The 72,089-nt window shown below is 36.1% G+C and overlaps 2 protein-coding genes across 2 annotated transcripts; one reads left to right on the top strand and one right to left on the bottom strand.

Moving 5' to 3' along the window:
• Positions 1-47,514: 47,514 nt before the first annotated feature.
• Positions 47,515-58,844, bottom strand: LOC108710237 (double-headed protease inhibitor, submandibular gland). The gene is made up of 8 exons (XM_041586220.1): positions 58,689-58,844; positions 58,127-58,155; positions 56,452-56,576; positions 54,026-54,086; positions 50,946-51,070; positions 49,403-49,463; positions 47,988-48,097; positions 47,515-47,748 (listed from the first exon to the last, which is right to left on the bottom strand). The coding sequence occupies exons 1-8, from the start codon at positions 58,741-58,743 to the stop codon at positions 47,703-47,705; spliced, it is 612 nt and encodes a 203-aa protein (XP_041442154.1). The 5' UTR covers positions 58,744-58,844; the 3' UTR covers positions 47,515-47,702.
• A 6,995-nt stretch (positions 58,845-65,839) lies between these two features.
• On the top strand, positions 65,840-70,607 carry LOC108710579 (serine protease inhibitor Kazal-type 1). Its single transcript, XM_018251700.2, has 4 exons — positions 65,840-65,986; positions 67,555-67,577; positions 68,160-68,272; positions 69,326-70,607. Exons 1-4 carry the CDS (start codon positions 65,932-65,934, stop codon positions 69,369-69,371), a joined length of 237 nt encoding a protein of 78 aa, XP_018107189.1. The 5' UTR covers positions 65,840-65,931; the 3' UTR covers positions 69,372-70,607.
• The last annotated feature ends 1,482 nt before the right edge of the window (positions 70,608-72,089 follow it).

Raw genomic sequence — 72,089 nt, 5'->3', positions numbered from 1 at the left:
GCTTTTTCTTAGTACGTAATGACACATGGGTGATATGGTACTGGGAAGTTGAAGCTTTGAGGCAATTTTCAGATATTTCACCAAAACCGACAACTTTGGGAAAGCCTGGCGACTCAGTAGTTTGGAGCAATAAGGCATGGGTACCCATTTTAGATTCTGTAGAATGTGTACTTTCCAAAAATGTATGGGTTTGGGGGGTAAACATATATTTCTGTGTTTTTACCCCACAAAAATGCAGTCAATGTGTTGATCTTTCATTAGCTGAAGTTACCCACAGGACTATTTGTATGCACTAACTTCATTTTGGGGCCTCTAAATGCCAGATACTTTGGTAAACCTATGAACAATGGCCACCAAACAGTTCGGAGGAACCCTGGCAATCATATTTAGGGTGCTTTTTCTTGGTGCATAACGATACATGGGTGATATGGTGCTGGAAAGTTGAAGCTTTGAGGCAATTTTCAGATATTTCACCAAAACCGACAATTGTGGCAAAGCCTTGCGACTCAGTAGTTTGGAGCAGAAAGGCATGGGTACCCATTTTAGATTCAGTAGAATGTGTACTTTCCAAAAATATATGGGTTTGGGGGGTAAACATATATTTCTGTGTTTTTACCCCACAAAAATGCAGTCAATGTGTTGATTTTTCATTAGCTGAAGTTACCCACGGGACTGTTTGTATGCGCTAACTTCATTTTGGGGCCTCTAAATGCCAGACACTTTGGTAAACTTATGAACAATGGCCACCAAAATGTTCAGAGGAACCCTGGCAATCATATTTAGGGTGCTTTTTCTTAGTACGTAATGACACATGGGTGATATGGTGCTGGGAAGTTGAAGCTTTGAGGCAATTTTCAGATATTTCACCAAAACCGACAAATTTGGGAAAGCCTTGCGACTCAGTAGTTTGGAGCAGAAAGGCATGGGTACCCATTTTAGATTCAGTAGAATGTGTACTTTCCAAAAATATATGGGTTTGGGGGGTAAACATATATTTCTGTGTTTTTACCCCACAAAAATGCAGTAATTGTGTTGATTTTTCATTAGATGAAGTTACCCACAGGACTATTTGTATGCGCTAACTTCATTTTGAGGCCTCTAAATGCCAGATACTTTGGTAAACCTATGAACAATGGCCACCAAATTGTTTGGAGGAACCCTGGCAATCATATTTAGGGTGCTTTTTTTTGGTGCGTAACGATACATGGGTGATATGGTGCTGGGAAGTTGAAGCTTTGAGGCAATTTTCAGATATTTCACCAAAACCGACAATTTTGGGAAAGCCTTGCGACTCAGTAGTTTGGAGCAGAAAGGCATGGGTACCCATTTTAGATTCGGTAGAATGTGTACTTTCCAAAAATATATGGGTTTTGGGGGGTAAACATATATTTCTGTGTTTTTACCCCACAAAAATGCAGTCAATGTGTTGATCTTTCATTAGCTGAAGTTACCCACGGGACTGTTTGTATGCGCTAACTTCATTTTGGGGCCTCTAAATGCCAGATACTTTGGTAAACTTATGAACAATGACCACCAAAATGTTCAGAGGAACCCTGGCAATCATATTTAGGGTGCTTTTTCTTAGTACGTAATGATACATGGGCGATATGGTGCTGGGAAGTTGAAGGTTTGAGGCAATTTTCAGATATTTCACCAAAACCGACAATTTTGGGAAAGCCTTGCGACTCAGTAGTTTGGAGCAGAAAGGCATGGGTACCCATTTTAGATTCAGTAGAATGTGTACTTTCCAAAAATATATGGGTTTGGGGGGTAAACATATATTTCTGTGTTTTTACCCCACAAAAAATGCAGTCAATGTGTTGATTTCTCAGTAGCTGAAGTAAAGTCCTGATCAATTTGGATGTGCTAACTTCATATTGGTGTCTCTAAATGCCAGATACTTTGGTAAACCTATGCATAATGGGTATCAAACTGTTCAGTGGACCCCTGGCAATCATATTTCAGGTGCTTTTTCTTGGTACCTAATATAGTTTGGGATATGCGGAGCAGCAAAATAAAACCTTTGAAATGATTTTTCAGAATTTTGAATTTTTTTTTGAAAAACCGCTATTTTCAGACAAGCTTTTATGTTTGGTAGTTGGGAGTAGAGAGACATAGTTACCCATTTTGTAATCGGCAGAATGTGTACTTTTCAAAAATGTATGGTTTTCTGGGGTAAACCTACGGTTTCAGGATTTTTTGCCTTGGAATCTAAAGCATGCTGTTTTCTGCCTTAGTGCTTTCAAAATTCGGTAATATACTGCCGGGAGTTTTTGCTGTACAGAAATCCTAAATCTCCCTAAAACTATACATATCTGGTATTGGCACGTTCGAGAGACATAAGGCTTTCCAAATCAGTTGGATTTTCATCCCTAAAATGAAATATTTTTCTGGTATAAATTGATATACGATGAAAAATGGTAATTTTTCATTTTTTTTTGGTATTTAGCACTATAAATTTTTTTGCACAGGTGGAAATACATGAAAACTCAGGCAGATTTAGAAAGCTCAGTTTCTACCGAAAAAAACAATGTATAGTTTTCCTAGGTAAACTATAGGTTTCCCCTCAGAAAATGCCCCTAAAGTGAGAGAGCACAAAATGTTTCAAAAACGGCTGGCATTTCGCGTAACCAAAATGTGAAATTCTGCTGGCACTTAAAGGGTTAATGTACAGATGTATTTTATTTGGTTATATAATTCTTTATAAATAACAAATAATATGCTATCACATATAAAATCTTTTATTTTATACATGGATCTTTTGACAGTCGAATGCACCAAATCTTCTTCAGAGTGTTGGTGACTTACTGTGCAACTACCAAGTAGTTAAGGTAAATCTGTTTATATCAGTAACTTCTAAGTTTCTTATTGTTGTCAACCCATGAATGTCAATAAATGGCAAGAATATCCGATTTAGGATCACATTTCTCTCCTTTTTGGAAGCATTTTATCAATGGATGAGAGATCTCCATTAGATAAATGTGCTTCTAAAAAATCCCTTAGAAATAAATACAAAGTGGGTGAATTTGTCTGTGGTGAACTCTAATTTCATACTTTGATTGATATTGTTTTTCTGTCGCACTTTGCACACTGCATTACTGTTTCTATAAAAACCCTTATATGTAGAAATATTTTTGCTATTTTTTTATAGGATTTATTGTATGACTCCGTGTGAAGATAAACAAATGGATCAATTGACATGGATCATTCTATAGAATCTCAGTTTTTATATAGTGGATAAAGATATTTTAATATATGACTATTTATTATGAAATCCCACAGACACCAGAAAATAAACAGTTTTTGTTTGATAAAATGGTGATGTGTTTATGGTTATGATAGCTCTTAGATATTTATTGTCATATTCTTAATTTCTAGCAACAAGCCAATGGAGCCCTGTTCATCACCTTTCTAAATAAAGTAAATACACTTTTGGTAAGTTAAATTTGTTCTTGTTGACCAAAATATATATACTTTTCAAAGCACATCCTAGGTGAAAAAAATTACAAAAATTATTACAAAAATCTCCGTTTATTAGTCTACTTTAATCATCCGGTAAATTGCTAACTACTTACCACCAGTTCTGTTTTTATATTTATATTTACCCCCTTGGATAACATTATATAATATTCATGTAGGATAATATTATATTATATCTATGTATGACTTATTAATGATGCCTATTCAAGCAGTGTGTTTACTGTCATGTTTTCTGCATTTTTTTTTTTCAGGGAAAAATTGGATGCACCATTAATGACATTCTTGGCACAGATGTGGTAAATACTATATTCAAACATTTTTAAGTTTATTTAAATATATGCACACAACTTTTTAAATATATTAACCTATGAACATGGTTATTTGTTAGCACATAAACATAAACACTGGCTTTGTTGTTATTTTGAAATGTACCAATCAGTTTGGCAATCTTTAGTATTCACAGGTTTTCAGACTTCTACTTTTCAAGGAATGTGAACTTTCCAGCACCATTTTGCTTTCTTTTGACTCAGTTCCTTATATTCCTAAGAAAAAATTATTATATTCAAGATTTTTAAATATTTCTATAAGATAAAGCCCTGCTTCTCAGAGTGTTTGTGGAGTCAATGAATTTTTCATGTATGAGTATTTCCATATACCGATGGTGATTTCTGGTCATTTTAGTGAGGGAAAATGTTTTTAAAAAGTTTGGGTGTTTAGTTGAATCCTGCAATTAGCATATGACTGAATGTTAAATGAAAAGAGTGAACATAGATTTACAATTAATTGCTAAATCCCAAAAATTACATCTAGATGCAAACTGTAATGGCTTTATTGATTAACACAATGAGGCAATTTAAGATGGAAGCAACTATTGCATCTGTACTGAGATGGGTTATATTGGTCACTGACAGAACCTGTTTGGAAGAAGTTTCTCTTGAATTGCACTTATCCACAAGACAATATCATTCATTGGCCCACACTGTGAAACTGCCACTCCCCTGATCCGCATGTTAAGACAGTTAGGGGCTTTTATGATAGTTTGAGCCTTTTGGCTTGAAAAATCTTAAAGGAAATCTTGTGTAAGTTTCCTAACTAACGCTGGGTTTCAGGCCAATAGACCTCAGCAATTTTAGTTATTTTCAACAGAGGGGCTTTTATAACGAATGAAAATTGCATCAGCTTGGTGTTTTTTTTTCGACCGGGAACCCAGCATTGGTTAAGTAACTCATGCTCAAGGCTCCAGCAAGCAAATTGGCCCCTTGGTAATGGAAATATTTGGACAGGCTCTAATGGACAGATTATTATTACATTTGGATTTAATAGTATTTATTTTGATGTATTGCAAAATATTCTGCTCCAGCATCAAAAACCTGCTGCAGCGCTACTTTACACTATTTTTCTGTATTAAAAAATAACTTTACATGAAATGGAGCCGGATAAATAAATATAGTAACAATTGTTTTTGTTTTGCTGTCTCTTGCAGACAATAAACCCTTCTAATGCTGAGGAAATTGCTGATGCCGTTGCTGCTGAGCTATTTCAGTTTGTTGTAAGTAGGATTATAGAATAAATATTAAAGGAGAACTAAGTCTGAACAAGAAGTTGGCTAGAAATGCAAAACCTTATGGTCTAGATTTATGTACCAGTCCAAGTTCAACACAGTCCTTTAGCAGCGAAGAGCTGTACATGCCATTTGTTAAGTACAAATTTACAATTGTACTTAACAAAAGTACAACTGTACTATTTTTTAACTAACATAGGATGTGAAAATTGTTTAACCAACAAGGGTGGAAGAGGGGATAAAAAGGAACATGGAGAAGGGGAGATGGTTGAGCTGGGTTGTCCACCAAAATCTTTTCTTAAGCTATTATTATAATGGAGGCATATCATCCAATTTTTTTGGCTGTGTTTGTGAGCTAATTATGCTTGCAAAATAGAAACACTAACCCAGGGGTCTGGAGCAAGATTTGTAGCCATTTTTATTAAAATGGTTACATATAGAAAGGTATTTCTAACTTATTACATTAAACTAATTTGAGGGGATTTTTCAGTGCTGTATGGTATTATATTTTACAACATTTTACATGTTGATTTGGGGGCAAGAGGAATAAAGTATTTTTTTTCTTTTATTTAGGAAAATGTTATTGCAAAAGTGACTGACATTTTGGTAGGTAGCATCATGTTTTTGTTAATTTATCAAATGTTTAGACTTAGGAAGTTATTTATCAAAGGTAGAATTTTAGAGTTTTGTATACCTCAAATAAACTCAACGCAAATGATTTCTAATTAAAAAAAACTCAAATCAGTGAGTTCAGGGTTAATAACTCAAATTGATCAAGTTTTTGGGCAAAACTCTCTGAACATCATGAAGGCTAGTCATTTTGAATGGTTCAAGGGACCTCTGCCATTGACTCTTACATCACCTTGTCAGGTTTTAGATGGTGTATTTTAAGATTCAAGCTATTTCCAGGGTTGGGGTATAATAATTCTTTTTGCACATATTTCAAATGCTTGGACATGTTTGTACTAGAATTGATAAACCAAGTTCACAGAATTTCTATGGCTACAGACATAAATTATTAAAAGTTTAATTTAGTTTTTAAATCATCCTTGCATTATAACTGTGGATTTTGCATCTGAACACCAAGGGGCAGATTTATTAAGGATTGAATTGAAAATTTGAATTTTCAAAATTTTTATGGTCAAAACTGTCAAATTCGACTAGGCAATTATCCAAACTCAATTCAGGTTTTTACAACTCTGAACCTTTAAGACATTGAATTCAACTATTTGCCACCTCAAACCTGCCAGATTTCTGTATAAGTCAATGGAAGATGTCCAGTGACCAATTTGGAAATGTTAGTAGCCTTCCTGACATTCGAGTTTTTTTCTGAGAAAAAACTTAAAACGAGTTTGGTCGAATTCGAATCACATTTGATTCGAGTTTTTGGGTCAGTAAAATTTGTCAGAGTTTTAGATATTTGATTCTTTGTTAAATAACTCCCTAGCCAAATTTCGAATATATTTGAATTTAAGGGAGTTTAAAAAAACTCACATGAATTCGAAATTTGACCCTTGATAAATGTTTCTCATAAGGTAGAGGTGTAGCATGCCCCTTTCTCCCTAAAATGATTAGAGTTTTTAGCATATTTGCCAGATGCACAAGCCATGGAGGCTCCTTCTGTAGGCTTTCATAGGATTCTATTTAAAATGGGCATTCATGACATTTTCACAGTAAAATGAATTTAATTTTCTTATAGAAAGATATTCCGATAATTGGTGATATAGTGGTAAGTTCAATAAAATGTATCGACTGATGATTTAATGGTTTAGTGAAGATCACAGGTAGTTCTGAAACAAATCTTAAATCAATCTTTTACCTTCTATGTTTCTCTTACATTTTTTCAAACAGAAGTAAAAGAAGAAGGATTTGTATAATGTCACTACTCCAGAATGCAGTTTATTGAAAAATGTTACCGTTAGGTCTCATTAAACCCCCCATGAGTACTTTCTATTTCTGATGATATGGATGTGTTGCCTTGATTTTACATTCTATGATTAATATTAACCAATATTGTGGAATAAATAGAAGTGTACACAAACCATTTAATTTATCATATACTCTCTGACCACCAACTTATGAGATTTAACTAGTGTTAAACACAAACCTAAAATATTTTGAATTCTATCCAGTTGCTACAATAATTGAGACAACATAAGATAGAAATAGCAATAGGAAGTATTTATTATATGTTGTATTTCTGTAGCAGTTATTTATTTATTTATTTATATTATATTATTCATTATGCATATTGTGTTAATAGGGAGATCAAACCCTGACTGGAGACATAAGACATTTTGCATGCGGAGTGTTGGTAAGAAAATACCTCTACGCTTGACTAATACTGTATGCAGACAAATATTTATAGGCAATATTGATGTTTCTTTTATCAGCTATAGAAATTGACAGTGATTATAATTAATTCTGAATTCCTGCAAAGTAGTTAGATTTAAATTGAAATGTCATTGATGTGATAGTGTTTACGAATAGTGATGGGCGAATTTGCGGTGTTTCACTTTGCCGAAAAATTTGCGAAATGGCGGAAAATTTGCGAAACAGCGCCAGCGTCTTGTTTTTGACGCTGGCGCCCGTTTTTGACGCCGGCGTCCGTTTTTTCGAAAAAAGTTATTTTTTTTTGACGCCGCAAATTTTTGCCGCGAATTTACGCCTGGCGAATAAATTCGCCCATCACTATTTACGAAACCCCTGCTTACTGTCCTCTCCACCCAATAATGTCTTGGCCTAGCCCTAGGCCCTCCACACCTCTTACTCCTTTTTTGGTAACCAGTGCTGCAGACTCCTTTATCTTGTCAAACTTGGGGATGTTGCGTTAATAGTACTTCAAATAAAGATCGACCCTCGCACACCCTTAGTAAAGTAGACAAATTGGCTCGGTGCTCGATGAATGGAGGGCACGGTAACCTTCCGGTAACTAGGACAAAAAGAACAACACCGGCACACGAGGCTTGTGTCTGCAGGGCAAGCCCTTGCAAAAGATTTTTACTGCGGTGGTGCAACGTTTCGGGGCCCCGAAACGTTGCACCACCGCAGTAAAAATCTTTTGCAAGGGCTTGCCCTGCAGACACAAGCCTCGTGTGCCGGTGTTGTTCTTTTTGCGTTAATAGTACTGACATCTATCATAAAACTATTACTGCACTGGGAGGATGAGAATTGATATTATGTTGCATACCACATAGGATAACAGTGCATTAATCAATGTTGGTAAGGTCCATCTAACCAATGAAATGTGCTATTCACAAAAGACTGAGTAATATTAGCATTTGTCTAATAAGGCCACAAAAAGGCATATACCCACAGGTGGGTTGTAGAAGCACTCCAAGACTAAGTACCACGGAAGAGTAACAACCTGACCAAGATGGCTACAAACAAACAAAAGAGAGGGGATTGATCAATGCATGTTCCCTGGTCCCAGTTTCACTTGTAATTTAGTAACTGTGCAATTGTTTATACTTTCAAATACAAGGGTTTTAGTTATGATCATACAATTGGCAAGCCACCATACCACATCAAGGTAAACTCCATATGGTGGCCCTATGTCATAGGCTGGCATCTCCCTGCATGGAAGCATTTCTTGGTATGTGTCTCCTGACTAAACAGGCATCCACCTGCTGGATATTTACTAAAATTAAGTCATAAAACTTCAAAAGATTAATGTACCTCATGTTTTCATTATCCTCTTTAACTGCAGGTTGATATTTTAACATTTGCAGACAAAGTCATGGTAAGCTTTACATACTGTAAATGCTGTCTATTATTCCCTTAATTTCAGGCTGATTTACATGCCAGTTAATATAATATTTGTAGCTCTAAGTAACTATTTTAATTTTAAATAGATAAAATATCAAACTAAAAATGAAATGTGTGTTAAGAATAAGGTTATAAATATCTACAATTTATTTTTATATGTGAATGAACAAAAAATTGCAAGTTCTCTGACTACATTTTATATTAAATTTTTTTTTTTTTTAAATACTTTAAATCTATATTTAAGTTTAATATTTAATGACAATTTTTTCTAATGAGATTTTTTTTGGGTACTTTTTTCTAGAAAATTGCTGCTGATGTAACTGGAATTTTTGCCAAAAATTAAATATAATAAGGCTTCATAAACTTTGTAAGTCTATTACAAATTTTCTTGAAAATTGCTAACATTAAGGGGCAGATTTATCAAAGGTCGAAGTGAATTTTAGAATTAAAAAACTTTGAATTTCAAAGTAATTTTTTGGGTACTTCGACCATCGAATAGGCCAAATTCGACTCGAATTGAAAATACTTTGAATATTCGACCATTCGAAAATCAAAGTACTGTCTCTTTAAAAAAACGTTGACTTCGACACTTGGCTACCTTAAACGTGCTAAATTGCTGTTTAGCCTATGCGGACCTCCTAGAACCCATAGCCAACATTTGGTTACGTTTTTAGAAGTCAAAGTTTTTTGGTTTTTTTTGAAAACCATTCGATCGATTAAATCGTTAGATTCGAACAATTTCTATGATCGATCGAACGATTGTAATTCGAACAAAAACAGCTAAATTTAAACAAAGAAAAAATCCCTTTGACTATCGAATTTTTAGCACTTCGGAATTTGACCCTTGATAATTCTGCCCCTAGGTGTAACTGAGTGAATATATACAGGTATGGGACCTGTTATCCAGAATGCTCGGGACCTGGGGGTTTCCAGATAACGGATCTTTCCGTAATTTGGGTCTTCATGCCTTAAGTCTACTAGAAATTAATTTAAACATTAATAAAACCAATAGTCTGGTTTTGCTTCCAATAAGGATTAATTGTATCTTAGTTGGGATCAAGTACAAGCTACTGTTTTATTATTACAGAGAAAACGGAAATCATTTTTAAAAATTTGGATTATGTGGATAAAATGGAGCCTATGGGAGTCATTCCATAATTCTGAGCTTTCTGGATATCGTGTTTCTGGATAAGGGATCCTATACCTGTACTTGCATTTTAATAACTTAATTTTTTAAAACACATTCATGCAGAAGAGTATTTAGACTGTATATAGTGTAAACAGTTATACGCTGCTTGTAATATATATATATATATATACATAGGCATCTTTATTCGTTATGTGAAATCACTATAAAATACAGTACTTTGTTCAGCCTTATATTACAGGGCTGAGAGTAATCAGTTACTACATCTGAATTATTTTTATTTTGCTAATTCACTACAATGAAAAAATATAAGTGTAGTTAACAACTTATTTATCATTTTTTTGGTAAGGTGGCAAGGCTACTTGTCCAATATTATATTTCTGGTTTGTCCCCATCTTTATCTTGTACTTGCCTTTGGACAGAAAAAGTCTGATATAGCTTTTATAGAGGATAAAAAATACATTTATTTTTTAGATTATAATATGCGCTCACCTGTGTAATACAACAAATGAATGGGCTAGGATGCTCACAACTAGACTATCTTTTAGAGATTTAACCATTAAGATTAAAAAGTATTTGTGAAAACATAATATTGTCCTATTTCTTCTGTTTCAGAAATATAGAAGATGGATCAATGTAATGGTTATACTTGAGATCCTTTAGTTGTTTTAGTTCTTTACTACTCTTTTAATTTCATATTAATCTCCTGTTAACCAATTACTCTTCTCCTAGAGATGTGCTAAAATAAAATAATCTATACTAAGTCATGTCGGTTCACATTTTATTTGTATCCTTTACAGCATACCTGAATACTGATATCAATAAAAAAATATTTAAAAAGTCAATTTAACAATATGGTTTTGTGAGATGAAAAAAGACCTGTGCCTGACAAGAGTATACTCTGGCCCTTTGACTTTGAACATTGGCAAAACAAATTTTCTATCAATATGAAAAGAATCTGTTCAGTTCTAAATATTATACATTAAATAATATCAAGTCATTCCAGTCATCAAATAAATCAGGCCATTTGTTATTAGGCACAAAGTACCCAGAATGCAGTGTATTCCACAGAATTTCAGCATAATTGTAGACACCTTCCAGAGCCCACTTTTTGTGGTGCATATATTCATAGTTAAGATGATCACTTCCAGATTTCCAATTTGTGCAGCATCGGTAAGAGCATTAGCATCCTATCTGCTTGCCTAAATCAAATCAGCCCACTAAGGGAATCCTGGAATTACCATCTGATCTAGGCTTGTAGTATTCCTCGGTTTTCTACCTGTTTTTTAGCTGTATGCAGTACAACACAGTAGGCCTTTTGAGATCAAAGATGCTTGCAACAGGTAACTTAGTGTACAACATCAGTATGCACTCAGTATTGTTTATAGTAGCTGGACAATGCTACAGCATGTGTTTGTTTCATGTACAAATTTTAGCATAATATAAGTGTATCTTAATTAGCTGAGGCTTAAAAGTTCCTTGATTTAATTAAGAGTAAGTGTAACATGGTCTTACTACTCACACTATTTGCTAGGGGACAAACATTCTTAGGAAGACAGTTACAATGTCCAACAAAACTCTAAAGAGATTTATCATAACAATGCCCCTGCCCATTGGTATAGTATTTTTGGATTGCGGTAATACTGGTAGGGTCTTATTCTGTCAAAATTCACTTTCTATTTACTTGAACACCCATCCAGCTATGTTTGAAGATCATTGTGCCATTTGGTAGGTATCGTTCAGGGAGACAAGAAAACAAGGGTACATAATAGACAGTAAGGGGGTTATTTATCAATGTCCGAATTTATCTCAATATCGGCTGCTACAAACTCCGATCTAACCCGCTAGTGTTTTTAACGCTAATTTATTATTATATTTTCCCCAAAGTTTGCTTTCCTGGAAAAGCTCAGATTTTCAAGATTTTTTCGTTACATTTCCCCAAAATCTCTGAATTTTTCAGGGTTTTCACCTGAAAACATCGTGAAATTGCCCGAAACCTCCAACACAACCAAAAATCAATGGGACTGTTTCCATTGACTTTTATGCAACCTCGACAGGTTTGAGATGCCATGTTTTTATATTCGGGCTTTTTAGCCCTCGGGGTTAAATAAATTCCGAAAAAATTTAGATAAAAAAAATCACAAATTTTTCGGATTTCGGGGAATTTCGGGTATTCGGAGCTTAGTAAAAAAAAAACCCTAAATAGGGAATACAAATGCACAAGATTCCCACGGTTCCCCTCAAGAGAACAGAGGTGATTACCATGCGTCATGGTCAAAAAAGCTCTTGATTTCACACATTTATCTAATTTTTTTCTATAAAAGCCACAGTGTCTTGCAGAATTTTTGGGGGGGGGGCAGACTGCTTGGGAACAATGCCCTTTTATAAGGCCTATTATTCCTAGAAGTCTAGAAATACTTGTGATAAAAACTTATTTGTTGTGTGATATTCTGAACTAACAATAGTTTTATGTTTGTAACTCTTAACTAAAAAAATTCTAAATAAATATTGGTCACAGGTCAGCCCAAAATCTTCCAAGGAGGACAGCAAAATCCTCCATTAAGTTGGAGCTACTAACTTCTGTTTTTAACAAGAAAGGCAAGGAGACTGTTAGCTCCATCACCTTTTTTAAATGCTGCATAAGCAACCAGTAGAGGGTTTTATCTAGGTATTTATGTATAAAAAAATAAAAATAATTAACTTTGCCCAAGATATACAAGATAGTGTCAGGGCCTAGTGGCTATAACGATTGGACTAAGGAGGAGCTATTGTACAGGCTTTAGAACAGGAAATAGTCAATTTGCAGTGTCCAAGAGGTTAAGAAAGTTTGAGGTAGTATCCAGGCAAAATATCAGGGCAGACAGCTGTCAATTATAATCAGGAGTCAAAGCGGAAGGTCAATAACCAGAAAACAGACAATCAGGAATTATAGTGCACCCAGGAACACTCGGAAGTAAAAACCTATATTCAAGCATTGAACCCAGGTCCTTGGCATGCTTTTATTCGCAAATTTGGCAACAAACCATAGCGTATTGATGTCAGTACACCACAACGCATGTGACACTTGGGTGCTGCCATCTTCAATGCTATGCTGAAGAGGAGGGGAGCATCGTCGGGGGCTCCTCACAGGAAGTATGGATTTTTTACATAAAATGTTTAGTGTTACTGGCCCTTTAATGTCCTGGATTGCATTTGGTGCAAAGTGCACAGCACAGTGAGGGCAGGTAGAAAAGACAGGGCTTTTGTGCACCCTTTGCAAGACCACATTCTCAGAAAATCAGAATCACTCTCTCTCTCACTCAGTCACTGCACTGTCAAAAGAACTGACCTGCTCCCCTCAGTTAATAAATGTTTGGATATTGGCAAAGAAGTACCAAATAAGCCAATCCTCACAAATCATGGACAGTTGGAAACCCTACTATTTAGTCTCCCTAAACTGCTCTTTACCATAAAAAAATATGAAAACAGAAAAGGCTAAGCGTGCTATTATGCTTCCTAAAAGACTTCTCCTCATCAATACCACTGGGACTACTTGAGATAAGAGTTAAATATTAGCACTGAGCTTGGCAAAAAGAGAAGTCTAAGGGGTCCGCTAAAGCTTGTTAAAAATCTGTGCACAAAATATAGACAAAATTATCGCCAAATATGTTATCACCAGTTTGCTAACTTGCGATAAGCATAAATTTACAAATTTACAGTTATAGTATTCACTGAAAATAACGCTACTTAGAAATGAATGCCTGGTCTACTAATCAGCGAAATGTGCGCTACAATATTCGCAAAAATGTACTGCCACCTATGTAGTGGTGTTAAATTATATTTTTTGCCAGAAAATTCTCAAGGGGACAGGAATGTCGTTTTGAATGAGCTTGATACAAGATAAGAGCTGATAAGAGCAGAGCGACAGTGATGTTAGAGAGTTGTTCTGACTGAATAGGCAGGCCATACTTTCCTTGTGCCCTTATATTTCTCAGTATCTGGAGCCCCTCACAGGAAGATTGCAGGCCATACCAGGCATGTTAAAACTACTAGCAGTTTCTTGCTACAGGTAATTTTCAACCATCAGTGTCAAGGGTGATAGGGATGAGTCGGCCAAGTTTTTCACAAATTCACAAATTCACATCAACATGTCTGGAGAGCTATAGTACAACATGCACACATTTTGTCCATTTTCCAACAACTACAGAAGACTGTCAGGAAGGGAAGTCAGGATTTTACAACTTTGGAGGGATGCCTAACTGCCTTGGTGCAATGACTGCACTCACATATTGCTCACACCACCTCATGATTAAAATGTAAATTTGAGAGGTGATCAATCAGCCCCTGTGTGTGTAGCCATGCAACAGTATTTTTTATACTTATTTATATTTTACTAATTCTGGTAACTAGTGTATTTTCAGAACGTGTTGAATTGCTTGTGCCACCACTGTGGCATAATGCATCTGCTTTTTCAATGTTATTAATATATTAAATTACACTGATCTTGGAATATTATAATCACTATCACTACCAGGCGAAAACTTTGCAGGCAGGTACATTTATGCTAAAGTATTGGGAAAACAATAAAAATTGAGGGCAGACAAGGTTGACTTTAATGGCTCCTTTTTGCCCATAATTGTAAATGAGTCCTATAAAATAATTGTAATGTTGATTAAAGCAAAATGGCAACACAACAAAATATTAGGAGAGGGAACCATATTATTTAAAAATACCAAAAGTACTCTTTGATACAAAAACGTCCTGACAAATAACCATAGCAAAATTGTACCTGCAACTGCTCACAGTAACAACTGCTGATTGGGTAGAAAAACAAATCTATATTAAATACTATTAACTGAAATAAATTTACTGCAGAATTAAGGAGGGGAAGCTGTATTTCAAAACACTGAATCACGATAACTATTAGTAATCTATGTTTTCACAACATCATTGGACACATATTATATTAGAACACCAAAAAAGTCATATTTCTAGTGGAAACCAAGTATAAGGCATTTTAACATCATAAGACACTTGCCTTCATACAATTATGAATATAACAACTGGTTCCATATACAAAATATATATATATATATATATATATTTATATATATAACCATCCATAGAGGAGTCGGCACTCTCGATGCTTAGTTCAAATGTGCCTGGGTGCAGTGTCCAAAATATAGAATATCTATCACACAGAGAAGGTCCGCACTCTCAGGACTTAAATAAAAATGTTTTATTGAATGACTAACGTTTCAGCCTCTCCGAGGCCTTCTTTCTTTGGGAAAGCAACAAGTAGATACTTAAAAATCTTCCGGGACTATTTCAAGAAATAATGTGGAATAATAAAACTCCAAGAATAAATAAAACTCTCATGTATAGATCCTTGGAACAAGGAGGTATGAGTGTCCCTAGAATGCTCAAATATATGAAAGCTTGCATTGCAGGAAACATTAAACTGTCAAAAGCTATGAAAATATATGTAATATATATATATATATATATATATATATATATATATATATATATATATATATATATATATATATATATATATATATATATATATATATGTAATTTACTGCATGCAATTGAATTATACCCAGATCTTCAATGTCATGCTTTAACAACTATAGATCATATGTGCCAAGTATGGAAAGGCATTAATAAAGAAAAAAATTGTGTGGTATACAAGCAACAGAAATCCCATTAGCTGCAGAACGGGTTTACTAAGTGGATAGAAAATTGAATAATTAAGATAGCAGATATTACAACCACAAATACTCTATGGTCTTTTGAAGAAATTCAGGACATTTTTTTTTATTCCAAAACATAATTTTTCTTTATTTGCAATTAAGATATGTAGTACAGCCTTTTATGAAACAAAAGAGTAAAGTATTTTCTTAATTCCAAAGATTCTTGGATACTCGCTCGACTAATTTGAAAGGTATCTCCTTCTGTTATAAGCTCTTTAATGACAGTGATGATAAATCCTTTTCTTTCTATAAATGGGAAAAAGATCAGAATGTAGTATTTTCTCAAGAACAATGGGAAGAGGCTATGAAATGGCCAAAAAAAAACAACACATTGTATAAACCAAATAGAATTAAGCAGGAAAGATGGTACTTAACTCTGCAAAAGTTGGTTAAAATGAAGGCAATTACTTCAGACATATGTTGGAGGGGGTGTGGGCAATCGGCGGGAAGTTTACATATGTGGTGGAAATGTCCAATTGTGGAAAAATTCTGGAAGGACATAGAAAATTGAATTCAGAAGGTATTTTTTTACCTTTCACACCCATTTTAGTACTTTTAAACATAGAAATAGAAACTGTACCTAAGGACTATAGAGCAGTACTATCTCATATATTAAAAGCAACTAGATATACAATTGCAAGAAAATGGAAATCTTTGTTGCAGTTACAAATTCAAGAGCTAATAGACAGGGTCAATTATCAGATTAATATGGAACAATTGTACAGAAAACTCTTAACATTAACAAATCAGTTATTCATGAGAATCAGTGGCATTGTTGGTAAAATGAGGAGAAGGTCATACAATATTCTAACATAATGAGAGTTAGGGAGAAAGGAATTTTCTTGGAAAATAAAGGAGATCTTATATGTAAAATATAATACTTTGTACATAATACCATGATGTATCAAAGAAGTGCCACAGTAACAAATGATACATGATATTAATGGGAGGTTCATTTATTTAACTAAATTAATAGGATTAAAGTATGTGTATTTCATTCAGCGCAAATAATGAAAATCATAATAGTTTATTCATATTTGTACTGCAATTATTGCACATTATAGTAAATAAAATCAATTTGTATAACACTGATAAAGCCAAGATGTTTTGATCAAGTTCTTGAAAGCAGTTTATCTTAACACTTTAATAGGGCAAATTATTGCCAAAAGTATATCTTATCACAAAGACAACATACATAATGGTGTTAAAACAAATCATTATGATCTTTCCAAAGTTATGTGATAAAGCAAAAGAAAATACACTTAAAATGTCCTTTTTGTTCCTTTATATAAGGAGTCCTACTCCTTAACAAGTTTACAGAGTCTTAAACTCAGCTTTGCAGAGTGAGAATCCGTTACCTTCAACATGAAAATTGCGGTTGTTTTCCTGATCGCAGCTCTAAGCAGCTGCTTTAGTAAGTATTAACTGGGGAAAAACAGAGGAAGAAAATAGACTACTGCCAAAAGCTTACACATACATTCTTTAAATTCAGTGATAAGTCTTAAAGGAAAAAGATATTTCTTTTTATACTGTTAAATGGTAGTAAAATCATATAAATGTTAGAAATAATATGTTGATTAATAATGAAATAAAACTAAGAATTAGAAAATAATGTTTTAATTAAAAAGTAATTGTTATTTACATTGTTATAGATGCTGCCACTGTGCCACAAGGGAACTGTTTGCAGCAGCTTTTGGAGGTAATGTGCCTATATTATCTTTGAATCCCCTATATACTAATATACTGTACTATGCAAATATCATTGATTATAAGAGAGCGGATGCTCTGCAAATGTCACAGACTAACCAATATCATTTCAATATCATGTTTTTACTTACTACAGTACTATTATTTATTCGTTTAAAGATTATTCAAGATTAGGTCATTCATAATAGAAATCTATTTAAGTAAGTATCGATTCTGAATTACTATATTGCACAACTAGCTCTGTCTATTGAAGAAAGTTTGCTTCGTCTGGCTTACACTTATTCAATCAATGGAGTTGGGCTACATAAATGAGCAAAGTGAATTTATGAATGTTGTTATAATGGAATTAACATTGGTTACTGCCGATTGCTGTTATAGGTAGACATCATCAGTCTGATCAATGGTTTTTCTTTAGTTTACAATCAATATGCTGGAACTGTTTAAAAGTTAACTGAAGCTTATACTGTAATTATCTTAAAAGAGAGATTTCATTTTTCAATTTAAATGCATATGTTACTGTTTACTAAAACCAAGAAAATCCTTACTTGATATTTTCCAGGATGATGCACCACTTCTGCTTGAAAAACTGAGTCAATTGCTCTGTAACTATAAAGTGGCCCAGGTAGTTATTTTATGCTATTAATAAAGACCTCGGTTTTCTATAAGATATTTTGTATCCAACCCAAGGCCAATTCAAGACTGATCCAAGGCCAACAATCATCTGTTTTTGGCATTTTCAGCTTCTACCCTGGTCTTGGATTTCAAAACAATAATAGTTTAATAGTTTCATATAGTGTATACAGTTATATGATGTATGTATATCTGCAGAATAGTAGAATTGTTTATTTATTTAATATTGTTCTTGCATCTCTTTTTGTATAGCAACAGAAAAACAATGCCCTCTTCTTGGCTTTTATAAATGAAGTGAATGTACTTTTGGTAAGTAAAACGTATTGTGCTTTTTTATCCTCTTTAGAAAAATATATTTATGGGAAGTGCAGCAAGGGGTCCTTTTTGGTAACTTTAAAGAACGCCAGAGAAAAACTTTTTTTTTTTGATGACCCTTGACAGGCTTTTTAAAACCAGATTTTGATTTCAATGTTTTGTCTACATAATAGCATTCCTTTCTTTTTTATGTTTCATTTTTTTAGGAAAAAGTTGGTTGCACCATTAACAACATTATTGGCATCAATGTGGTAAGAATCTTTTCATACAAACCTTAATTTTCGAATTATCTAATTTCAAAATCCCTGTAATAACAAGACAGCACTCTGTATCAGACGTTAAATAAGCTAGAGTAAATCTGCATGAGGGCACAATAGTCATTTTTATGTTTCTTTGTTTTTTTTATATTTGGCAAGTATATATGGCAAGTAATGACAAGCCACATTACTTAGGACACACTACGTTGTAAGCATTCAATATAAAAGATATAAAAGGGCTTTATTCGATGTAATATATATTATGTAGCTAATAGAACATAGCTACTTGCTTTTTTTATAATGTCTCTTCAGTCTGAAGGGACAAAAAGTCAGTGGTTTCCAGGTTTCAGACCCAGTCCACTAAACATCAGACAACTTCTAGGGCTAGAATTTGATTGTTTATATTTTTACCAGGTTTGTTGTTATTAATTCCTTTGAGATTTTCTGTTCTAACCTTATATATATATATATATATATATATATATATATATATATATATATATATATATATATATATATATATATATATATATATATATATGCTCACTTCTGCAATTTAAACCATAACCTGGTTTCTAGGGTAAATGGGATAAAAGCTTTAATCAATGCCATTGGGTGCACAAAAATATTACTTCCACTCTCAGCGCTGCGGCTTTATTAGAGCAATACACAGTGGTAAAAAGTGGTGGGTGAACAGTGGTGAACTAGTTTGCTGTTCACCCACCACTGTTTTACCACTGTGTATTGCTCTAATAAAGCTGCATTTGATATCTACACACGGTCTCCAGTTGAGCGCTGAGAGTGGAAGTGATATTTTTGTGCATTCCAATCTTCAGGCCAAGTGGCCGAGATCCCGCGATAGCAGCGACAGACGAGGTGAGATACTGTGTGCGGGTGAGCTCCGCCATTCTTACTCCTCACATATATTTTGGCAATGCTATTGGTTGTTTTGACAACAGTTTTTAGAGCTACAGTACTAAAAAATGTGATGAAAGGAGCACCTCTGTGTGCCAGTAAAAGTTACAGTCAAGGTAAACTCATCCTTTAAAGAAAATATTTTTAAGTTTATAATTAAAAGTAATAAGTGAATACATACCAAAACAAAAGGGGAAAATTGCCTTTAAAAGTTTGATCTTCTGAAAATATATGTAAGTAGATGCTTTATGTAGTATATATATATATATATATATATATATATATATATATATATATATATATATATATATATATATATATATATACATTGTCCAAAGTACTAGCAATCACAAAAAAGTGTTAGTGAATAAAAAATAGGTTTATTTAGCCAAGTTTTGTTTTTTTTGTCCTTGAGTAAGGTTCCTGTGCGGAACCAAAACGTCGGCTAAATAAACCTATTTTTTATTCACTAAAACTTTTTTCTTTGTTATGAAAATCCTGTTAGTGCCAGTACTTTGGACAATGTATATACTATTTTCTCACTAGAGCACCAGGGTCGTTTAACTAACTTTAAGAAGTGCAACCTGTGTCTACCTTTTGTGATTAGCCATTTGGTAGCCCTATGTGGACTGGCAGCCTATAGGAGGCTCTGTTTGGCAGAACACTTGTTTTTTATGCAAATATAATATATATAATATATATATATACGAACGAAAGAATGAAACCGCACTCCTAGGGTTTCGATGAAAAAACACGTGGTAAGTTTTATTTCAACGTTTCGGCTGCTACACTCGAGTCGTCTTCCTGAAGCCAAAGCCCTAGGAGTGCGGTTTCATTCTTTCGTTTGTATGTTGTATATAACCAGCACCCAGGCATTTTGTTGGTTGATTGGTGCACCAGCTCTGAACTCTATATATATATATATATATATATATATATATATATATATATATATATATATATATATATATATATATATATATATATATATATATATACAGATATTGTTTATATACATATATGGGATCTGTTACCTAGAAACCCCATATTCAGAAAGAGTCTTATTACAGGAAGGCCATTGTGGACCCATTTAAAGCAAATACTGTAACTTCTCCTGCTTCTTCTCTCATTTAGGGGCAAATTTATCAAGGGTCGAATTTAGAAGTAATGGGAGGTTTTTTTTAACTCCTATAATTTCGAAATTCGAAGAAAAAAAGACCAACCTAAATGTATTAAAATGTAATAAAATTAAGTTTTTTTTCTGCAGGTGAATAGGCTGTATTTGAATTGTTCGAATCGAAGTTTAAACGCATTTGACCAAATTGGAATCAAAGGATTTGCCCCAAAAACATTTTCAAAGTCCACCAAATGACTCCAAATAAGTTCCAGGAGGTCCCCCATAGGCTAAAACAGCAATTCTGCAGGTTTTAGATGGCAAATGGTTGACGCTGAAGTTTTAAAGAGACAGTACATGATAAATTTCAATATTTGAATTGTCAATTTTCTTTTTTTCAAATTCTGGCCTATTCGATCAAAATACACAAAAATAGCTAGAAATTTACATTTTTTTGTTTCAAATTTTCAATTTGACCCTTGATAAAGGCTAAAAAATACATTTAAACTCATTAGGATTGTTTTGCAACCAATAAGGATTCATGGAGATAAGTTACCAGTAAATACAAAATAATTTTTTATTACTATAGTGAACATTTTTTAAACATGTTTTTTTTTAGTTATTGCTTAAAATGGAAGATGGTCTTCCAGTATTTCAAAGCTTTCTGGATGACAGGTTTCTGTATATGTCCCATAAATGTATATGTGTTTCATTTTGAAAGCAAACTGTCTCCTTACTGTATCCTCTGTTTATTTTATAGTCTGTTGGAATAGATTCCTGAAGAAAGTTCAGCATTTTTTTGTACAATGAATATGGATAGCCCTTTGCATTTTCTTAAACATCCACTCACATTTTCTAGTCTCTTTGATAAATATTGTCTCATGGGTCTATACAGTTGCCATTCACATTCATACAGAAATTCAGGAACTATATGCAAATAATTAAGGAAAGGAAAAGCCTGGGCATGGCACCAGACAACATATATTCATATTTTCATTTAATCACATTGTTGGTGTTACCTACGACTACAAATCAGAGGGGAAGGCATAGTTTACAGTTTATAACAAGCTTTAGATGAGTTTGACCATTTAATATATTTTTTATTAATGTTGGATTTTTTTTTTACAGACACCAACAATTAATAATGCTGAAGCAATAGCTGATCAGATTGCAACTGCATTGTTTCAATATCTGGTAAGAATGATATTTATGCACCCGATATATACAAAAAAATTTCCAGCAGAGGAGAAAAAAGTAAAACTTGCAACACAGCTAATTCTATCATTTTAAGAAAATATATGCATCTTTATCTCCTATCCAGGAAGGACTTATTGCAAAAGTGAGCAAAATTTTGGTAAGTTGCATTTTAATAATGAAGATTAAAACATAAGATTATACATTAGATTCAAATGCAGAAATTAAAAGCACAGTATAACACCTTAACACACGTTAAATAGGACTGTGTTGAAAACACATTCTACTCATTTTTGTAACTTTTTTTTTTTTAAATCCATATTTCCTTTGTTTTTGCCATTCTAAAGCACTATTTTAACATCCTTCCTCTTCTTTTATAAATAGGGCTATTTGTTTCTATATCTATCTTTAAACAAACAAATCCTTCCCTTCTCTAAGCAGTGATCTTTGAGAAGCTTGTTATATGAGGGCCTATCAGTGGACACAGTTTAGCAAACACAATATTTATGTGATGTTCATTTTAAGAGACAAATGCTTTTTATTCTATTTTTATAACTAATTATCTGGCGGCTCATTAACAGATATGTGTAATGCATCTATTTTTAGCAAAACATTCCCATTATTGGCAGCATATTGGTAAGAGAAATATTTTATCCATTTGTATATGAAGAACACTACTCTTACGATTAAATTAAACATTGAAAAATATTGATCAGAATTTTTCATACATATTTGTGATGTGTTCTGTAATACAGAATGACAAGATTCTTGTACAAGACATACAAAATGTTGGATGTGGAGTGTTGGTAAGTAGAAAAGTCTAAATCTAATCCTTTCCTCTGATCATACAGGCAACCCTCTACATTTTCATGTTTAAAAAAATTTGTCCTCTCACAAAGTTCATTGATACTTATCACACTCCTTTGTAAATAACTATGCAATTGTTGTTCTTATAGCATATCATTCAAATGATACTTAGTGAAGTCACTTGTGTTACGTGTCATTAAACTTTAGTATTATTTGAGTAATATATACAGTAGAACCCCCATTTTACTTTTTTCAAGGGACCAGGAAAAAATGATGTAAAATTCGGGAAAATGTAAAATCAGGGAAATGTGTTAAAGTAACTTTTTCTTCAAGTACTGAAAGGATTAGTGATGGGCGAATTTATTTGTCAGGCACAAATTCCCGCGATTCGCCGCCGTCATATAAATCCGCGATTTTTTTTTTTTGGACGCCGGCGAATTTTCACCAAAAACGGACGCTGTCGTCCAAAAAAACTGAAATTTCGCGAATTTTTCACAGTTTCGTGAATTTTTGGTGAAGCGAAACGCCCCAAATTTGCCCATCACTAGAAAGGATATAAGCACAAGAGTATAAAATTCAGGGTACTTAGAATCGAGGTTTCACTGTAGATACTATAAGTCACCAAGGAGTTATGTAAGCAACTAAAAATATAAAATCACAAAGTCTTTTATACAGGTCACATAACTCAAAGGTCACTACTAATATTTTTATAAATTTAAGTAAATTGTGCATTATAATCTACAGTTTGCGTGCAGTGTCTTACTTCCTGAAGATCTCTGGCTCTATGCTCTATGTTGTACATAGGGTATTGTACAAGTCCATAATGAGATTCATAATGTGCACTGACAGGTCCTAAATGAGATTCAAAATATGCCCTGAAGGTCTATGGCATCTTACAGCAGGCCCCTTGCCATTTGCCAGAATCTACAAATTACTAGTCCATCCCTGCCTGCACAAACATTAATTATTTATTATCATAACATATATAATTTGACATTCAAATGATATTCTATTAATATAGCACACAGTTTCTTTTTTTTCACTCCCATTATATTTGGCGCCTTGCGACTTGTTGCATGCAACGGCTCAGACGAGAATTGTCCGTGTAGTTCAGCCCTTATAAATTAAATTATAGATTAAATTCAGTGAGAACAAGGTGAATCTCCTTCATGAATTTTCACGATGAACCTTATGCTCATTGAATTGAATCTGGCCCATTATTTGAAATATCAGTCTGCTGTTCTCAGTTTGCAATTTTATTTAAACATTAGTAGCATGTATACAGTACTGTGCATTAATTGATTAATATACTTTTTATGATATGTAGGCTGACATTATATCAGAGGTGGACAAAATACTGGTAAGTCAAATCATTTTTATTTGCTTCTGTTCATTTATGTATGATCAACAAATATGTCTTAATGCTTACCTAGTTTAAATATATAAAAATACATCATTTTGCATTTTATGCTATCAATTGCTTACTGCAGGATTTGAATAATGTCCAGATATGGTTCAAGTACAAGTCCGTTTCGCGAATTTCGTGGGAAATTCGCAATTTATTTGGCGAAACGGGAGAAATTCACCCATCACTAGTCATAGGTTCTTATTCAACTTTGTTTCTTAAATGTCAGCTGGTCTGTTGTAGCAAACAAGGTACAGTTTGCCCTATTTTTATGTTCTGCCATTCTTTGTGGAGGAGCTCTAAAACCAAGCAGATGCATAATTTAAAGGTCAAATCAAAAACATTACTTTGCTGGAACTTATTTACTACCTTCAGGATAGGGTGCAAATTGCAATAAACACAATACAAAAAGCATTTTTAGCACACATTGAATTGTCTGCTTGTTGAATAATTTTTGAATACATCAATGAACTTTCAAACTAGCAGCTTACTGCCTACAGCCTTTATGTATATTACAATTCCTGATAAATGTATGTATTTATGGTACAGTAAGACTATTAATATGTAACTACATAATATGTCTTAATGCAGAAAATGGCTTCAAATGTTGCACAATCTCTTGGCAAATAGAGATGTCGCGAACTGTTCGCCGGCGAACTTGTTCGCGCGAACATCGGGTGTTCGCGCTCGCCGGAAGTTCGCGAACGTCGCGCGACGTTCGCCATTTTGGGTTCGCCATTGTTGGCGCTTTTTTTTGCCCTCTCACCCCAGACCAGCAGGTACATGGCAGCCAATCAGGAAGCTCTCCCCTGGACCACTCCCCTTCCCTATAAAAACCGAAGCCCTGCAGCGTTTTTTCACTCTGCCTGTGTGTGCTGAAGAGATAGTGTAGGGAGAGAGCTGCTGCCTGTTAGTGATTTCAGGGACAGTTGAAAGTTTGCTGGCTAGTAATCGTTTTGATACTGCTCTGTTATTGGAGGGACAGAAGTCTGCAGGGGTTTGAGGGACATTTAAGCTTAGGTAGCTTTGCTGGCTAGTAATCTACCTTCTACTGCAGTGCTCTGTATGTAGCTGCAGTGGGCAGCTGTCCTGCTTCTGATCTCATCTGCTGACTGCTGCAATAACAGTAGTCCTTGTAAGGACTGCTTTTATTTATTTTTTTGTTGTTTTACTACTACTACTACTACTACTACTATAAGAGCCCAGTGCTATTAGTCTAGCAGTGTTGGGGAGTGGGACTGGTGTGCTAATCTGCTGCTCCTAGTAGTTCAGCAGCACCAACTTTAATTTTTTTTTTTTAATATTCATTTTTTTTTTATTTTACTTTTTTTTATTTTACTACCGCTGTAGTAGTGTATAAGTTGACCTTTTAGGCATTATTTGCCCTGTAGGCATTATTTGCACACTGTTTTCTTCAACCCGCCATCGAGCTGTGTGACCTTGTTCACATTCTGTCTAAATATCCATAATATTACCGTCTCCAGAAAAAACACCGGAGTCACTTTTTTCAAGCAGCCATAATATATTTTACGTAATCCGTATCCACCGCTGTAGTAGTGTATACGTTGGCCTTGTAGGCATTATTTGCACACTGTTTTCTTCAACCCGCCATCGAGCTGTGTGACCTTGTTCCCATTCTGTCTAAATATCCATAATATTACCGTCTCCAGAAAAAACACCGGAGTCACTTTTTTCAAGCAGCATTCATATATTTTACGTAATCCGTATCCACCGCTGTAGTAGTGTATACGTTGGCCTTGTAGGCATTATTTGCACACTGTTTTCTTCAACCCGCCATCGAGCTGTGTGACCTTGTTCCCATTCTGTCTAAATATCCATAATATTACCGTCTCCAGAAAAAACACCGGAGTCACTTTTTTCAAGCAGCATTCATATATTTTACGTAATCCGTATCCACCGCTGTAGTAGTGTATACGTTGGCCTTGTAGGCATTATTTGCACACTGTTTTCTTCAACCCGCCATCGAGCTGTGTGACCTTGTTCCCATTCTGTCTAAATATCCATAATATTACCGTCTCCAGAAAAAACACCGGAGTCACTTTTTTCAAGCAGCATTCATATATTTTACGTAATCCGTATCCACCGCTGTAGTAGTGTATACGTTGGCCTTGTAGGCATTATTTGCACAGTGTTTTCTTCAACCCGCCATCGAGCTGTGTGAGCTTGTTCACATTTTGTCTAAATATTGATAATATTATCGTCTCTAGAAAAACCACTTGAGTTACTTTTTTTCAAGCAGCATTCATATATTTTACGTAATCCGTATCCACCGCTGTAGTAGTGTATACGTTGACCTTGTAGGCATTATTTGCACACTGTTTTCTTCAACCCGCCATCGAGCTGTGTGAGCTTGTTCACATTTTGTCTAAATATTGATAATATTATCGTCTCTAGAAAAACCACTTGAGTTACTTTTTTTCAAGCAGCATTCATATATTTTACGTAATCCGTATCCACCGCTGTAGTAGTGTATACGTTGACCTTGTAGGCATTATTTGCACACTGTTTTCTTCAACCCGCCATCGAGCTGTGTGAGCTTGTTCACATTTTGTCTAAATATTGATAATATTATCGTCTCTAGAAAAACCACTTGAGTTACTTTTTTTCAAGCAGCATTCATATATTTTACGTAATCCGTATCCACCGCTGTAGTAGTGTATACGTTGACTTTGTAGGCATTATTTGCACAGTGTTTTCTTCAACCCGCCATCTAGCTGTGTGTATTATCGTTTCCAGAAAAACCAACTGAGTTTTTGTTGTTGTTGTTGTTTTTTTAAAAATAATGCCAGGCAAAGGCAGGCCGCCACGCAGAGGCCGTGCTAGGGGCCGTGCTGCTATGCAATCCTGTGGCCCTAGCAAATTTCCCAGTTTTAAAAAGCCAATGACCCTGAACTCCCAAAATGCTGAAGAGGTAGTTGACTGGCTTACACAGCACACCCCATCCTCTACCGTTTCTAACTTTACCACAACATCCTCCTCATCCTCCACTGCTATGGCCACCCCACGTAACACTTCCTCCACCACCGGTGCCCCTTCTTCACTGGGGTCAGAGGAGTTATTTTCCAATGAGTTTCTTGAACTGAGTAATGCGCAACCATTATTGCCAGAAGAAGATGAAGGAGATGAGGACCTTACACCAGATTTAATTCTGGCAGAGAACACGATAGAGATGGACATAATGAGTGATGAGGAGGAGGTCCCCGCTGCTGCTTCCTTCTGTGATGTGTCAGAAGAAATTGATGCATCTGAGGAGAATGATGATGAGGAGATTGATGTTTTGTGGGTGCCTAGTAGAAGAGAGCAAGAGGAGGGTAGTTCAGATGGAGAGACGGAGAGTCAGAGAGGCAGTAGGAGAATAAGACTTAGAAGAAGCAGGGAGGACAGCCCGCAGGGATCAGCAGGGCAACAACATGTATCGGCACCTGTGTTCAGCCGGCCAACGCACCCGCCATTGCCGCCAATACCGCCAACTCCGCCAACTTCTACTGTTACCGCCAGATCGCACACTTCCAAAAAGTCAGCAGTGTGGGATTTTTTTAATGTGTGTGCCTCTGACAAAAGCATTGTAATTTGCAATGAGTGCAGTCAGAAACTGAGCCTTGGTAAGCCCAACAGCCACATAGGTACAACTTCTATGCGAAGGCACATGAGCGGCAAGCACAAAGCACTTTGGGAGCAACACCTCAAAGGCAACAGGCAAACTAAAAGCCACACTCCTTCTGGTCCAGCATCTTACTGCTCTACCTCTGCTCTCCTTGACCCGTCTGAACCACCCTCCACTCCGCCTTCCACCTTGACCACCTGTTCCCATTCCCAGTCATCTGCCACCAGCCAAGTTTCTGTGAAGGCCATGTTTGAGCGTAAGAAGCCAATGTCTGACTGTCACCCCCTTGCCCGGCGTCTGACAGCTGGCTTGTCTGCACTCTTAGCCCGCCAGCTTTTACCATACCAGCTGGTGGACTCTGAGGCCTTCCGCAAATTTGTAGCAATTGGGACACCGCAGTGGAAGGTACCCAGCCGCAATTTTTTTTCTAAAAAGGGAATACCACACCTGTACCAACATGTGCAGAGCCAAGTTACCGCATCTCTGTCACTTAGTGTTGGGCCAAAGGTCCATATGACTACTGACGCATGGTCCTCCAAGCATGGTCAGGGCAGGTATGTCACCTACACTGCCCACTGGGTGAACTTGGTAATGGCTGGGAAGCAGGGAATGGGTAGCTCAACAACAACAGTGGAGTTGGTGTCACCGCCACGGATTGCACGCGGTTCTGCCACCACCTCTACTCCTCCATCGCTCTCTACCTCGTCTTCTTCTTCTTCTTACTCTGCTGCTGGGTCCTCCTTCTCCTCCTCCACACCTGTGCACCCCCAGCTCCCCCTAGGCTATTCGACGTGCCAGGTACGCCGTTGTCACGCTGTCTTGGGGATGACGTGCCTGGAAAGCAAAAACCATACCGGATCTGTACTCCTGTCATCTCTGCAGTCACAGGCCGATCGGTGGCTGACCCCACACCAACTGCAGATCGGAAAAGTGGTGTGTGACAATGGAAGCAATCTGTTGGCAGCGTTGAGACTAGGCAATTTAACACATGTGCCCTGCATGGCACATGTGTTAAATTTAATAGTCCAACGTTTTGTCTCCAAGTACCCAGGATTCCAGGACGTTCTCACCCAGTCCAGAAAGGTGTCGGCCCATTTCAGACGTTCCTACACAGCCATGGCACGCCTTGCTGACATTCAGCAGCGCTACAACATGCCAGTCAGGCGTTTGATTTCTGACAGCCAGACTCGCTGGAATTCAACGCTCCTTATGTTGGAACGTCTGCTGCAACAACAAAGGGCCGTCAACGAGTACCTTTTTGAACTGGGTGGTAGGACTGGATCTGCACAGCTGGGGATTTTTTTCCCCCGTTACTGGGTGCTTATGCGCGATGCCTGCAGGCTCATGCGACCTTTTGAAGAGGTGACAAATATGGTCAGTCGCACCGAAGGCACCATCAGCGACCTAATACCCTTCGCTTTCTTCCTGGAGCGTGCCGTGCGACGAGTGACAGATGAGGCTGTAGACCAGCGTGACGAGGAGCTGGAAGCGCACGATTTCTGGTCGGAATCACCAGAACGAACCCAGGCACCTGCTGCAACGCAGGGAGAGGTGCCAGAAGTGGAGTCAGAGGAGGAAGGTGGCTTTGTGGAGGAGGAGGAGGAGGACCAACAGGAGCAGGCTTCCCAGGGGGCTAGTGGTGACCTTTTGGGGACCCCTGGTCTTGTACGTGGCTGGGGGGAGGAGACCGTGGATGATGCAGTCCTTGATAATGAGGAAGCGGAGATGGATAGCTCTGCATCCAACCTTGTGAGAATGGGGTCTTTCATGCTGTCATGCCTGTTGAAGGACCCCCGTATCAAGAGGCTTAAGGAGAAGGACCTGTACTGGGTCGCAACGCTACTAGACCCTCGGTACAAGCATAAAGTGTCAGAAATGTTACCAACATACCACAAGTCCGAAAAGATGCGGCATTTACAAACCAGCCTGCAAAACATGTTGTACAATGCTTTTAAGGGTGATGTCACTTCAGGAACTCATCAACATTCCAGGGGCAGAGGTGCCAGTAATCCTGCCACGAGCACACCTGCAAGGACAAAGCCCTTTGGCCAGTCTGTAACGTCAGACATGCAAATGTTTTTCTGTCCAAGGCAGCGCCACAACCCTTCTGGATCCACCCTCAAAGAACGCCTCGACCGGCAGGTAGCGGACTACCTGGCATTAACTGCAGATATCGACACTCTGAGGAGCGATGAACCCCTGGACTACTGGGTGCGCAGGCTTGATCTGTGGCCAGAGCTGTCACAATTTGCCATGAACCTCTTGTCTTGCCCAGCCTCAAGTGTGCTCTCAGAAAGGACCTTCAGTGCAGCAGGAGGGATTGTAACTGAGAAGAGAACTCGCCTAGGTCACAAAAGTGTCGATTACCTGACCTTTATTAAAATGAATGAGGGGTGGATCTCGGAGGGTTACTGCACGCCGGAAGACTTGTTCTGACTTCTATGCAGCTGTCCTTCTCTTCAAGCCTCATGACTCCACACACAGCTGTCCTTTAGCGTCCTCCTCCTCCCTCCGCCACCGTTACAAACTAGGGTGCAAACCCTACTGGTTTAATTTTTTCTGGCCTCTGTGCTTCAGTGGCTGCAACCAAAAAAACTGGGCAAACAATGTCTACAAGGTCAACGTATGGCAAAAAATGACTATTTTCAGCATTTATATGGCATATTTTTTCTGGCAACTGTGCTTCAGTGGCTGCGTCCAAAAAAATGCATATTTTCTGCATTTATATGGCATAATTTTTCTGGCAACTGTGCTTCAGTGGCTGCGACCAAAAAAATGCATATTTTCTGCATTTATATGGCATAATTTTTCTGGCCTCTGTGCTTCAGTGGCTGCAACCAAAAAAATTTATATTTTCAGCATTTATATGGCATAATTTTTCTGGCCTCTGTGCTTCAGTGGCTGCAACCAAAAAAATTTATATTTTCAGCATTTATATGGCATAATTTTTCTGGCAACTGTGCTTCAGTGGCTGCGACCAAAAAAATTACTATTTTCAGCATTTATATGGCATATTTTTTCTGGCCTCTGTGCTTCAGTGGCTGCGGCCAAAAAAACTGGGCAAACAATGCCTACAAGGTCAACGACGTTGACCTTGTAGGCATTGTTTGCCCAGTTTTTTTGGCCGCAGCCACTGAAGCACAGAGGCCAGAAAAAATATGCCATATAAATGCTGAAAATAGTAATTTTTTGCCATACGTTGACTCAACGTATATGGCAAAAAATGACTATTTTCAGCATTTATATGGCATATTTTTTCTGGCAACTGTGCTTCAGTGGCTGCGACCAAAAAAATGCATATTTTCTGCATTTATATGGCATAATTTTTCTGGCCTCTGTGCTTCAGTGGCTGCAACCAAAAAAATTTATATTTTCAGCATTTATATGGCATAATTTTTCTGGCAACTGTGCTTCAGTGGCTGCGACCAAAAAAATGCATATTTTCTGCATTTATATGGCATAATTTTTCTGGCCTCTGTGCTTCAGTGGCTGCAACCAAAAAAATTTATATTTTCAGCATTTATATGGCATAATTTTTCTGGCAACTGTGCTTCAGTGGCTGCGTCCAAAAAAACTGGGCAAACAATGTCTACAAGGTCAACGTATGGCGAAAAATTACTATTTTCAGCATTTATATGGCATATTTTTTCTGGCAACTGTGCTTCAGTGGCTGCGTCCAAAAAAACTGGGCAAACAATGCCTACAAGGTCAACGTATGGCAGTTGTTTAAAGAGAACAGTAGATTACTAGCCAGCAAAGCTACCTAAGCTAAAATGTCCCTCAAATCCCTGCAGACTTCTGTCCCTCCAATACAGAGCAGTATCAAGCAGATTACTAGCCAGCAAGCTTACTATCATCTGTCCCTGAAATCACTAACAGCTCTCCCCTACACTATCTCTTCCAAGCACACACAGGCAGATTTTTCAGATACATTTTTGCCCTTGATCCCCCTCTGGCATGCCACTGTCCAGGTCGTTGCACCCTTTAAACAACTTTAAAATCATTTTTCTGGCCAGAAATGTCTTTTCTAGATGTTAAAGTTCGCCTTCCCATTGAAGTCTATGGGGTTCGCGAACCGTTCGCGAACCGCTCGCATTTTTGCGCAAGTTCGCGAATATGTTCGCGAACTTTTTTTCCGACGTTCGCTACATCCCTATTGGCAAACACTAAGAAACCATCTGACTGGAAAACACAGCTAATAGTGTTTTGGTAAGTAACCCAGTGTCCTGGTAGGTCATTTAGAGCTTAACTCTAAAACACCCAGCTAGCTGAACTTCCCATAATGTAGTACCCCTTACAGAAAAAGAGTTTGGCTCTAATATAGCTAAAGCTAGCTGGCATACTAAAATGTGTGTAAGAGCTAAATAAAAGAGCTCAAAACATGAAATTATGGTTTGATGATTGGGAGGAAAAAAACAGGAGAAGAGACAAAGTATTTTAGGCTTGGGTATGTTCAAGGCAGGCCATGCACAATTATATTTTTCTACAGAAAAATATCATATTTACCATCTTGACAGAAGGTTTGGGATTTATAACTATATCTAAAAAGTCATCTGCATGCACATTCAATTTAACATCACACTGATATATTATTATTATTATTCACTGACAGACCAAAGGTCTTATTGTTGCATTGCCATTTCTACTGCTATTCCATTTCACAAGTAGACATTCTACCCACCAGCAGGATTCCAACAAAGCATTACAATATTGAGTGGACTAATAAAATGGTGGCTAATATCTAAGTTCTTTCTCAGGGAACATGACTGTATGGCCTTAAGTGTCTCCAGTTCTCCAATGCTGTCTTTTCAACTATTAATACTTGACTGTAGATATTTAGATGGCTGAAGACAGGGAGGTTAGCATAATTTAGAGTAATAATATTCATCCAAAGATTTTCAACTTTAAAACTTTTTTCTTTTGTTCTTACATAATCATTTTAATTTTTGTTAATCTGTAAGTAGACAGGGATATTTAACCAGATGATGTGATGCTAACATTGTTCTATTTCTTCTGTTTCAGAGAGAATGAAAGTCAAACTTTGGATGCAATAACATTACCATATACATTTCTCTTGTTATAAATTGACCAGTCATTGACTTTAAAAGCTCCCTAATAAACAAACTATTGCAAACTTCAACCTGAGTTTTTTTCTGAATGGTTTAAGGCAGTGCTGTCCAACTTCTGTGGTATGGAGGGCCAGAATTTTTTCTGGAATACATGGTGGAGGGCCGATAATGGAAGCCATCTTTGACCAGTCCCTATTTTCAAACCACACTCACTTTAAACCACACCCATGTTACCACAAGATCATGTTCACATTAATGGTGGTAGCACACCAAAAAACAAAATGGTTGGTGCTCACTGCAGGGTTATCACTCATATGTGAAAAAGTTAAGTCATATTAAGATACACACTTAAATGCATATACCTCCTCCTCCCATGTGGATAACACAGTGCCCCCCTCAGCACATGATTAAACACCTTAGGGGACCCTAACAATCATTTGCAAATGCTAAACCCCCCAGAACAAATGCCAGGCTTATGTTCCACAGGCAGAGCAGGGCACAAAGGGAGCATAGGGCAGGCAGAGTATGGCACACCTGAGGACAATAGGGCAGACAGAGTATGGCACACCCAAGAAGAATAGGGCAGGCATAGTATGGCACACCCAGGGAGCATTGGGTGGGCAGAGTACGACACACACAGGGAGCATAGGGCAGGTAAAGTATGGCACACACAGGGAGCTTAGGGCAGGCAGAGTATGGCACACCCAGGGAGAATGAGGCAGACAGAGTATGGTAAACACAGGGAGCATGAGGAAGGCAGAGCATGGCACACACAGGGAGCTTAGGGCAGGCAGCATATGACACACAAACACAGGGAGCATAGGGAAGACAGAATAGAGCAGGAGATAAGGAAACCTATCAGGACCACTCTAAGATGTACTACATACAGTGACACAGTTCTGGTGCGCCTGCACCCGTTTGTATGAGTGTTAACATGTGAACAATGTGGGCAGTTTCAGTCTGGGGCGCAAATGTGAACATTACAGGGCTTTAGGGGTGTGAACAATAGAGGAGTTACAAATTTGAACAAGTCAGGGGGGATTACATGTGTGAACAATACAGGGGATTACAGTCTGAATTTGAGGTCTAAACAATGCAGAGACCAGTTAATCTCTGTAGTGATACCTTTTAAAGTTTACACAGCATGCAGACTTTCATGTGGGGAGCCACACAAGGGGGGTTGTGGGCCGCCGCCAGTTGGACAGCCCTGGTTTAAGGTATAGATGTTTTTTATTGGCTGCTCATCAGAAAGAGAACAAACATGACAATGAATGTGACGTTAATGCTTGGATTGTAAACAACATCCACACAAGCTATATGCCTCAGAAATCAAAAACATGTATGTGTTCTATATAAAATATATGCTTAATATATATGCATACATATTCTTGGAATTCACACAATGACAGAACTTGTGTTGAAGTAAGAGACAAATGCACCCAGAGTAACTTCAAGTAGGTATTCACCTGCATTTTATTCACTGCACAAAACAAGGCACATTTTCATTCTATACAGCATATGCAACCAAGTTCATTCTTCTGACCCCAGAAAAAAAGTAGTTTCCCAGCAGTGTGTTCATATATGACACTTGTGCTTGGATGGTGCCTTGGTCACTCTTAGAGCAAATATAATCCAGATGAAGAACAGATATTTGACACACATTCGTTTGGATGGTTTTTCTCTGCTTGAGCTCATTCTTGTCTTCCTGGTTCCAAGGAAAATAATTGAAGACTTGACAAAAATTAGAGGAGGGTCTGAAACACTGCCTTGATTTGTATATTTTTGAGCCAATACATTTCACTTTTTTCACCATTACAAATATCAGTGTGCGGCAATATCTTTTCTATTTCTTCCCCTCGGATAGGGTTGGAGTTTCTTTGCAATTACCTGAAACCATATCCAATCCCTTATCTATTTACTTCTTGGACAGAGAGCTTACTCCAATTCCCACAACAAAATTCTAGCATCCCAGTTATTCTCTATCACCAGGGCCTTATCTGGTGGCACCAAGTGCCACAGTGGATGGATGGGTAGATAGATAAATAGACTAAATTATATGAGTTGAAACAAGCTACAGATGCTTGTATTTTATATACTGAACTTAGAATACCTGCCTAAAAGGTTAGCAGCCATATAACAATCCTGATATATTCGTTCAACTTTATCTCCAATAACTGCCAACCTGCTGATGTATAGTCTTGTCTAAGTCATGGTCGAAGTAGCCAATTCGATGGTCGAAGTAGCCAAAACAACTTTCGAAATTCAAAGTTTTTTTATTCTATTCCTTCACTCGAGCTAAGTAAATGGGCCCCAAAGTATTAAAAAATATCCAAATCAGGGGATTTAGTCATATATAACAGTTGCTAAGCCATCACCCTGTCTGACTGTATACACTGAGGCCCCATTCATTATTGAGAGCCTGTCTCCTGACTTGCAGACTTGTATGCCTCCTCCCTTTTTCCCTTCAAATGAGGCTTAACATTCTATCAGGGATGAAGTGTTACAATTGCCATGAGTAAAGAACTCTGGAGAGCCTGCAAAAGTGTGCCATTCATTATATATAAGTGAGATGAGTGGTACTATTGTCAAATGTGCCTTATCAGGATAGGTTCCAGTTTTGGCCATGTTTTGAGGTATATATAAATTATTGACAAAAATAAGATACCTTGAAAGTAAAAAAGCAGATGTTCAACAGGTTACCAAATTGAATAAAGAGCAAATCTTGGTTACATGCAGATTATAGGAGAAACTCAAACATTTGCAGACATTTCACAAATAAGCATGCATTCAGTATAAAAGAATTGAATGACTTTCATACATATTAGTAGAGCAACGGCACCACCTTGAGGAGAACTTGTACAAACTTAATTTGAATCAAGGCAGATTTAGGAGTATCTCACTACGACCCATAGTTCTGAATCGGATATATGACTTATTATAGTATAGCAATATGGTGCTATATTTTTGAAGGATCAGTTGTAATATTGAGATATATTTTTAACGGGTCAATTGTAATAAATTGTATTTAGCATTGATTCTCTTAGGATAAGGTCATGACACATAAGGGGGCATTTATTAAACCTCAAATTTTTCTAGTCAAAGTTTTAAATGGAAAAACTAAAATTTTTAGAGGGAAAAAAAAAATCGAATTTTTTGAGATTTATTATACTCCAAAGCTGCTAAAAACCAAATCCGAAAATACTCCATCTCAAAACTGTCGAGGCAGATGTCCCTGAAGATATTTCTTGACATCTTGATCTGCACTGGTTTTTGTCCGCTCATCTGATAAAGTCCAATTTTTCGCAGAGATTTCAATACAGGCGAGTTTTCAGAGCATCAAAATTTGTGGATAGCAGTTAGGTCAACTTTGTTTTAATAAAAATTAGATTAATTTTAGTTTTAGTAAATACGCTGCTGATATTTCTACTTTACCTCCTGAATTATGCATTCAGGCAGGTAAAGTTCTCCCAGATGGAGAAATGTGATATATCACCAAAAATGGCATGTTTCCACTTCTGCTAAGTCCAATTATAGTGACCTTTACACCACTCCAGTCAAAACTTGGCATTACTCGTGGTGATGTTAATTATGTTTGCCGTTGATTACCCAAGATATATCTATGCTCTGTACAAACATTTCATGGGCTGTCATTGCTTCCAGAGACAGTTTGGTACTCAGCAGTAACTTTTCCATCTGAAACCATGCCACTTTAGACAGTGTCTGGATACTTTTGTATAAATATGTGTCCAGATAGATTAAGTGTAGGAACAAGAGCTTTATATATGGTGTTTTGTAGTGCTAAAGTCTGTACCTGTTCTTAATCTAGACCTTTATATGCTAAGAGAATGAAAAATGTGCATTGCATAATTTTTTTAAATATGTAAGATGAAAAGTGTGAGAAAATAAGTAAGGAAAATAGTATGTGTCCTTTTTGAAGTGTGTGTATGCAAAGAATCCTGATGGAAGATATGCACATGGAGTGATGCAAATAAATTCTTCTGTAAAAAGTTTTGCAAATATTACAGAAAAAAAGATATTAGACCCCAACTAAGGGGCAGATCAAGGGGCAAAGTTAAAATTTGAATTAAAATTTTGACATTTTTTTATGGCCAAAAATTAGACTAGGGAATTGTTAAAAATTCATAAACTGGCTGTTTTAGTCAATGGAAGACATCTTGGGATCAATTTGCAGTTGTTTGCAGCCTTCATGACATTTGAGGTTTTTTTGGAGAAAAAACTCGAATCGAGTTTTAAAAACTCGAATCTGATTCAATTTGAGTTTTCAGTCGATCCTAGTCACCCGAGTTTACAAAATTATATTTTTCAAATGGTCGAATTTCGAGTTCATGGGCGTTTTTAAAAACTCCCATGAATTCGAAATTCGACCCTTGATAAAATCTGCCTGAATGAAAATAAAAATGTGCAATTAACCCTCATTGCTGAGAGGTTTTATGCCTTAATATTACACGTGTATAAAATCTTCCTCTTCCCAAACTTCAAGTACCGTAAACTCTTTGCTATTTTTCCTTTACAACTATAGGTCACAAGGTAAATTTGCTTTTCCAAAAACTATTCATTCAGTACACTGTAGTTCCTTTTTTTCTTTTTAGAATGTTTAATTAGGAACATGTGAAATTAATACTAGATATAACTAAGTGTTATGGAAAAATCAATAAACAAACAAGGACGAAATGATTACACATTTGAAGGAAAACCGTGCAACCTGAGATAATAAATAAGAGTGCCAAATTCTAAAGGAACAGCAAACACTAAGTGAAATCTCATTGAAGTACAATTCAAAATGTAGATAATTGTTGGCATACATTGGACTCTCATACACTGATACACAATATGCTGTGGTTTAAATCATAGAATGGAGCTCCATCACTTATCATGAAGCTGGGAAATCTTCTCTGCAAATATCAGCAAGAAAAGGTAAAAAAAAGTGTGTGTGTGTGTGTGTATGTTGAAAGGGGCATACTTTTGTGTATATTATACCAGTATTAGACTGGTGGATAGAAAACTCCAAGGGAAATATGTATGTTTTTACAAGTGTGGCAGTATTTCTTTTGCCAGCTCAGAAAAAGCTTGATAAATGGGTCCCTAGAGTGAATGGAGGAGAGCAGGATGGGCCCCCCATTCTTTACTCCATTTAGGGTTTTGCAACTGCCCAGCTAGATGTAGCTATCTGATTAGGATGCAGGTGAGCTGCAGATAAAAATAGGTGGGTTACTACACTTCAGTGCCCCCTTGTGCTGGAAGAGGCCACTGGACACCTCCTTGTGCTGGGGGTGTGTATGTGTTGGAGAGAGCTCCAAGTGACTGGAGAGAGGAAGAGAAAAGCACTCGTAAGAGACTGTGGGGCAGATTTAACAAGGGTCCAAGTGAATTCAAGGGAATTTTCGAAGTACAAAAATTTGAAGTAATTTTTTTGGATACTTTGACTATCGAATAGAATACTATGACTTTGAATCGAAGTAAAATACTTTGAATATTCGACCATTCGATAATTGAAGTACTGTCTCTTTAAAAAAACTTCGATTTCAATACTTCGCCAAATTAAACCTGCCAAAGTGCTATGTTAGCCTATGGGGACCTTCTAGAGCAGTTTTTTAAAGTCGAAGTAAAATAGTTTGATTGATCGCTAACATCCTTCGAATCATTCTATTCGAAGGATGTAATCGTTCGATAGTTCGATTTTACTTCAACCGCAGACTAGCTAAATTCTATGAAAAAAAAAAAGTATTTTAATTCGATGGTCAAAGTATTTTTAACTTCGAAATTCGACCCTTCATAAATCTGCCCCTGTGTGTGTGAGAGTCTAACAGAGGATTCTGGGATGTGTTTTGTCAAGGTTGTAAGTGCTGGAAATTTGTGTTACTGTGTACACCAATGTGGGTGTTGCATTGGGACTGCTCATTCCTATGTAAAGCAAGTATGCTGAATTGGTTGATTTTGTTCATAATAAAAGGAAGTCAAGCTGAATTAAACTTTTAAAGTTGGTGTTAGACTTCATTTCTTTCCTTAAAATGTGCAGTGGCCATGGCCTCATCTAACTTACAATATATATCATTTAACCTGCCAAATAAATACTAAATCAGACAGTCTAATTTTACCTAAATGTATTCTTCAAAATTTTGCACTTCTCCATGATTTTTATCTTGTCACATTCCTTTCCCATGCCAGACCAAGTAAACCCTCTACTGATTCCCTTTTTCTCACAACCTTTTCATCTCTCCTTGATTTCTTCTTTTCCCAAGGGAATCTAATTCTAACCCACTTCCTTCTCCTTCCAGTCTCTGTATAACGTTGCCATGCTTCTTTCTTAATTGACAAGGGAATTTAATTCTAATCTACTTACTTCTTTGTATAACGTTGTCTTGCTTCTTTCTTACTTTTACATCCCCTCCTCAGAACTATGTCTCCTGCCTCACTTCATCTCCCTGCTACAGTACTCATATTTCCATTGTCTGCCAGGACCTTGTTCTTCCTATGGTTAATATTTCACACCTGTTACAAAAGAAAATACATTTTCACTCAGTTTCTAATTATCGCATTTAATAGAGATTCCTTCTGTTTTGTTGATTTTAGGAGACCCAAAACCATAGCTTATTCATTGCTTTCATCAGTGAGCTAAAGGTGGTCCTGGTAAGAAGTGGATTTGATCTTTAATGACATTTTAATGTGGTTCACAGCATAAATTTAAAAACAAAAAAATTATATAAAGATATGCAATATTTTCCAGGTATTATTAGCATTATCTGCAAATGTTTATCATTATTTTTATCTTATTATTACCCAGCATCTTGCCCTCCATTTTTAAGAAGACAAGTAAACTTGTTTTGTTCCATCTTCAACCGCCTTCCTAAAGCCTATGGGCAGGGACAGATGGGGTGCTTTGTCTCTTGAGGCAAATCTCCTCCCCAGGCATAGCAAAGCACCCAAAAATACAAAAATACTGTCACTTAATGATCCTACAGCATTCTATGTAAAAATGCTTTACATGTGGTGATCCAGGGTAATAGTGCTAAATGAATGCCTTCTTCCACCTCATCTTTAAAGTCTTCCAAAGAATATTGTTTCTATTTTAGCACTCCAAAAGAGGTACTTTATAATGGAAAACATTTGATTATAATAATAAATATTGCACAATAAAAGTAAACATGTTTAGAAAAATATTGGGCATAGCACAGTTACACATTTTTTATGAGTTGACTTATCATACTTGTGATGAACTATGTATTTTTATTGTTATTATTCAGGCAGAAGTTGGATGTTCTATGGATGATCTTTTGGGGACACATATTCTTATGGATGATGTAATCCTTTTCGTTATTGTGTCTGGTTCCACTTCAGAGTCAGGACCCCGCCAGACCTGCAGACTTACTCGATTATAACATAGAACTCCGGAGAACCAAGATATTAGTTCAGTGATTCATTTTATTCATACAGTGCACTATATGAATAAAATGAATCACTGAACTAATATCTTGGTTCTCCGGAGTTCTATGTTATAATTAATTTTGGGGACACATGAAGTAAGTGTTTTATGAACACTTTTTCTGAATACTTCATTTTTAATTAATGCTAATAATCATTAGCAAAGCCACAAAGCCTCAAATGAACTCACAACTCAAATGGTTTCTATTCAAGAAAAAACTGAAATGAAAAAAACCTTGATTCCGCGAGTTCGAGTTGGGAAACCTAAAAACTCAAAATCGAGTTTTTCTGCGAAAAAAACTTGAATTGCTCAAATTGATCGAGTTTTCAGGCAAAACCCTCCTAAAAAACTTGAATATCATGAAGGCTATTAACATCTTCAAATGTTTCAAGGGACCTCTGCTATTGGCTTCTACATAACCTATTTCCATGGTTGGGGTACAATAAATCTCGAAATATTAAAAAAACAATTTAACCAGAATATGTGAAAAAAGAACCTCGAAAACTTGAATTTCCGTGAAAAACACTACTCGATCCTTAATAAATCTGTCCCTTACTGTATTCCAGTATGTTTTAATTTTGTAAAATCTGTTGCAGGAAACAACCGTTGATAATGTTGTGGCGATTGCATACAAAGTTGCCCTTGTCCTGTTTGATATCATGGTGAAACAATTAAGTTTTATATATAATAATAATAATGACTTGGTCATTTCCTTTAATATTTCAAGTACTCTACAGCTATTTTAGTGCATTTTTTACTTGATTGTGGGATACTTTTAAATTAGTGTTAACTAAACTACAGCTAACTATTCCTCCTTTGCTGTTAATTGGGAATATAAATATGTGATTGTAAAACTTGCCAAAGGATTTCTACAGGCTCATCAAGCTATGCTCGCAGTTTTACATTATCCAAGGCTTCTCTTATTACCTCTTCCCAAAGCATATAATCACTAATAAACTCCTTAGCGTAACTATGTCCATCGAGGTTAGCTATTACAGGTCTAATATGCACCTTGTTAGTTCCATGCTATTAACAGAAATACTGGTCTGCAACAACTGGACAGTGTTGAGAAAAGTACAGAGCCTCATCTCATCCTTCCCATTGTCCAAATAGCAGCTGAGTCTCCCTATTACATGCTTGTGTTATCATAAAAGCAAGTAGACTAAAGTGCATTTTTTTGTTGTTTTAAAGAATGGATTGCCAGTCACAACCAAATTCATGAGAATTGCATGTGGAACACTGGTAAGCTTTAATCTTGATTTCATATGCCATACAAACAACAATAATAATTGAAATTAGATCACAAAACAAAAAAATATTGGGTGTTAACTTACCCCTATGAAGTATGGGCACATAGGGGTGAAAAACAAATGTGGAGTATATGCCATTTACCACTTGAAGTTACAAGTCAAAAGACTCACAAATCCTCCCAACCCTCTGAATTAGATCTCATCATCAATACATAACAAAGTTTGGAAGTCTCTTGAAATGGATATTTTAAAATGCATGGGGATTAAATAAACAATAAAATGCAAACATTTCCTTTACTTCTTAGATTAAAATAAAGATAAGTAAGATATGCATAGTTTTAAAAGTCTATGGGGTTTATTTATCAATTAGTGAAGTTAGAGGTTGCCACAGTCCTTTGAGTGAAATTCCGCCACTCTCCATTCATTTCTATGGGATTTTTAAAAGAGTATTTATTAATGTGTGAAAGTCTAAATTCATCCTTTGATAGATACACCTTTCAAAATCCCATAGAAATGAATAAAGAGTGGTGAAATTTCACTCTAGAGGACTGTGGCAACCTCTAACTTTACTCTTTGCTAAATATACCCCTATGTCTATGGAACAGTGAAGGGGTCATTTACCAATGTCTGGGAAGGACGATAGTGCAGGAACAGGAGCAAACCATCATGTTTTTTGTACTTTGAACTTTGCTCCTTCATTAGTACCTTTAAGAATGGGGTGCAAGAACTGCACTTAACATGAATACTGCATTCAGTAGGGCTGTATTCATAGGGATGTGCTGCAGTAGGCTCATACTGTATGTGCTCCCAGAAATATTTGTGGGTGCAAAGGAGTCCTGTACTTACTGCCTGCCTTATGGCTACCAGTAAGGACAGGGCTGCCTTGTGCAGGCCAATGCTGCTCTTGGCAACTTATGTTGTATTTTTCATCCCGAGTGAGGTGCTGAGCACAGCAAGGCTGCCAGATATAGTGTTAGAAAGAGATCATTAAATAAACACCTGCACAGGGCTTTGCTGTGATCTGCACTGTGCAGTGCATTACTAATCTGGCATGAAGTGCCAAGCACAGCACTGGTCCCCATTACACTGCTTTCCATAAACATGTATTGGAACCTGGCAGTAACGAAGTTTGCTTTGTTATTGCTGGGAACTAGTCTTACTTTCTCTGCCTTAAAGTTTTAAGACGCAGATTTGGGTTCTTTAAGACTGATTCAACAGCTTTTCTGCCTGCATATGGCCTTCTGAAGGGCCTCCCAGAATGATATCTGGCCAAAAAAGAGGCAGGTTTGATCTTCCCATCTGACAGAATACCGCATTGGTTATTATGAGACTGAATTGGTTAGTTAATGCAGTCTTCGTCCTGTTGGTGCCTATTGGTATGCAATCGCTTGGCCCTAGGGCCAAATGATCAGATTAGCCCAATATCACCTGGTTTTGCTGGGCAAATCGGGGGAAAAGGTCACCAAACAAGCAAATCTTATAGTGTATAGCCAATTTTAGACATAGGCAGATGGGCTGGGCTCTGCTGCACCCTGTGCCTGATAAATCATTTCTTATAACATGCAAGGTAGGGCTGTGATAGGTGATGCTTACATTGTTGGCAGATTATGAAGCCTTTTAACATAATTAGCACTGTTACCTTGCAACATTGGGGTTCTGAGTTCAATGTCAACAAGGAAACTATCTTGGAGGAGTTTGTACATTCTCCCACTGTCTACATGGGGCAGGGGCAGATGTGAATTATCAGTCAGTCTCTGCAATGCAATGTTTAACATGTAGGTACTAATATATTTAATATAAATAATGGATAATAACTGTAAACAAACTTTTGCATTTAGGAAAATCTTCTATCAAAACTTAAAAGTATATTGGTAAGTGATTAGGATCTTATGTAACAATGGCTGGACATAATCTGTTATATATGTTAATTAATGTGGCAGAGAACATGAATTCAGAAATACACAGTATATTATGGAATATGAACTATCATCATTGCCAGTACTTGAGTGTAGACAGCAAAATAAATCCATATTGGATGCAGATACTTTTTCTTTCCCCTTGTAACTCTCTTCTGTCTCCATATTAGGAAACAGTCAAACAGACAGTGGATAATGTTGTGGTAAACATAACGACTTTTATATTTATTTGATGTTTCTGCCAAGGGGTTTCCAATGCTAATGTTACTGTATTTGTTTCTTGTGTCCTTTAGAACAAACTGGGAGTTCAGCAAAGACGGCACCATTAATCAAGACAAGCCATTTGATGTACGTTGTAGGTTAGCTGCATGGATAAGTGATATAAGCTGAATGGATAAGTCATATAAAATGTTTAAGCATGCTTAGAATGCAAATACATTTTACTTTAACACTTTTCATTTTGCAGCGCAAACAAACCAGCTCAGTTGCTGACATTTTAAAGATGGCATACCAGGACTCATACTACCAACTTAGCTTTCTAAAGTAGGCAGGCAGGTTCCAATAAGAATTCTGTCTGCCAATGCTATGCTAACAGTTTGCTATCCAAATTTAAGAGATCATTCAGCATATTTCAAAGAGTACTCCTCTCTAGATGGTTAAAATTTTCCATTGGTCTCCAGTTATATCATTATTAGTAGTATTATATTTTGTACTTTAAGTTTTTGAAACGGAATTGAATTAATGTTTTAATTTGCCAATAAACACCTCTTCTCCCTAGTCACGAATCCTTTGCTCCTCCTCTATGCCAGTGTCATATGAGCTGTCCCTCTCATGCCAGAGCTGGGCTGTAATGAGCATCTCCATTATTTTTGTAAGGGATACAATCGAGGGGAAGGTTTGAGTCAGAAAGATCAGGAAAAAAACTAGATAAATTCGGGCTGTAGAAAGCGAAGAAACCGTGACTAGCAGGAGCAGGACAGAGTGGGGATGGGAATGGCACAGGGCTGGATCGGGAACTGGCATGGGACAGGACTGGAACAATAACAAAAGCAAACAAGTGCAAGACTAAGTGCAGGAACAGAACCAGAACAGCCCTAGGTGAAGAAACAGAACTAGAGCATAGAACAGGTCAGGAACGAGGCTAGAAGCAGACAGGTGCTAAAGCAAGGAAACAAGAGGTAGAACAAGGTAACAAGAGAAAGGGACCCGCCACTGTGCTCAGGTAAGCAAAGGTCAATGCTTAGGCCCCAGAAGTGAGATGAGCAGGGCTTATATAGGGTAGAGTTAGCCCTGCTTGACTGACCCTATCCAACCAATAAAGCTGCTGGGAACAGATTGAAAAGGCTAAATGATAATGAGAAAGCCTGCTAGTGGCTCATTTGGCCTAGTGGACAGGGCACGCAGCCAGAAATTCCTGGCTCGAATACCAGAAGTCTTACACTTTTGCACCAGGTATAATTTAGCACTATTGACGCGCGTTTTTTTGACGCACAACGCCATGCGGCGAAACAAGGCAAAAAAATGTGCCCATCCCTATTTAGCATCAAGTATTACATGGACGGTGCAGTGTGTCCTGCAGTAGTTCCACCTTAGTACAGTACATGTGCTAGGAGTGTTCACAATTTGTTTGTCTTTATAAGGTGCTATAACTCTCTCCTTTACTCTCAACTTCTATTACACTTATATTTTACAATAAGTTGTAAATAGCGATGGGTGAATCTGACCGGATTCACTTTGCTGAAAATTCACGAAACTGTTTAAATTGCCCAAATTGCTATGGGCGTCATTATCTCAGTGAAACTTGGCAAAACTTTTCGCTCATTACTAGTTGTAAATGATACCTTATGTGAAATTCTTGGTTCTTCTCCATTTATGATTCATGATTATATATTATTTTCCAATAATGGGTTTGCACTCTTAAGAAATATAAACAATGTGGTATTGCCTAAATAAATCTGTTTATAAGAAGTTAATTAACAAACATTTCTCTATACATGTCAAACTGATTATCAATAAAGTGTAAATATATACCACCACAGTGCAATTAAAGCAAGAAGCATACAAGATACACTGGCAAAGGAATGAGAATCAGCCCAATGTTTCTGCATAAAGCCTTTTTCACGGACAATTTACACTTTTTACACTTTTTTGTTAATGAGTTTGACATGTATTGTATATACTGAGAAATGTTCTTGTAATTAATTATCTTCTTATAAAGAGATTTCTTCATGCAATACCACCTTGATTGTATTTCTTAAGTGTGCAAACCCATGTTAAATTGTATTTTTTGGGATATCATATGGGGGTGCCTGAGTTTTATGCACTTGAATTAATTATAACATATTATACTGCTTTTTGCTATACCAGAGTGCCTTCCATTGATCTATGTTTAATTATGTTTATACATATTATACATTTCAATTTTGGATCAGATGGTTCAATTTGTTCCACCTGTATTAAAAAATATATGTATAAGATATTTTTCCACAGGAAAAAAAATGTGAAAATGTAATGTAAAAAGTTTGCTTCACTTGTAAGTAGCATATATATTTCAGACTTCCTAGGCATAGACCTTACTGTATCTACACAGTAATTCCTTTGCAAATTAGATTCCCAGTCCTGCATAGAGGAAACTTTCTGCAAGGATTTGATTTATAATGTTGGTTGCCACATGGAAAGAACCTTCAGTACCCAAGTCATTAACAAATATTCTTTAGAAAAAAAGTGGCCAGAATATTTTAGAACATCACTTATAACACTGATCCAGTTTGAGTAGCTATGTTGGATAGCTAAACTAAGTCATAATCCTTCAACCAGTTCTTTCTCCATGGACTTATATAAGGATCTAATGACTAATATATACATAGTATATAGTAAGTTAGTTTGAAAAAAACACGTCTATCAAGTTCAAACTTTTTAGTCTATATATTACCTGCCTAACTGCTAGTTGATCCAAAGGAAGTGAAAAAAAAAACATTTGAAGCCTCTCCAATTTGCCTCAGAGGGGAAAAAAATCCTTCCTGACTCCAAAATGGCAATTGCACTAGTCCCTGGATCAACTTGTACTATGAGCTATCTTCTATAACCCTGTATCACTTGCTAAAAAGCCATCCAAACCCCTTCTTAAAGCTGTATATATTTACATTACCCTGTGATGTGCAGAGGCTCTGTAGGAATGTCTAACTTCTAACTTCCCAGAACAACAGTTCAAGAGAAATCATAGAATATGTTTTTGGGTGGGTATGCATTAGGTTGCTTACCTTCCAAACACCCACTTCAGACCAGTTGTCCTCTGGTAGCTCAGCTCAAATTTTAGTTTAAAGTTTAATGTTCCTGTTTTTAGTGTTTCAGCATGGCAGCTCAGTGATCCAGAAGCATTCTAAACTGTTAAAAGTTGCTGCTACATTTAGTTGCTATAAGTTGATACATTTCTCAGCAGCATCTGTGGAATATTAACAACTATTGTATCAACAGCTGCCTTGAAACTCAGGGATTCTACTCATCGGGCTAAAAATAATAAATAAATCAACTAAATGTATCAATTTAGACAGTTAAAGAGTTGGTGACCCCCCCAAAGCTGCTTTAGATGGTAAAACATGAAACTTTATATTAATAAATATTAGAAAAATGGTCACAAATAGAAAATAGAAAGCAATCTGAAAAAGTCCTTATTCCTGGTGAACAATCCAAAATCAACCGAACCGAAAAAAAAGTGTCTGAAGTAGGGATGCACCGAATCCAGTGGGTTTCGGCCAAGATTCGGCATTTTACAGCAGGGTTCGGATTCGGCCGAATCCTTGTACCTGGCCGAACTGAATCCGAATCCTAATTTGCATATATAAATTGTGGGGAGGGCAGGATTTCACATGACTTTTTGTTACAAAACAAGGAAGTAAACCAATTTTTTTCCACTTTTTCCTTTCCCGACCCGATTCGGTTCGGTCGAATCTTCCAAGATGGATTCGGCCGAATCCAAAATAGTTTATTTGGTGCATCCCTAGTCTGAAGGTGAACAAACCCCCCCCCCCAACACATATGAACGAATCTATTTCAGTTCAGTTAGAGTGCAATTGCTGTGCTGTATTGGCTGATATACCAATATTTTCATCTGTAGCCTTTATATGTCATCTGTAGCCTTTATATGAGCTAAGGAGGCAGTGACCAAATGATAAATAAATATTTCAACTCTTTATTGTCCCTTAATTCGCTTTTTAATCATACATTTATTTTATGCACATCACAGTGGAGTGCTGACATTTGTTTGTATTAGTGGTGACTCAGTTTATTGCATATTCATATTTTCATTATTTCAATTAATTTTCCAACAACCTGGCTCCATGGTGAAATGATTTATATTTTTATTTCAAGGATAACATTCTCCTTCAAACAGAAACCTCAACTTTGAATTCCTGCAAAATAAATAAATATATTATTAGATAATTTTACCAAATATATAGAGAAAGAGAGACTACAATGAAATTGCATTTTTATTTGACTAGTACTGTTGACTTTTTATGAGAGAGCCATTAAGTAAATAATGAAGTTAATTTAAAGGTACTGTATAAAGATAATTTTATGGCTGGACATCATTTCTGTACATTTTGTTTCAACCTCAGTTACTATATTAAAATTTTTCATTTGTACTTACTTGTTTTGGGCAATACAATAGCTGCATTTGTTGCCGTAGCTCATTCCATCTGATCCACAAAGTGGTTCATATTGCAGAGTACAAACATCTTTGAACATGCTACAATCAACCTACGGATAAAAGTGAAGTAGCAAAGTTGACAGTTAATATAACCCAGGGCCCTCACTAAGGTAGATAGAGGAGGAACCATTTTGCTGACAAAGTAAGCTTATTTATAAGTCTCCTCTGAAAAACTTCTGTAATAACTGACTTCAATGGACTTTGCCGAGTCCACTTACGTAAAATGGAATATGTATGTGCTAATGTAATCTCTGCTTAGCTTTATAATACTTATATTTACTTTCCAAAGGCTTCTAGGAAGGAACAAATGAAATGTCCCCAATGAGCAGTAGATCCTAAAAGACAAAGGGGCAAATTTACTAATGGGCGAAGTGACTAACGTTGGTGAAAATTTGGCGATTTACAGTCACTGGCGTAACTTCTCTAGAGAAGGAGATAGACTCTTGTGGTACTTCGCTCCCTAACGGTTAGTGAATTTGCGTAGTTATGGACGTAACTACGCAAATTCCCTAAGATGCGGATTGTACTGAACGTTACCTCTTGCACCAGACTTGCCTTCGCCACCTCAGACCAGGCAAAGTGCAATAGAGTAGATAGGACTTCCTCAAAATGTAGTTGAAAAATTCCCAAAAAACGCTGGCTTCTTTTTCCTTTTTAAGGGTGGCAGGCTGCAAAAGAGCGTAACAATTTTTTGGGGTAACCCACTTCCCCCTACATTTCCTAACATATGGCACATTAATTATACACTGGGCTCATGTGTAGGGCAATATAACAACTCTATTTTCTTTTATTAAGGTTTCCTGGACTTGTGTAATGTAATGTATTTACTGCAACATATACGTCCATTCAACTTTAACTTCCCACCGTATGCAAATTAGGCAACGCTAGTGCAACTTCGCTTTGCTTGGTGCAGTAACACTAGCGCGACTTCGCCAGCATTCGGCGCCCTGAACGCAACTTCGGATTTTAGTGAAATAGCGTTGGCCTGGCGAATCTTCGCCTGGAGAAGTGTTGTGCTGTGAGCGAAGCCGTCGCTAGCGAATTTTCGGAGGTTAGTAAATTTGCCCCAAAGTGCATTGTACTATATATACTAGGGATGCACCGAATCCATGATTCGGTTCGGGATTCGGCCTTTTTCAGCAGTATTCGTATTCAGCTGAAATTAGGGGCTGGGAGGGAAATCTCGTGATTTTTTTTGTCACTAAACAAGGAAGTAAAAAAATTCGGTAGAATCTTTCGGTCGAATCCAAAATAGTGGATTCGGTGCATCCCTAATATATACACATTGCAGCTTGCACTAAAAAGTTATATTGAATTAAATATTTTTTTAAAATTCATAGAAAGACAGTACCAACCATTTGCCCCTTGATAGAACAAGATCCTTTGTGCTTCACAGAGATGTTAGTCTTTTTCTTCCTAAACAAATTTATAAAAGTAGAGGTGGTGATGATATAAGATATCTTTCATCTAATGTACTGTACTTGTATATTCTGGTTCAGTTGAGATTGAGAAAGATATAAAATAAACAGCAGGGAAAAATAATGCATTTAGAAATATAGATAACATTATAGGAACATTTATCTTTATCTCATAGCATTGCACTTATACATTTATTTATACAGTGGTGCGTTAATGTTTATGAATCCTTTTAAATAGTCATTATTTCTAAGTATTACCTAAAACATGATCTGTTTCTAACACAAATCCTAAAACTAGGTCTTGGACCAAATTAGAAGTGTATGGCTTGAACCCTATCCCATCTGTGAAGCACATAACAATCTTCCTAAGACAGGTTAAAGAAGAAGAAAGGTAATGTTTTGGAATAGCCAAAATCCTGACATTATTTTTATAGAAATGTTGTGAAAGGACCTGGAAAAGGCAATTCATTACAGGGGTTGTTACCCTTCCAAACTCTTTTTTTTAGTTCAGTTGTTTTTAGATTATTCCCCAGAAATAAAGACTGTTTTCAATTACCTTCTATTATATATTCTTTACTGTTTTTCCAAAATCGAAGTTTAAAGTTGAATGTTCGTGCCTCTGGTGTTTCAGTCGGCTCAGTAATTCAGGCGCAGACTCAACAGTTACAATTTTGCAACATTTAGTTGATACAGTTCTTAGCAGCATCTCTGGAGTATTAGTGACTATTGTATCAATTCTAACAGCCGCCTGCTCAGCAGGGACAAAGATAAGAAATGTATCAACTAGATGTATCAATTTAGAACATCACAAGGTCGGCGACCCCTCCTTCCAGAGCTGCTTTAGAAGGTGAAAAATTACACTTTACACTTCAATATTAGAAAAATGGTAACATATAGAAAATAGAAAGTAATTGGAAAAAGTCGTTATTTCTGGTGAAATATCTGAAAACAACTAGTTGTTTAAAGGTGAACAACCCCTTTAAGGGAAGCCCACCAACATCCCTGAGTTGAAGCTGTTCTGCAAGGAGGAATGGGCTAAAATTGCAGTTATCAAAAACAGTTAATATATGCAGAGGTTTACATACTGTACTTTTGCCTCAAACAAACATGCAACTTTAGATAATTTTCCTCAATAAATAAGTGAGAGCCATGGGAGAGATGGTGAGGGGCTCCAGGACCCAAGGCATATACTTCTCCTGCCTCCTCTAACTTCGACCCTGCACATTAGTGGAAGCAAGCATTGATAGTGATGGGGACAGAGAGGAGTTGTCAAGCAGGGAGTGGCGGTGAACAATGGTGGCCTGTAGTTATAGAAGAGAGAAAGAGAAAGGAGGTGTTGAGTGGGGGCGGGATGGGGGTATGGATGAGGATGGGAGCTTGCCTTAGAAGCCCTTCTGTGTTGGCCTGGCTCTGCTTTCAAATACCACTGTAATAAACAGAATGTATACAGATTTTGGTAAAGTATTTAAAGCCTACTTACACTGCTGCACACAGATGACATTCATTGGTATAAGTGACTCCATCTGTGCCACACAGTTGCTTAAACTCTCTGGTACACGGCTTTTTCACATCTTCATCAAATTTCATGAACTTACTGCAATTCACCTGCTCAATGCAAAAATAAATATGTTTACTGTTAACAGTATATAAAGACTGAAAACCTTTATTACGGAGGGGATAAGTACAGTTTATGTGTTTATAAAGAGTTTTGTAATAGTGTAAGAGTGAGTAAAGACTGACACGAAGAACTCAAATTATTTGAAAGCTAGAGCCAAAAGTATGCTTTATTATCCATTTTTAACACTCAAGTTATTTTTATAACTGGACATAAACCTACCATAGCTGTATTGCTCAGCTTAAAATTCTCCTCTCCACTACGCACACACAGAAATCAGCAGTGATAATCAGTGATGATAGCATGAGGTTATAGGAAAAATATACCTTCTGAAAAAATACTGTATATCAGTAAATATTGCCCTGTTACATCTTTTACCTTAAGCCACTATTCTGTGTGCTCCTTCAGATATCACTTCACAGGAAATAATGTAGCTGTACTGTACAGAGCTTTGTTCATTCATTGGCTGATAACATAGGCTGTAACCTAGCATGTATGTGTGCCATTGGTTTGTGTGTGAACAGTGAATGGTATGAGCTGTAATCTTCAAAATATCCATGTACATTAAAGTGCAGATTTATCAATGGTAGAATTTCGAATTTATGTGAATGTTTTACTCTAATAAATTCAAATATACTCACAACTCTAATGGGAGGTTATTTAAATAAAAAACTTGAACGTCTAAAACTCGAACTATTACCGACCCGTAAACTCGAATTTGTCTAAACTTGAATTGAGTTTTTTCTCTAAAAAAAACCTTGAATGTCAGGAAGGCTATTAACATCTTCAAATGCTATTGATTTCTCTGCAGCTTTTAGGTGGTGTCTAATTCGAGCTGTTCCCAGAGTCAAGGGATGATGAATCTCAAATTCGAGTTTAGATTATTCCCAACTCAAATTTGTGAGTTTTGACCAAAAATCCAACTCAAAAATTAATTTGAATTTGAATGAACAATTGGAACCTTAATTAATCTGCTCTTTGGAAGCCCATTTACTGTATCAAATGTCGAATTTCAAATTCAAGTGAATTTTTATTTTAATTTGAATATATTCAAAATTCCAATGTGAGGTTAAAATATGTGAAGGTCTAAAACTAGAACAAATATTACTGACTCGAAAAGTAAAAATTTAATTCAAATCGCATTTCACTAAATTCGAATCGAGTTTTTTTTCTGAAAAAAACTCGAATGTCAGGAAGGCTATTAACATCTTCAAATAGGTAACTGGACCTCTGCCATTGACTTCTACATGAAATTGGCAGGTTTTAGGTGGTGAATAGTCGAATTCAAATTGTTCCCAGGGGTTAAGGTTTGATAAATCTCGAATATGAATTGAGTTTGGATTATTCCCAATTTGAATTTGTGAGTTTTGAGTCAAAAATTCTAATTTACTATTCGACCATTAATAATAAATCTGCCCCCAAGTTACCTATAGGTCATATAGATCATTTTCTGCTGATAGGTCTGCGTTTGTACAGTAGGTCCCTAAGAGCTCTTTTGTCAAGCTGACCTTTCTGTTAGAATTTGACAAATTGCAGACACCCGCATGTAGGGTTATGGAAATCAGATACAGTAAGTTATGTAAGCATTGGGCAAATAATTTCACATAAGATTAAAAAGCACATGCTAATTTAATGTTATTGTTTATTTCTATTATCAACCAATTGGATTAGCGCTAAAAAAATGAATAAGGACAGTTCAAACACTCAGGGGCACATTTACTAAGGGTCGAAGTGAATTCGAAAGTGAATTTTCAAATTCAAAAACTTCGAATTTCGAAGTAATGTTTGGGTACTTCGACCATCGAATAGGCCAAATTCGACTTAGACTCGAATTAGAAAAACTTTGAATATTCGAGCATTAGAAAATCGAAGTACTGTCTCTTTAAAAAACTTCGACTTCGACACTTTGCCACCTTAAACCTGCAGAATTGCTATATATTAGCCTATGGGGACCTCCTAGAACCTATAGCCAACATTTGGCTAAGTTTTTAGAAGTCAAAGTTTTCTTTTAAAAAAAAAACCAAACGTCCGATTAAATCGTTCAAATCGTTAGATTCAAACGATTTCTACAATCGATCGATTTTAATTCGATCGAAAACTGCTAAATTTAATGATAAAAAAAAACTTTGACTATCGCATTTTTTCAATTCGATGGTCGAATTTCGAAGTTTTAGACCCTTGGTAAATGTGCCCCTCAGAGTAGCACCACCCTAACTATCTCTCTTCCTGCTATAAAATCTCTACAACTGTGTTGAATCAAGATTTGGGTATGCACTTAAATTGAATTTTAAAAAAAGAGAGAAAATGAGAGAGAAACCAATGAGATTTTGAAAAACTAGGCAATGGATCCTCTTTAAATTCAAGTGTACAATGCAGAGGTATTTAGTCATGTGATATGAAGCACACTATTATTCTGACCGCTGGCTCACATTGCAGCACCATTTTTCCTATTAAAATGACTGTGTCATTTAAGATAGATTAGCTAATAAGGAATGTCCAACTGGTATAATTGTTGTTAAAGATATGTCGATATAAGATATATGTTCATATATGTTCATTCAACCATGGATACATACATACGTACATGATTTTTCTGCCATTTTTGAGAGCTTTGTCTTATGTGCAGCAAACACCACACACTTGGGGCTCATTTATCAACACTGGGCAAATTTGCCCATGGCAGTTACCTATAGCAACCAATCAGTGATTAGCTTTTTGATATTCGAAATCGAAGGATTTACATTCGGCAGTCGAATATTGAGGGTTAATTAACCCTCGATAATCGACCCTATGTAAATCTGCCCCCGGGTATTAAGTACAACTTACATTTTTACTGCAGTACCAAGTCAGTCTTTGATTTATGTGATTATAATTAAAAGATTTGTGTTTAGATTATATTTTTGCCCTAGTCAAGTAAAAATGTACATTTGGCTGAAATAAATTACCTTATATCCAGGAAATGGACAGCGTCCTGCATCCTTGATATCAATGTTTTTCTTTTTCTTTCTGAAAAGGAAGAAAGAACTTACATAATCATGATCTAGAAAAAGAGCACTGCTATTTGAAATGTTTAACAAGTTATGAAACGTGCAGTAATAAATAATGACAAACCTTATTACATTTTAAAGGGGGAATGTAATAAAAGTTGCAAAGAGAAAAAACAATTCAAACAAATAAGAATAAAATTAATTTTGCAAGGTAATATTATTCCTTACACTGTGTTAACATTTTAATTGTGCTCGAATTTTAATTGTGCATTGCACATTTTTAAAGGGGAACTATTGTGAAAATGAAAATTTAATATAAGCTTAATGGTACTGAAATAAGAAATTGTAAATACTATCAATTAAATATTCGGTATTATTTCTGAAATAATAAAGTTTGTCTTCACTATTCCTCTCTCAACATCTGTTCTGCATTCTTCATGTAGGAGTTGGGTGTCAGATGTTCATTGACAGTTTGATCCAATATCTCTTATTGGGGGTGCTCCCTTTCTTAGCAGATGTATTAGAGCTAACTCAAATAACAAAATAACTGACTATGGGACAGATTTACTAAGGTCGAGTGAATTTGCGAAGTTAAAAAAGTTCGAATTTCGAAGTAATTTTTTGGGTACTTCGACCATTGAATAGGCTACTACGACCTTCGACTTCGTTTCAAACGATTCGAAATAAAAACCATTTAATCGTTTGATCGTACGATTTCTATTTGAAGTTGAAGGATTTCAATTCGAGGGTCGAATTTCAAAGTTTTTTTAACTTCGCAATTCGACCCTTAGTAAATCTGCCCCTTAGGCACAAATTCTGCATATAGAGAGACAGGATTTCTGATAATTTTAATAGAGAGGGCTCTAATACATCTTCTAGGCAAATTTTTTGAAGCAAACTATTTTTTCAGTGAGAAGGTTTATTACATATACTACACACTGGCGCAAACCATAAAATTTGCAATATTTCTTCCACTGTCAGAAGTGGTCGCTAAATAGTTTCCATGTTTGAGAAAGCTATAATAAATTTACCCAAATAATTTTGAATAGATTTTACATTACCAACTTTTATTACATTCCCACAAGAGTATTTAAATAACCCAATTCTTGTAGTGCACCTCCTCTACCTTATGTGTCAATTATAAAAAATCACAAAAAATGATTACTGTATTAAATGATATAATAAATTAATGAGGACTATTTGTAAAACAAACTATTGAACATTTGCTATAGGTTATAGCATATGTATCTTTTTTAAACCAGCAATAGTTCCTTTTAAAGCAGATCAATTTAAGGGTTATATAATAAAAGGCACTAAGTCTATAGGCAAAATAGTCAGCACAACTTTGTTAAATCTTCTTACTTTGTATGGGTGCAGGTTCTCCAGTGGCCACTTCCCACCAGCAAATACAGCAGAGATTCGATATGAACAGCACCACAATGTCTTGTTATAATAAAAATGCCTTTATTGCACACTTATAGGGCATTACCGCAACGTTTCAGGCCTCACTTGGCCCTTTTTCAAGCTAAGTTTGCCCAAGGACTAACCAATATCAGGTAATTAGCAGGTACCATATACTGGTCACTTGTTTAAAAGCAAACATCTTATTGGTTGCTATGGGTTACTGCTCCTGGGCAAACGTAATGCCTTAAATTACATATGGGGATATAAGTTTTATTAGGACCATCCATTATAACTGAAGTAAGCAACGCTAGGTATGACATTCTGAAAGATTTTGATTTTCACGATTTTTGGGGATCTCTCATCAGATTTTCACAATTTTTTCGAATTTTTCACCCAAAAACTCAGAATTTTGCCCGAAAATTCAGGGGTATTGCCAAAAACCCAGTGCACATCAAAAAATCATTGGGACTTCTCCCATTGACTTATATGCAACCTCGACAGGTCTGAGATGCCGGATTTTCAGATTCTGAATTTTCCAATCCTCGTGGTTTAATAAATTCCGAAAAATTTGTGATTTTTTTTTAAAAGTTCGATTCAATTTAAAAAAATCACAATTTTTTTTTGTGATATTTGGAGTTTATTAAATAACCCCCTGTGTGTATTATTTAACTAGCAAATTCAGAACTAAAAGTTTTTAAAATTTACTAAATTGCTAGAATTGTTTTTTTGAGCAGTGCTTGAAAGTCACTGGCTATTGTTTGCTCAGATTATTTCATTTTGATTTCTCCTAAATATTAAGCCAGGACATTTGATTAAAATTGTATTTGGATAGCAAGACATTTCATGGTTTTATTGGAACTGTTAATTTAACCTTAAAGATAATGAGGTTAATGTTTTCAAGACTAAAATTGTCAGCTCAGTTTGAAAGCTAGTGTTATGCCCAAAGTTCCTACTGATAAAAAAGAAATACTGGGACTTACAGACGAGCAGCACACAGCAAACATTTATTGTCATAAGATTCTCCATCTGTTCCGCACACGGGCTTATAGTCTTTAGTACACATCAAGTCTTCTTCTCCCCTTTTTTTGTATGCATTACAATTGATCTGCTCAAAATACAGTAAATGTGATTAAGTATTACAATTTGGAAGATTTACTATAGCCTCTCTGTCAATCCCCTTTTTCTACTGCTATTGTTGCAGACTCTAGTCTAGTTGAAGGCAGTTTACATTACATTTTGATGAAAGACAATCAGTATATATACCTAAATCAAGTGAATTTAGAGTTGATGAATGTCTTCGATTACAATTTCCAATAGAACCATTTTTTTTCATGTTTAGATGTTTTTTCAAGAAAACATGTGTTGTTCCAAACAATCTTTGTCTGGAGAACATAATTCATATAAATCATATAACTGTACATAGTATACTATATGAGGTAAAAAAACACTTTTCTCAAGTCAAACATGCCTTCTAATTGATCCAGAGGAATAGCAAAAAAAAATCAGATTTTTATTATCCAAATTCGGGTTAAACCTATTCCCTCAGCCTGAAGCCAGTAAACCATCTTAAGTTAAACAATTTCACAGCTCAATTTCATACTTTAATATGGAACCTCCTTATTACTAATCTCAAGAAAAAACCTTGCATCCTGTAGAATGAACTATTGGTCAGTAAGGCATTACTGTTATTATGTTTCTACATAGTTATAATTTTGCCCTTAAGAATCAAGTTGCCAAGCTTTTCCTCAACCTGAGACATTCCATAACCTTTATATAATATATTCACTCTTCTTTGGACTTTTTCTGTTCTCTATGCATTTACAAAAATGTATTACCAAGGCCAACATTACCTAAGTTTTAAAAAAAAAAAACTTATGCAGCACTATAAAAGGTATGGCAAAATTAAATTAGGTCATATCCAGTGCACCCCCACTGTCCAATTTTCTACTTCCCACATTAATTTTTTTTTTTTTTTAAATGATCTGTCCATCACAAAGTCATACAAAATACTAGGGGTACTTATAATGCCGTTATTCAGAACATAATCTTGAAAGGTATCCTTTAAACCTTCACATAAGTTTGTTACAGGTGACAAATGTACCAGTTTGAGATCATTACCATAAACCTATTTGCATTCCAGTTATGCTTCTTGTTGTCCTCGTTCCAAACCCTTAAGGGCCTAGTGGTCCGATTGGGTTCCTGACTGACAACATGTTCGAGATCCATGAGATAGAGTTATAGATAAAAATAAAAGTTATAAGTGGAAGAGATGCAATTCCATATTGAAATGTCAGTGAGTATGCCTCTATTCTATTGCATGTGGACTCCAATCACACAGTGGATGGGCTGAGAGGTTTATAGAATCCTACAACTGTGGCAGACTAACAAGTTGATGTGTGTGTGTGGATAAGTTTGTTTTCAAAACAGATCAGTTCAATCAAGATTAACCTATTATTTAGTAAAAGCCTGCTCAAACATCTAGCTGACCAAAGCAAGGCAAAAACCGTTTTTTAAGCTGTCTCCAATAGGCTAATTTTAAAATGCATTTATTCTGACCAGCCCTGTATCAGCTTTGAGTTAATTTCAATATCATTTTTATTTTTTGCTAGACAAAAGTCAATAGAACACAAAAATATATAAAAACAATTCACAAACCTCAGTATTTCCTTGATAACTCCTTATACCTGAGTAAATAAAATGAATGTAAATGATGTATAATCTCTGTAAAGCATTGTAGAATATGTTGGCACTATACAAACTAGAATAATAGTTCATTTCATTGTATTGCTAATCGACATACCTTTTTCTTTAAGTGGGATTTTTTCCATACTATATTAATACTAATTCTAACAATCAATAAATGATCAATGAACATAAACTAAAATGTTCTGAATTTAATCTTATGCTAAATAAAGTGTTATTTGTGCACAACTAACAAATGAACTCATATAACTGTATAATACCAAATATAGTGCTGTACAATTCCACATTATAAATATCCAGTAAAGGAGGACCCACCCACAGGGATAAAGTGCAGCATTAAAACAGTGCATTTAGCTTACCATAAAGAATAGTCAAAAGGGCTGAAATTGTCAGCAGTCATGGGTACATAACAGCCCAACTACATGACCAGGATTCTGTCAGATGCTGTAATTTCAAGTGTGCCTTAATGGATCAATGTGCAAGGTAATTCTCATTATTTTAAGAAATTCTATACCTGGAAAGCTGCCGACAAGTGCAGCTATGAGAACAAACACACATTCTGCCTTCATCCTGTAATGTTTTACTCCTGCAGACTGCTGCTGGATTCCTGCAAGGAGACACTTTGTGCCTGGTTAAGCATAGTTTTTATATTTTATAGAGGCTTTCTCAAGGCAGAGTTACATTCACTACACCCTTAAATAAGACAGTTAATCTACTAAGTAAACAAAAAAGAAAAGAATGAATAAAACTATCCCACTCTATTGTTTATACTAAGGGTTTCATGTTTTAAATACTACAATGACATTTAGCTCTACTTGACAGCAATATGAATGTTTTTATTTAACTGAAATGCCTTAACTACGGTAATCGTTAAATGACCTTTCATAATCATATATTTACTTTGTAACTTATCACAACACGCAATCACATACAGGTATCTGAATTTCTGAAAGAAATCTGATATGGAGAAATGATCTGAATTAGTGAAAGACCATATCCCCTAAAATCCATTTTAAGAAAATAATTCAATTTTTTTGTAATTATTTATTTTTTCTCTATATTTATACTGTACCTTGTACTAGCCCTACACTATTTACACAGTAGTAAGAAAGGGCTGAGCTACCTTTTTCAATATGGCGGCCACAATATTGCTGAAGCAAACTGTAAGATAATTCAGTGGTACAGCTTTAAAGAATATGTTTAAAGCAAAACAATATCCATTTAGTTCACCCTATTGAGGAATTTGATGTATAAAAATGGATGTGTATTACACATTCATTCTCCTTTAATGTTTAAGGGTGTTATTTATTAAAGGTCGATTTGTGAGGTTTTTTTCTAGCTCGAATAAATTGACAATTTAAACAAACTCGAGTATTTGCTTATTTATAAAAAAAAACCTGAATGTAAAAAAATAAATCAAATGCAATTGGGGAAAAACATGAATACCTTGAATATATATAGGCTAAAAAAACCTTGGAATACCTCGAATTTATCACGTTTTCAATTGCAAACCAGTGTAAAACACCTGCAAATCATGAAGGCAGAAAACATCTTCAAATGGTTAAAGGGACCACTGCCATTGACTTTTACATTAACTCAACAGGTATTTGCTTGAGTATTTTTGGATTCTGACTTTTGAGTTGTTTTTTTCCTGAAAAATTTGAATTTCTAATGAAACTAAGCTTGACAGACTTTTGACCTTTAATAAATAACTTCCTAAATGTATTTAGTAGCCTTAAGGCACAGTGATATGAATTATGGATAAAAAACAGTTCTTTGCTTGTATGACTAGCCTGAAACTTTGCTCCTGGGGCAACTTCTGTTGAAGTGCATTTATGCAAAAGTGTGTGGAAAGTGTAAAAAAAACATGTTTTACTATATAAAGGGTTTTCAAGATCTAACTTCTTCAGTTGGACCTGATTGGCCAAATTATAACAGCCTTTCTGATCATATCACAGATTGTCTGTGTCTATATGAAATCCTTGTTAGAAGTGTGTGCCAATCACCGTCTGCACTTATTTTTCAATGTGTATGAGGTCAAAATACTGATCTTAATTTTGAATTGCCCAGTCCAAGGAAATGGATCTCTTACCTTCTGTATAATAGTTTGGTCATATACAGTACATCCATTTACTGTTCTATTATCTCTAACATACTTCAACATCTTTTTACTTTTCTTTTCAGTCTTTAAGGTAACTATTTCTGTTGTTGCCATGTCTTTATGAAATCTGAGTTCCAGACAAACGGTGGTGTGTACTGCCTTCATGATGGACTGTGCGGTGGCCCTAAATCCCCATATGCCCCACTGTCACTCAAGCACATCAGAGAATCTAACCACACTCTACCCACATCCCAGCCCAGAAGTATCAGCATTGCTTTAATAAGACGAATACTTTGGTTTCTTCTCATTCTTGCAACATATATTTTGCAGAATATCTGTGGCTATGCTGTCATCCAGATTGTTCATTTTACTCAACAGACAGTTAAACAGCAGGAAAAGTATTAGCAACAGGATCAATGTTGCTTAATCTTGTCTTATGTTTGAAAGCAGACATTAGATATAAGACATCTGCTTCAGTTTTGTTACATAACCATAATACAAATACAGGCAGGCCAACAGTTAACCCACCTCCAAAACTGCCAAGTCTCTGCAACTGGACAAAGTAAAGTGCAAACCCTTTACATTGTGCTTGTAAACATTCACTCTCAAAATACTCTATTAAATTACATTTATTAAACAGACTATTTATGGTTCCTCTTCAAATCCTTTCACTGCATCAATAAGGGGCACATTTACTAAGGGTCGAATATCGAGGGTTAATAAACGCTCAAATTCGACCGTCAAAGTAAAATCCTTTGAATTTGAATATCGAACGATTCGAAGGATTTTAATCGATCGAAGGATTTTTCTTCGACCAAAAAACCTTAGAAAACTGATGGGGAAGGTCCCCATAGGCTAACATTGTACCTTGGTAGGTTTAAACTGCCAAAGTATGAAGTCAAAGTTTTTTTTAGAGACAGTACTTCGACTATCAAATGGTTGAATAGTCAAATGATTTTTAGTTTGAATCGAAGTCGAAGTTCTTGGTAGCCTATTCGATGGTCGAAGTACCCATAAAAATACTTCGAAATTCGAAGTTTTTTTACTTCGAATCCTTCACTCGAGCTTACTAAATGTGCCCCTAAGTGTTTCTTAAAGGGGAACTATTGCGAAAATTAAAATTTAATAGAAGCTTCAGCATACTGAAATAAGAATCTATTAAAAATGATGTACCATTACTCAGGACGCACTGAATCCACTATTTTGGATTCGGCCAAACTCCCCAATTCTTTACGAAAGATTAGGCCAAATGCTGAGTCCTAATTTGCATATGCAAATTAGGGGTGGGAAGGGGAAAACTTGTTTTGTGACAAAAAGTTACGCAATATCCCTCCCTGTCCCTAATTTGCATATGCATATGCAAATTAGGATTCGGATTCAGTTCGGCTGACCAGAAGGATTTGTGCAATAGGCAGTTAATTTTTTATTTGTACTGGACAGTTATTTGAGTGAGCTCTAATACATCTGCTAGGAAAGAAAGCCCCTCTATAAGATATATTCTACCTAATTGTCAATGAATATCTGACACCCAACTCCTGAGAGACCAAGTTTTCATCTTCTAGCAGATGAATGGGGCCCACCAACAGGCCTCCCCAACTATTTAGCTAAAAACAGACCAGATACCAATTGGACAGATTTAAAAATTCACAGGCCCCAGTGTATGATCCAATTGTTGGCCCCAGGGCTAAAATCAGATAAATCCTATTTAGCCCTGTGAATGGGTGGCCAAACTGGACCCAGAGCCTCACCAAACAAGTACATCTGGCAGTGTATTAGAAACTACAGAGATAAGATGAGCGTGTTTAATGACTTTAATGCAATGGCACATCAAAAACCCTGGTCTCAAAAAAGTTGAGAAGGTAGTTGGCACTAATAAACAATTGCAGCTACTGCCATAATGGTAATTCAGAGGCCAATCCCAGTTTTAAGCTATGATATGTGTGGAAAGGTCATGCTGATTTGACACCAGAACCCAAAGCAGAAATATGAGGATTTATGGATTATTCCTAGTTTTTCTCTCTGCACTATATCATTATGTCACTATCTGAGAAACAATATGGATATTCACTGTGTGTGTACTCTTTGGTAAACACGGCTTTGTTCCATATTTATTTCTGCGTAATCTTCTGCTAAAGCACTCGAAAAGAAAACATGACTCATAAGACGATAAATGTTATTTAAGGTATTCTTGGCATTAAGCAGAGAACAGGAAGAAGGAGATTAGTTGCAAAATGCGTAACACATCATTTGACCTGTTAGAAGAAGGCAGTTTAAATCAGCCACAGAAATGTTATCTTGATTAAACAACATTTTTTTGTCCTGCGGACAAATAAACAGCATCCATTGAGATGTTGTGTTCTATAACATGCAGAACTTATAACATGTAGAACTTAGAACACTGGTAAGGTATGATCCATATAGAAACATGTCCTTTTGAGAACCCTACGGCTTTCTGGCTCCCTACAAGCAGAAACTTATTTTCACAATTTCATACTAAGTACTAATTAAATGTCTCCCTAAGGGTTGTTCTCTCCAAGTTACTACACCTTGTGTAACAGGATTCACTGACTGGTAGTGGTAGCTTTGAATAACTTAATTATATTTTAGTTCTAGCTTTCCCGTTCTATGTGTTTTTGACTTATAACAGTCACCTTTAGCTTCAGGTACTGCCCAGAATTGTGTCCAGGGTTCCCACCATGGGACCACTTTGAAGCAAACACACACTGCCAATTGTTAATAGAAAAGGCAGTCCCCCACAAAACCATCTACTATTTTAGAACTATTTTTTGGACTTTGTTATTTATTCCACTGATTGTACGTAATTACAGACAACTTTGCGCAAATAAAAGATTTTTACCAACAGGTAACAGATAATATGCAACGTTTCGAGGCTCCCGCTTGTTTCTCTAGCATTGGTGATTACAGTGACATCACAACCTATTTTAAAGCATAGGTAGTACACACCCCCATCACATCATTATGTAAATTAGTTCCCTTATGTTACAAATTATTCCACTTAAAATGGCTACATATTCACAGCTTCAGATGATACAAATTAGTTGAAAGGTTACCCAAAAAGAACAAAATGAGTAGTCAAACATATATAGTCACAAATGACATGTGATAAAAGAAGGGATGTGTGTCATACCAGTTTGCGCCCCAACCGTTTTTAATCCAACATACCATAACCGTAAGGTTTGTATCAAGTAAAGGCATTTAAATCGTACTCTCTATCGAGTCCCCTTGGGGTCATTTAAGCATGTAAACTACATACTCTAAATCGCATGTGTAGTGACCCTGTATGTCAAACTTTTTCCCTGAATATGTATGTGTGAACGTGTCAGTGCGTATAACACTCAAGCACTGGTTGCATCTACCACAATTGCCATTTTTCAGGGGTGCCAAGATTCTCTGTGGGTTAATACGTGTAGTTCCCAAGTCAGCCTTAACCAATCTATCCCTCAAACTGCGAGGACGTTTATAGGAAAGGAGTGGAGGTTCCTGGAACTCTGGGACATCAGGATATGCTTTCCTCAGTAAGGGCCAATGTTTGTGTATAATGCGGTGAACCTTCCATGCACACAGATGATTTGTGTGCACAAAAGGTATACGGGTCTGATGTTTTGATCCCTGTGCCTTGTGGTAGAAACTGGATCTACTGTATTAACCCTTTCCACTTCCTGTGTGAGCATCTCCTTAGGATACCCCCTCTGTGTGAATTTAAATGTCATCTCATCCAACCACATTTTGAGTTTATCCTCCTCCGTAACTATTTGTTTCACTCGTAAAAATTGTGACCTAGGAAGAGAGGAGATGTTAGCCCTCACATGTCGTTTGTGACTATATATGTTTGACTACTCATTTTGTTCTTTATGGGTTTTTGTAACCTTTCAACTAATTTGTATCATCTGAAGCTGTGAATATGTAGCCATTTTAAGTGGAATAATTTGTAACATAAGGGAACTAATTTGCATAATGATGTGATGGGGGTGTGTACTACCTATGCTTTAAAATAGGTTGTGATGTCACTGTAATCACCAATGCTAGAGAAAGAAGCGGGAGCTTCGAAGCGTTGCATATTATCTGTTACCTGTTGGTAAAAATCTTTTATTTGCGCAAAGTTGTCTGGACTTTTTTGTTTGTTATATGATTTTACCGCGACGTGGACTAAGTCACGGACTAAAGCGTGAGCTCCACTTCAGTTTGTACAGATATATATATAGAAAATATTCAAATTAATTCTGTTTGTACACAGAAATAGATATCTATAAACCATCTATGAATTTCATTAATTTTATAAACATTTCTGTTTGACCGGGTAAGCAGAGGGTTATAGTGAGTGGTGCTAAGCACCAGTTTTACCAGTAATGATTGGTTATTCCAAATGGGTATTGGATATCTCTACTGCAACCACAATGCCATAATCACTCGGAGTACCCTTTACAACACCAACCCCTTCACCCATTCAGAGATCCCTCCCATAGCGAGAAATTGGCCACATAAAGGAGATTAATAGCAAAAGCAATATGCAAGAAAGGAGGGTGTAAGCCATATTAACAAATGGCTACCTAGCCACACTGGCAAGTACTAGTGGTAGTATCAGTTGGAATTCAATGTGCCTCAGGCACTTAATTCAAGCGATTAGCTTAAGATTCGAACCTACGGGTCATACCGCCAGTTCCAACCCCTTCACCCTCATAGTACACCAATCATTACTGGTTAAACTGGTGCTTAGCGCCACTCACTATAATGTGAATGCTAGTGATTTTGTTAGAAAGCATTATGAGTCATCTACTACAGTTTGTGTGCATGTTTACATCAACAATAAATGGTGACCCACCCTCATGAATATAGCACTGCTGAACACAGACAGCTCTGTGTTCAAGGGAGAAACCGCAGATCTGGACCAGAGTTCAGAGGCCCGGAGCAGTACATTTAGGATGGAAGGCAAAGAGAAAAAAAATGTTTTGCGCCATAGACATACTGTATAATTCTTCTGCCTACCCCTAGATCCGGCCTTGGCCTTCTGTGTTGTAAATGAGTAGGGATGGGCGAATTTGACCCGCGAAATGTCGCCGACGCCCATTAAAGTCGAATAAATTTTGACGCGCATCGAAAAAAATTTTGACGTGCGTCTTTTTATTTTGACACACGACGCCATGCAAGTCTATGGGCGTAATTTTTTTAGTGAAACAAGGCGAAAAAATTTGCCCATCCCTATAAATGAGCCCTAAGTTATATCTACTGTTAATTAAAGTACTTGTCTCCACATTGCTAATGCTGAGGAACCAGAGATTCTATTTTATGCCATTATTTGCCATGCTACTTACTGTAACTTATGAAATGAGAATAAAAAGAACAAAGAGTTGTCTAGCAGTTGAACTAGCATTGAGAATGTGTGGAAAAAAGCTTGAAGAGATAATAAGATTCTGTCTGAACTTTAACCAACATGAAGTCTGCTTTCAATCAATTAGAAAGTGCTTTAGGAGGTCAATGTACTTTTAAGGAATCAACCCAAGCCAACATAATCATTTCACAATCTCAACTGCGCATTGCAAATGAATTCAAGTATAAATAAGCAAGAGTGGATGTAGCAAAATTAAACTCCTCAAGAACCTCTGCAGGACACATATAAAGAAAATCTGCTACTCTGATCATGAAGACAGTTCTTATTTTCCTGCTTTGTTCATCAGCATTTCTGTGCATAATGGGTAAGAAATGTTTTGAGTGTAAAATAATTCATGGACAGGTTAGATACAAACCAAGTGTATCTTTTTTTTCTCTGTAATGCTAGATAATTCCAAAAAGTGCTGTTGTACATTGCTGAATATGTGTAAGGTTTGGTCTGGATTTTTTAATAAATGCGGTAATAGGCTAAAATGTTTCAGCCTATCCTAGTACAGGGGAGGTTTATTCAATCTAATTATGTTTGCCTCCTGTGCCAGAACAGACTTGTTGATTTGCAAGCTACTACCTACAATGTACTAAGCACTTATTTAAAGTTAGATATCTAGATTTTATCTTGGCTTTTGCTCCTGATATCTCTCTTCTCTAAATATCTGGTACCATCTTACTAATATACTTCAGACCCAACCTGTACTTGACTGCTCTTTGGCTTGTTGTTTGTTATATCTTTAGTTATATATACAGTATATATTTATACAGAGGCTTTGAAGAGGTGGTTCACCTTTAAGGTAACTTTTAGTATGTTATAGAATGGCCAATTCTAAGCAAATTTTCAATTGGTTTTCATTATTTATTTTTATAGTTTTATAATTATTTGCCTTTTTCTTCTGACTCTTTGCAGCTTTCAAATAGGTGTCGCTGAACCCTTCTAAAAAGCAAATGCTCTGTAAGGCTACATATTAATTGTTATTGCTACTTTCTATTACTCATCTTTCTATTCAGGCCTCTCCTATACATATTCCAGTCTCTTATTCAAATCATCATCAGTGCATGGTTGCTAGGGGAATTTGGACCCTAGCTACCAAATTGCTTAAAATGCTAATTGAAGAGCTGCTGAAAAAAAAGCCAAATATCTCAAAAACATTACATAATAATAAATGAAAACCAATTGCAAATTGTCTCAAAATATCACTCTCTACATCATACTAAAAGTAATCTGAAAGGTAAACCACCTCCTTAAGAATGTAAGATAAAAAGTGGAGACAGCTGTTTTATAGAGAAACACAGCAATGAGGAGCAGTAGGAATCAAACAAAGTACAAGAAGAATACAAAAGGGAATGAAGGTGGTGACTGGATTGTATGATGGAAAAGGGCATTATGGCTAAAAGGTGATATGGCATTTATTGCGAATGGGGGAAAGTACAATGATTTCTCAATGAAAGCTGAGCAAAAGGAATCCTGGGAAAGAGACCAGTATACTGTAGCGGCTAAAATGGCAATTTTCATGGAAGATTATATTATCTAAAGCTTACCTAATAGGTTTTAAATTACAGTCAGGGCACTTGCTGATCAGATCCTAACTACAGACCAGTTTCATATTAATTGTGGCCCGTCAGTGTAGTGCAGCTCTTGCAGAGCCAGCAAAGTGGGATCACAAGAAAAGAGTTTCAGGTGAAAAGCCTCTCCTATCATTTGTATGCAAAGTATAAGTAATCCTTGCAAGAAAGCTAGAGGCCTGCCAGCATCTACTACAGAAAATACTCTAATACACTATACATTGGGATCTTGCTGTTCTTAATGTTAAATGATACCAGCAGTTGAATATGAATGCATAACCAAAATACAATCTGTTTGTGTTTTTCTTTTTCCTAGGTTTGCCTGTTTCTTCTGATATGGTTAGTAACTATGGTTAGCATTGTATGATTACCTGCAACATATTGCTATACCACCAAAATATTGCTGTGTTTAAAGAGGGGGAGACCTAAGGCGAGGCTATTACAGGCTGAAATCAAATATAAATAAACTACTGGTTCTTTTCCACCACCAAAAACAGCCCATTTTGAAATAATAATTTAACTGGGCACAAAGGATAAATCCACATTTAGTGGACATGACGTTTGATTCAGTTCCAGATGTATCCTATTTCTAGTGATACTATCCCATCTACCACTGCAACTCTATAATCACCGCAATGACATATTCAAGAATATCTTACGGTGTTATAGAAAAAAGTAACTTAAATGTGGCCAGAAGAGTTTGGAGTTGGGGGAAAAAATAAAATAACAAAAGATGACAATGGAAATAAGCATAGTAAAATAGCTTGAAAGAAGACATGAAAAATGTTTAGAAAAAGGGAATAAAATCACAACAACTAGAGATTATCAGTAATTTGAAGAAGTAACTTTTCTGCCTAATGGTTTAATCTGGAAAAGTTCCAACAATATTTATTATAAAGTATGCTCCTTGTTTCACAACAGGAATATTGCTCTGTCTATGCTGAACACAGAAATTGCAATAAGATCTACAGTCCTGTCTGTGGAACAAACAGAATAACCTACCCCAACAAGTGTATTTTCTGTCTTGAGAGCAGGTAGGTTTGTGCCTACTTTATGCTCTAAAATGTTTTCGTCTTCCCTTCAAACATTTATTCAGCTGCATCTGCAAACATTTCTATTTTATGTATACCACCTTCTGTTGTACAGCATTGCACAACATGTTACTGTGCTTGTTAATGATAACTGTTGGGCAATATGGAACTGGTTAGAAGAAGGAATCTATATGTCCATAGAATAATGCTGCCAATTAACCTAAAGAATTAGTGCAATTGTGTGTGTCAAAACTGTACAACCAACTGAACAAACAGACTTCAAGTTACAAAAATATTTTAAAGCAGATTTATTAAGGTTCAAATTGGAAATTCAAATTTGAATTTTCAACTTGGATTTTTGGTCAAAACAAATTCGAGTTGGGAATAATCTAAACTCAAATTAATGTCTTCCTGACATTCAAGTTTTTTACAGAGAAAAAACTCAATCCGAGTTTAGTCAAATTTGATTCAAATTCGATAAGAGTTTTCGGGTCGGTAATATTTGTTCAAGTTTTAGATATTCTAGTTTTTTCTTAAATAAGATACTATTCGAATTTCAAGGTCATTCAAGTTCATTCGAATTACAAAAAACTTTAACATCCGACCTTTGATAAATCTGCCCCTCAGTGATGTGGGCCAGAGAAAAGAATAAACATAGCTGGATGTAACTTGGTAATGATGAGTAAATTGGTCCCATTTCCCTTGGAGGAAAATTCCCTACGTTTTGGGTAAAAAATAAGAAATGGGAAAAAATGATTGAAGTCAATGGGTGTGGAGATTTTTTAGCGGCAAATCTATGCCTGGTGAAATGCCTTTTTATAGAAAGGGAGATTCATCTCTAAGTCTCCCAACCTTGTGCCTTGTTGAAATATGTAAAAAAAAATTCTTAGGGATCAGTAGCCACAAGGTATGATGTATCTGTGTGTAGCCTGACACAAGCAAATATAATGATGTGTATGAGAATAGTCTAGCTGAAAGGTATAAGAACTAGACAAACATAGAGTTTTATTTTTCCCTATACAATTTAATCAAATTAAACTCTCTCTTTTCTTACAGGATGAAAAACTATAGAATCAGACTTGACCACGAAGGCAGGTGTTAGTGAAAGACCCACTGTCTATTTGTGTTAACTATGCACATACTTTTTACTTCAGCACATATATCCACAGTTCATTTAAGAAAAGGATTTCAAGATCAATTGTAATTTTTGTATATTTCACATGTACTGTATTTGCTGTATTCTACATAAATGTATTTCTGAGGAGGGAAAAACGAATATCAAACAGAAGATAAGGACCCAAATAATTGAAACAATTCAAACTGGGAGGCCCATTTATCAACATTTGAATTTTAGTGGTTTTATGACTTCAATTAAACTCTCTTTCCCTATAATCACAAATGTCTTGTAATTTAGTAAAAAACACGAATACAAAAAGTACGAAGGAAAAAAAAACACTGAACAATGCGCTAAAAAAAAGAAAACCTCTAAAAATTCCAGTTTTTCAATTACCAGTGAAAAAGATTTGAAAACCTCTATAAAAAAAGGTCCAATGATCAGCGAAGCTCCCATTGACTACTATAGGACATCAACTGCTTTTACTTGCCAGTTTTGTATTAGAGTTGTCTGTGGTATTTTTAAAACTTATAAATCTTGTTGGTTTTTTTTTTTTAATTAAGGCCCCTTAGTTGAGGTGATGGGTTTCAAAGTAAAAAAATACAATGCATATTTAAAACCAAAATCTTCAATTATTTTTTATCAGTAATTGTTATTTATTTTTTGGGTCCTGATCTTCTGTTTGATGTTGGCATATGGATGAGTCCTATGACCCTGTTTTATTATTTATGAGGGCTATTGTTGGGTTAAAGAGATACTGACACCAGAAATTAAACCATTTTTACATCTACCATAGTATTGTCATTGTTTGCTACATATAAGTTTGCCATAAAGTATTTTCCTCCCTATACTCGTCTATGAGGGGGCTGCCATATTTGTACAGTAGGAGTCCGTTAGCATTAAAAACTCTGACAGGCTGAGATGGAACAGTCAGGTTGGCAAAACAGTCAGGTTTAGGAACAGCAACTAAAAATTATTTAAAAAAACATACAGGTACCTCTCAGCAAAAAACGATCAACATGACCTATAGGTAACTTTTAATGTACATTCATATTTTAAAAAGTAGTTTTTTAGCATCAGTATCACTTTAACTATTTATTAGCGACTTTAGTAGTTGTCTTATACCTTGTCATATTTTACCCACATATCTAAGGGAAGTTGGGTTATATGTGGAAAGACTTGCATGACTTATAACGAATAAACTTTTGCCAATAACATTAAAAAGTGTTGTGATTTATTTGTTCTATATGTATACATTATTGTGGGGCCATTAATTAATGAGATTTCCAAAAGAATCATAGACATAGATGTTACTTTATATGAATTTGGACATTTGAGAAATACAACACCCCCGGGACACGATATGTTGTTTTATACATGAACGTGGACAAATAGACAATTTAGCACAGAAAAGTATTATACTAGTAAATGTATTTATAGGGATATTTTATTTGAGAAATAAGAAGACATTTTCTAGAGCACCAATTGGTGCAATATGGCACCTGTTAATGATTAGAGCACTTCTGCCCAGTGTCTGACTGCACTTTTCACCAAATGCAGTGTAAAGTGTAGAGTGCAGTGTAGGCAGGCATACTTCAACCCTGTCCTTATAGCTGAGGGCTTTCTCTAATTTGCGCATCTGGGTGACAAACAAGTTATGTGAAGGCAAACCTACCTCCACCCACCATTTTTTTCTGAACATGGGTATTGCTGTGTTCATGGGTCAAAGGCAACTTTCTGTTTGGAGAGTAGAGACCTGCAGCAGTACTTCTACTACAGAGCAGAATGCAAAGTGCAGAAAACCTGGCATGCTCCATCTGCCATGATGTCATATTAAATCACATAGCCAAGCTCAGCAACATCACTTTAATGGAGCAGGCTTATTAGTGGGCCAAACAATTTACCATGGAAAGTGTGAATTAGATAGGCTATACAATAATTATCAGATGTTTGGGGCAATTTACATACTAGAGAGTGCAAATTGGTAGAAAACAGACAAAAGTATAATTTTATTCTCTGCAAGGTATGCAACTGCAACTGGAGTACGGTATCTAGAACATTTGTTCTACCATCAACCAATTAGATATGTTAAATGTGTTGTCAAACAGCTGACCAGTAAACCCTACCTGCTGATTGGATGGTATATGTTACTAGACAAGAAACAAACTTTAGACATTTCTTACACAACCCTGTTGGACTTCTTCAGTTCAACCACTACAGTATACAAATATTTACATGCACAGTATGTGGAATGGCTTCTTAAAGGAGAAGGAAAGTCTTCTTGCACTTGGGGGTGCCAAATGTAAGGCACCCCCAAGTGATTGCAGTTTTCTGCTGATAGGAGCGCCGGACCAGGGTTTCAGTCAATACAATCACTTGGGGGTGCCTTACATTTGGCACCCCCAAGTGCAAGATGACTTTCCTTCTCTTTTAATAACTGATGTGGCCTTCTTTTTCCTCCTGTTAACCACTCTACTCATGTGGATTACTCTGCATGCAAAATGGTAGAGCCCCAAAAGTGATTTCAATTGCTTAAGTAAAACTTTATTTGACTAAATTTTCAACAATCTCCAAACTGGATATACCTTGCTTGTCAAATTCACCAAGCAGCTTAGATGATGCTGGATCAGACTGCTGTGTTACTTTTGTGGATAGGGAAGTAGGTCAATGACTGTGCTGCCCTCAGGGATCATGGCTGATTTTGAG

This window comes from Xenopus laevis, chromosome 3L (genome assembly GCF_017654675.1).
Source record: "Xenopus laevis strain J_2021 chromosome 3L, Xenopus_laevis_v10.1, whole genome shotgun sequence".
NCBI lineage: Eukaryota > Metazoa > Chordata > Amphibia > Anura > Pipidae > Xenopus > Xenopus laevis.
This window is presented reverse-complemented; position numbering and strand designations above follow the sequence as displayed.

Excerpts from the sequence above, each read along its gene's own strand:
- LOC108710237 (XM_041586220.1), bottom strand. The coding sequence starts at position 58,743 with ATGAAGGCAGAATGTGTGTTTGTTCTCATAGCTGCACTTGTCGGCAGC. Across the intron at positions 51,071-54,025 it reads GTCCATTTCCTGGATATAAG|GTGAATTGCAGTAAGTTCAT; the intron begins GTAATTTATTTC and ends TGCATTGAGCAG. Across the intron at positions 47,749-47,987 it reads TATTGTATTGCCCAAAACAA|GAATTCAAAGTTGAGGTTTC; the intron begins GTAAGTACAAAT and ends TTTATTTTGCAG.
- LOC108710579 (XM_018251700.2), top strand. The coding sequence starts at position 65,932 with ATGAAGACAGTTCTTATTTTCCTGCTTTGTTCATCAGCATTTCTGTGC. Across the intron at positions 65,987-67,554 it reads AGCATTTCTGTGCATAATGG|GTTTGCCTGTTTCTTCTGAT; the intron begins GTAAGAAATGTT and ends TCTTTTTCCTAG. Across the intron at positions 68,273-69,325 it reads ATTTTCTGTCTTGAGAGCAG|GATGAAAAACTATAGAATCA; the intron begins GTAGGTTTGTGC and ends CTTTTCTTACAG.